A 57,527-nucleotide genomic window follows, 5' to 3' on the forward strand; every position below is an offset into this window, starting at 1 on the left:
AGCGTCCAACAGTTCCCTCTCTGCTCGTGATTCACCCTGGATGTGCTGTTGACACAAACAAAACGAGGCCTCTGTGGTGATAGATTCAACCGGATTGAGGAGTTGGTGAAAAATTGCACCAGGCACCTTCTCTTTCTTCTTGTTAAGACTCAAGTGCGCACATCCTGCAGTCCGACATAAAAGTGTTCGCATGGAGACTCAGTCTTACCCTGAAAGGAAGGAAGAAGCAGAGCCATGCAGAGAAGGAGTGAAGACAGATAGCATCTTGGGAATCTGTATACAGTGATGTGAGTCATGTGCGGTGTGCAGTGCCTACCTATGCCTGACATTTACTGCAGAGAGAATGGTGTTTACGGTGTCGGCCACGGGTGAACGGGCCCCTGGCTTCTTTTATTGTCAGAGGGAAAGTGAACTCCCATCAGGAGCTGCCTGCTGATGAGGCCTTCTCCATGGAGGCAGGGGCATTTTAATGTGTCAGAGCAGGAAAGGTCATATACCCAACTTCCTCCGGCTTGGTGGATGGGACATTTAAATATCACGAGTTAAATATAGTTTTCTCAAATCACTACTGCACAGACTTTAGCTCAAAATTATGGACAATGGATATATGTACCTGTATCCAGGAGGAAGTTGAGACAGGTCATTTCAGGAGGCCTTCGAGGACTACATGGCCCTTGAGGGACTCGGTCTTCATCTGCAGGTGGTATTTCTCTGTTTCATATATTGCATCGTGCAGCTTTTAGAGTCTCTTATCTCCCATGGCTGCTTTTCTTCTGAATTAAACTGGGAGCAGGGATATAAAAGGTGTCAGTGTTGATATGAATGAAGATGTACTGTAGACTGTGTAGCTTTCCTGCTCCATTGAAGAGTCATTAATGAAGAAGCTGGTCTGAACACTTTCCCTTTTCTAGGCTGCTTCCCTTTCACTTTTTTGGTTTCAGTTCTAGGGCTGCAGACCAGTGTGAGTCCGGCAGACAGAGGAAGCTCTGTGTGGGGACCCCAGGCTGCATGATAAGCGTTCAGATAAACCCATGTTTGTGTTGTGGGTCACTAGAGGCCCGTCCTCCTCAGCGTCTGCAGAGGAAACATGTTAAGGCTGCGGAATCGTCCCTGATTTCCTGCTCTGATGGCAGCTCACTAAAGCATACAGTCCCTTTGTGTCGCTAACTGTCAGCTCCATCTTACAGTGTCCAGGCCGCTCAGCCATTTCAAGTTAAACACTCTCACATTACAGCTTTGGGTAGAGCTAGATCAAGGCAAACCTCACATTATATCTCATTCTGTTTACATGTGACAGATAAAACCAAGACCATCGCAGAATCCCAACTCATTTTGGATCCCACTTTTTTTGACAAAACGCAGAGCTCCATTTCTTCAGAAGAGGTGCAGAGCTTGCAGAAGGAGACGAGTCTGTAGTGGTCCAGGAGAAGAGCTGGCAATAAATAAAGGCCGCACCATATATGTGCAGCTCCTTTCCTCGGCCTTATGGAAACACATCACCTGGAGGCTCGACCCCTTTGACCTTGTCCTGTCACAGCACCCTGAGCATGAGACAACGCGCTCAGATTTACAGGGGAGGAGATGCGGCTCCCGGGTCGGCCGCAGCGCCTCATTTGACCATAATAGGGCCTCGGGGTGGTTTGAAAAAAGTGTTGCCGGTAATTGAAGTTTCCCTGAGCAGAAGGAGAAGATCGGCTCAAACCAGGGGGGGGGGGAGGCGGAGAGGCACCGGGTGGAGGTGCGTGGGGGGGGGGGGGTTTGTGAGGTACACAGAGGCAGGGTCGTCATGGCAACGTGGGAGAACCAGGCAGAAGAGCGTCATCTCTGAAAAGCAGCGATGAGTCTGCAAGTCAGGAGAGACATGATGAGCAGGTCTTACCTTTTATATCCCTGTGCGAGGGACCAGAAATAACTTGTTGCTCATTGGTTTCTACAGTATCTCATAAACTGATTATCTGTAGGTTGGTTTTTATTTGATCGTTCATGAGAAACATCAATCCTGAAGGTGCTGGTCACAAAAAGAGGATTCCTCCTTAATCTGGCATAAAGTCAAAGTTGGATTTAAGAGGAACCAAAATGGCTGCCACCGCCCCCCCCTTCTTCTGTGCCAGTTGCCGTGTCATGGCAGCAGTAAATATTGACGTCTGCCCGACTGGATGACAGCTCATGGCACTAAAATGTAGCCTGGTATTGAACCCCAGTTTGGACTTGAGCCCCCTCCATTAATTTGGCTATTTCAGCCGGCGTTTACCACATAGCAGTGGGCCTCGCAGCTGTCCCACGCTCTGTCAACTCCCCCCCCCCCCCCCCCCCCCCCGGCCTTGAAGCTGGACCCGCAGGATAATGCAAAAGTGAATGGGCTCAGGCGTGCAGCGGACATATCGTCTCTCCTCCCAGAATGCAATAGCAGTGCTGGATCTAAATAGCGGAGAAGTGATTTTTCCATTCATCTATTAGGACAAAATACAAAATCTGCCAAACTCATAAATTAAAACATACTGAAACCATGAGCTGTGTTTATATGGAGGTGCAACATGAGCAAATTCATTTAATAGTGTATTATTGTTATATTACATCCATGTCAGCCATGCAACATTTCCATTTGATGACAACAGAAAGGTCAACTATCGACACACATGAAATACTAGTGTGATTTAAAATTAAAATCTGACTAACGTTGAAAAAAGTGACAGTAGATTAATTACTTTGCTTTATTAAAACAGTAAGAACAAACTTTGTATATAAATATATACACGGATAACAGTTAAGCAAAGTTGAAACCAAGCTGCGATTTGCATCCTCACAGGAAGTATTATATTATCATAAACAGAAGTATTCGTGTAGGTGTGAGCGTGTTCTTAACCTGCTGATAGTCAGATAAACCAAAATGGAAATGAAGGTGAAAAAGGCAGTTTCAATATCTTCAAATGCATAACTTTATATAGAGTAACCAGTGTAGAAATATATATAAATGTGGTTCAGGAAAACAGAATAATGTCGTCCATCTTATACTGTGAGTTATAATCAAGTGCTTCAGCAGCTCTTATTGTTCATTGAAGGTTGAGGAGCTCAGAGTTCATGAAGCTGCTGTGGCAGTGGAGCAGGGCCTCACTTCACTCGGCATTCATCACACACACACACACACACACACACATAGACACACATACACACACGCACACACACAGACAGACACGCTTCTCCTCTATCAATCTCACTCACTCGCTCGGCTCGCCCACACATCTCCGCTACATCACCCTCCGTTCTCCATCTTGCTCTCGGTCTCCCCCCTGCTCGCTCTCCTCCATCCCACACTCTCCCTGTGAGTGAGTGAGTGAGTGTGTGTGTGGGTTGACTCTCGCCAGGGTTCACGTACGAAGCAGTGGCAGCGGGGTGAGAACGGGGCCATGTAGGGTCTGGCTGACATCGGCAGCGATAGAACCAGAGAGGGTCACCGCCACACCAAAGCCTCCTTTATACTCCCTCGCTTCCATTCTTCTCCTCCTTCCCCTCCCCTGTGTCTATCTGATGGGCTGTGGAACACGGAGCTCCAGCTCGGCTCCGGCCTTTGACAACATCTGGAAATACAATGATGAATATTATCGCGACCAGCAACTAGAATCCCCTCATGTCTCCCCCCCCACTCTGCTTGTGCCTGCACACGTATTAAAACGTCCAAAAAATGATGGAGAGGGGCCTTGACAACACACTAAGGACATGTTACAACTTGTGCTGTGTTTCTCTCATAAGCGCACATGACAAATGATTGCCACGTCTTTGTTGTGTGTCATTTTTCTAAACTGCCTCAATGCCTATTTGTGTGTGTGTGTGTGTGTGTGTGTGTGTGTGTGTCTTCTTGTGTTTTTAAAGCGTATTACATCCATATTGTGTTTCCTGGTGCTTCCACAAGTCCGTGCTCAGTCGGTCTGTGCTCCAGGCTCCCAGGGGGCGAGGAGACGAGGCTGGGAAGCTCTGATGGGAAAGTGGGCCAGCGCTCCTCAGCCCTCCGCTGGAGAGCTCCTTAAAAGGCCTGGAGAGATGATGTCGTGGACTCTTTCCTCTACCCCCCTACCACCAGCCCCTTGTGTTTTTTTTCCTCCCTCAACAGCAGCGTGTGGAGGAGCCCGGCAGCAGGAGCCGAGCCAGGCTCTTGACCAAACTCATCATGCACATCAGAGCAACACACGACACTGATGACTTCATTCAGCTGAAATAAGTCTTCCATCCATCAGACGCTGTTTTCGAAAGATAGGATTTCCCAGAAGGGGAGATACTCTGTTTCTGTCGAACTCGGTTATTCTTTTGAAATTGAGCTGCACACAATTGCAGAACTGTTGCAAAGTTCCCTTTATCTGCAGAGTGAAAAGCAGAAATGTGGATGAAATGTAATATCACGACAACAACAAGAGATGCAGAAGTGGTCTTTTGTAAGCTGAGCTTGCGTAACAATGAAACCAGTCTATATAGCCACTTTTCCGATGCGTCAGGTGGATCTGTCGCAGCCTGGCCAATGAGAATGGTGCAAAATACACTTTAAATAGTGGATGTCTTCAATGCAGCTGCAGGCCGACTCATTTTTTCCATCACAGCCTACGTGACAGGGGTCAAGAACCACTGCATCTACACAATGTGCGAGAGGCCAAGTCGATCCCAGTGGCCCCTGGAACCCCCCACACTTAGACATGTTAGAGCCTTGTTTCCCAGGTGAGCCTCCACCATCAGACGCATCAGATGTGCGTGTGGGGGGGGGGTGCAGCAGCAGCTCCTCACCCGGCTCCAATCTGCAGGACATCTGCTGTTATCTGTGGAATGCTCTCCGCACACTTCATGGACATATATGTACCAGCGCTTTGACGTCTTTGCTATTTTTAGCGCCAGGCCCGCCCCCTGGAGGTTGTTATGATGATGTCACGGAGGCTTTCAAAAATAAATCTGATTGTTTATCTTGAGTTACACTTCCTGCCCGCTTCTCATGTCACGTGTGTTTGTGTTTATCCGTCCGTAACAAGTGGAATCTTTTTGTGTTTGCTTCAGTGAGCCGGGACTTGTTTTTCTTTACTCACAAGAGGATGACGCACCTTTTTTAAACGCCATGAGACGGATTGTGATGTGAATATGGGCTTTATTAATACAATTTGAAATAATTGAATGATCTTCAGCTCAATTAGATAATTTTGGTCAATTGGTGAGCATTTCTAAATTTGAACAGAACCAGGCCAGCTGTTTCCCTGTGGTCTTTATGCTAAGCTAAGCTAAGCTAACCACCTGCTGGCTCCACCTACATATTTGCCAAACATACATATGAGGGTGGAAAAGAAAGCAAGCGTGCATATTTTCCAAAATGTCAAACTAATCCTGGAATGTTCAGGGTGAGTTCAAGGTTTGATTACTAATCAGAGAACACACAGTACTTTTAAGAGTTTGGGACATGAGGCAGAAAACAGCCAGTATCCCTTCAGGGCAGCACGAACATGAATCCTGAACATTCTGGTGTGTTTCCAGCACAGCAGAGACGAAAAGGGATTTCACTGGAGTATGCTGATCCCGTGAGACAGGTGATTGGTGTATGTAGGCTCGTGGGAAAAGGAGAAATCTCCCCTCCAGGTGTTTCGAGGGGGTTTGGGAAGACAACACCCCCGATAGCTCCAGTCCCACCCCTTTTCCAACGTCCTCATCTCCAGCTCAGGTGAGAGCCGTTGACAGGGAACCACGTTTGATGAACAGCGTCAGTCTCCACGTTGTCCGTCCACACCTCGCCGTGGGGCCCGTGTCCCGCCGATAACACGGATGAATCAAACGCTGCAGTAGGTCACTGCAATCGACTTCTCTCCCTAACACCAGGCTCAGTGCGACACCTCGTCCACGGCGTTAATAATGCAACTCATTAACATTCCCCCGGTCACATGAGGACAGTGGACATCGGCGTTAAAAACGTCTCCACCCAAGTAAGTGTGCAGCATAAAAGCGAGCACTTCACATATGGGACAACCGCCTATATAACAATAAACAAAATTAATTGTAATTATCACAAGATAGTGTCTTGGCTGAGGTTATACGAGAGAGTTTGCGGTAGATGCAACATTAAGGAGTGCTTTAATTAAGATGACATCAAACCACAAAGAGCATGATTTATGTCTCTTCCTCAATGTTTCACAACACAAAAAATGTCTTTGTGGTGTCATCTTGCAAAAATACAAATCACTCTACTGTTGTGTCGCTGGTAATCATGCAGAGGATAAACCATTCAGCCTCACTAAACCTGCTGGAGACGGGGTTTCTCCTCTCCGGAGCAGGAATTGATTGCAATACATTCACGGTATCTTTTCTTTTGGTGCTTGCGAGCGTAATACAGGCTTGTACAGTGCGCTGCTGAGGTTACTGAGGAAAATGGCTGCATAAAGGGTAATAATCATATGTGGGTGGCACTCTGCGAGGGAGGGAGAGCGGCACAAGTAACACTTATCTATTTTTAAGCTGCCGCTCGAGGGCTTCGTGAAGTGTGTGGATGGAGGTTAACTGCATTTCTGTGATAATGGAGGAAAGTTAGCAGCTGTTGGTTACAAAATGGATTCTTATGATTTCTAAAATGGCCTTTAGAAATATAATTCATTGTATGGGAAGATGTCCGTGCATCGTGATTCTGACCTGCAGCTGAGATCAACTGAGTATGATTGATGCCGGTCGTGGGAAACACTGGAGCCAACAGATAGCCATTGTAACTTGCTGTAGATTTTGGGGATTACAAAAGCCGTGGGGGATGAGCACAGTTAGGAAATGAGATATACGACACCTGTTAATTGAAACACGAACCTGTCCACATGTGAACCCAAGTGCCTTGAAGTTCTGCTCATGACAAATGGGACGGTCTGTGACCTCTGACCTCGGAGAATGCACCCGCCCGGGCCCCCGCACCCCCTGATCATCCACGGGGTTGAGCTCAGTTCACAATGCGTATTTAAACCCGATAGGGCTGCGGCTTAAAGACTGAACGTGTGGCTCTGTTTTTCCACTCATGCTTCTTTTCATCAAGGTGAATGGAAATAATGAGGGCAGAGGGTTTCAGACGGCTAAATGGAGAACTCTAAAAACAGGTGAACCCGCTGCCTTAAAATAATCTGAGAGATAAATAGTGTCACTGGAAGTATGTGTCCTGTTCAGCTTTCGTGGAAACAGTTTCGAGGAACCTCTTCGCTATACTCGCTTATTAAATTGGCCTTTTAGCACACTTGCCGACTTTGGGAGAATTGATTTTAACAGATTCTGCTGCTGAAACCTCAAACAAGCTTTAGATGTAGTTTGGAAAACATGACGCACAGATGAGGACGGAGGATTGTTTTTGTCCTAAGTGTCTATTGCATTAAAAAGGGGACTCGTCATGACCAGTATGTGCAGAAAGATCTATACATTAATTTGCTTGCAGGCTCCCTCACAGTCTTCCTCACTGATAAACAGTTATACAACTTGCTCGTCTTCATCTGCGTGGACCGTCGCATTCTGTTATTGACATCATATCTTGATGATCTGTTTTTTCCACATCTTGCATGGGGATGATTCATTTCAGCTTTTCACACTCACAGGCTTCAGCACAGCTCCAGATTTGGGGCTATTATTAGCCTCTTCTCTGCAGGAAACAAGGTCACTCAAAAAGCCTCTTCTTATTAGGCTGTCACTGCTCATCTGGCCTTAAAGCAACACGCTCTACGTCCACTGTTCATCTGCACATATATATCTGACGTACCATTGTCAACCTACATTTGAATTGAGTTAACGCAATCAAACAACCATTGTTATCATGCCGGGGTAATGGGCCTGGGGTTGAAGGAGTAGAATCAAGGGATGCTCCGGCTGCACGGCCCCTGCTAAGTGAAAGCGGCTGCCCTATTTCTGTCCAGCGTTAGAGCTCAGCTGTCGTCTGAGAGTAGATCAGCTCACCAGCACTCACCGACCCGACGCTCGTCTCTCTGCCATGCTCCGACGCCCAGAACCTGGGTGAAGGGTGCTCCTCTTCCTCAAGCTGCTCAGAACATCAAGTGGAATCGATCATCTTGTTATGCTTGTGGGTTTTCGAGACACATCTGTAAAAATACTGGGGTTCCTGCTGTAACTACTGTGTTAACTAATGCCGTGTTAATCTAATGCAGCAAGATGGTTTGCTCTTTCAACCCCATTGACCTCGTTCTATTGGCCCAAATGTCGGGTTCATTCTACCTCCTCATAATTATCACATCTTTAATTTTTAAGTCACATTCATCCATTCTATCCTCAAATGGTACAGGGGCAATCTGGGGTCCAGACTGAAGGAGGCAGGGATTGATCCACGGTCCCTCTGGGTAGAGGACGACCTGCACTTTACCTCCTGAGCCACAGCCGCTGATTTTAGGTTAAACTTATACTATACACACTAGTGAGTAGATTAATTACTAAGATTAGAAAAGCGCTATCCCAGAGAAATGATCCGAAAGGAAGACGACAGGGAGACGCTCCAACAGCTCCAGTCTGTCAGTTTCATTCCTGATCCAAAATGGCAAATATATTACAATAGTCACTTATTCTGCTCCATGCAATACACGAGGTGTTGCTGCAAGGCTTAACAGATATGGTCCAACTTATTGAAGGACTCAGAGGGGATCACATGAAAGAGGAACCTGTGAGCATGTGTGTGTGCAGAGCACTGTCCAGATCAGGTTTCTATTTTTATTCATCTTGATGAGAATGGGCTCACACAACCTCAACCCTCCACCTCCTTCATCCCTCCTGCCCGTCTCTCGTCTGCCTCTTCCTTCTCTCTCCTTCTCCACTTCTGTGCCAATCGCTCCTCTTCTTCACCGCCTGACAAACGAGTGGCCTTGGACAGAACCTGCCTTCTCATTCCACTCTGCCCCTGAATACTTTGGCAGTCGAAGCCCCCGCGGTGACAGTGGATGGAAGGTGAAGTTCTACACATAGTTTACATGCAGTTAAATGGAGGTCAGTTAATCAGTAGTGGACGTGGAACATGATGTCACCTTCGGGCTGTTTATTCGCGGATGAGCGATTCTGAGAAGAACGTTTTCTATTCCATAGAATTCTGGCCTCTGTTGACCTGCTAACTCTCACCTGATACCACGAGCCACAGCCAGGTTCTCAGGGTCTGAAAGGTTGAGCGAGAGCTATCAGAATATTTCTCAACATCACTTTTCAGACGTCTTTCCGATAACATCAAAGCTCGACTATTTCTATCTGCTGGATAGCGCTGCCGTCCGGGCCTGTGGGGGCTGGGAGAGGAGATGAGTGTGTCAGTGTCACAGGCGCCAACAGCAGACTGCGGGTGACACGGGAGCATGGGAGCCGGGTGTCTGGCTTCCCTCAGATGGGACCGGGTTGTCCACACATCAGCAGTCACCCCTCTGTGAGTGCTGCTGGTCTGGGTCCCCGGGACGGACGCGCTGCTGGATGTGACGGGATAAAGTTACTGCACAAGATCTGAAAATAAAACTTCTTCCCTCTCTGTGAACTTCAGGGGCCTGACATCATGACCAGTCTAGACTCACACATCAGATTACTGATTATGTTGTAGTAATATTTGATAACAATATATTCTTTTCTCACCAAGATACAGCGTTTGTCCCGAGGGTTTGAACAGGAATAGTCTTGAAAACAGCATCTAAGCACAACTCGTCAATACTGAAAGCTGAACTATAAAATAATTAAAATAAATACAATTTCATTGTTAGTAAGTAGAAATGGGTTTTTCATAATGGTTTCAAAACATTTGTTACAAAGGGCTTCACAGTTCAAACTGTTAAAATATGAATGTATCAGAATGCAGCTCTACAAAGTGACAAAATTAATATTTTAAGGAATGTTTTTGACCTGAGACATTCACATTGATCTCAGTAAAACCTCTGGGACTCTGATATATACATGATTTCTTTAACATAAGAATAGGGGATTAATAATTGAGCATCATTACCTATCAGGAATTTTTCAAGTATCTAATTTCAAACAACTTTTTTAAATTACTCTACTACTTGTTTCTGTTTGTTCTAGAAGGATTAAAAAAGTCTGCAGCTCTCTAACTTCACACCCGCTCTGTGCTGTCAGTCCATCCCACCAAACAGCAGCTTACACATCACTCCAGCCTCTTCATATCATCAGGCACTGGAGCCACATGGCCAGCAGCTTCCTGACACTGACGCTGTTTGTGTCCCATCATCCCGATGAGTCACTGCCCATGACCTTAGTGTAACGCTGAGTCCTCTCCTCCTCTGAGAGTCTGAACCTCCTTGTTCTCCCGTGCTCCTCGGGACAAGTCTAGTTCCCTGCATTTGCAGACAATAAATTATTAAAATCTGTCTTATGCTCAGTGTCTGCGACATGAAGAATGAGAAAATGGGGATGGGTGGCGCGACTTAACACAAGAACCCGTGGTCACAGTTGTGTAAATGTTTTGGGTCATGATTCTGCTTGAGCGGCTTGTTATTCAGGATGTCTATCTCAGGTTCGGTGGGTGGGTGTGTGTGTGGGGGGGGGGGTTCTGATCAAGAACAAGCAGCATCATTTTCCTTTAATAAAATGTCTTCAAACACAAAATAACATCTTTATCTCCTGTAATGTCACCTGAATTTTTTATCTGAAATGGCTGCTGTCTTCAAACCCACAACTTGCGTATGAGGAGACGACTCCACACCCCCTGCTGTGTACACATGGGCGTCTGCCAACAATAACACACAACGGTGCCAGAATAAAAAACACTTTATGCCGGGCCACCGTGTTTTTACTCCAGGTAGCGTTGGACCACCCCGGTGCTTGAGTCCACTAGACATTCCTGGCACTTCAGGTGTTGCCCATCAAATCATTACAGGTACTTTGTGGTGAGATTTTTAATTTCCCTCAGCGAGCCATGTGTTTTTATTGGATGGAAACTAAACTGGTTAGACATGACACGGCTGGAAGAGGAGTTTTATTTGATGTGGTTTTGTATGGAAGAAAGCGGGACATCAAAAATTAAAAAGAATTTATTTAACATGACTGAACACCACTTCTTAAAGTTTTATTGTTTTTTTCTATTCTGAATATTTGTCTTAAAGATTATGGATTAAGACGCTGAATAGTTGAGAATATGAATTTGCAGATGGGATAAGGACTTAAAAACAAATGCATGAAGATTTGTAAACAATTGTCTGGGCTCCTTAAATTCAGAGTGCTGAAGTAAATAATTATTCCATGAGGATCACACAAACAAAAATATGTGTACTACATTATACAAACAATATAAGTATAGTCATGATACTCAGCACAATACTGTTATAAAACAGGAGAAAGACTCATAATCCTTCATTAGTCACACTGCGAGGGGAGGGGCCAGGGGACATTAAAAATAGATGCCCAGTAAGAGTGATAAATGAGTAAACACAGTATATAAACACAAAGAAATATGAAAAATTGAAAATCATATAGTACGTGCGATGTTAACTGAATATTTGTGCACATTGATGATATTGACATTGGACGATAGAAAGATTGGACAGAAGAACTGTTCAGTAAATCAAACTAATATTATTATCATTATTACTGTTGTTGTTGCTATTATTATCATTATTACTGTAGTATGTGTTATTATTATTACTATTAGTATTGTTGTTGGTATTATTATTAATTGTATTATTGAACTGTGGCTGACCCATGACCTCCGTATGCCCTGTGGTCTGTCCCAAGTATAAAACAAAGTACACATATATAATCCCACTTTACCCATCACTTGGAATAGAGTGAGGACGAACACTAGTTTTTTACCACAGTGTACTCTGAAGTACTGCGTGTACTCTTGTAGTATTGTGTGTACTCCGGGATTATTACCCTGCTCACTCATAATCTGATGATGATGATGACGTTATACTGCAGTTCCTGGGCTCCTCTTCTCGCGAGACTACGGATACGACCAGACGTCCTCTCTCTCTCTCTCACCCCCGGTGTCTCTCTCCCTCCCTCTCTCTCTTGCTCTCCCTCCCTCCCCGTGTCTCTCTCTCGCTCCCTCTCTCTCGCTCCAGCCCTCCCTTCCCACGCCCCAGTGCGCTGTGGGACAGTGCTGCTATAAAGTATATCCTCTCCCGGAGAAAGATAAGAAGCCCGAGACAGGAGGGGGATGAAGATGGCGGACGCCAAGCAGAAGAGGAACGAGCAGCTGAAGCGGTGGCTGGGCTCGGAAACGGACCTGGAGCCCCCGGAGCTGAAGAAGAAGAAGACGAAGGTGAAGTTCGACGATGGCGCCGTGTTCCTGGCCGCCTGCTCCAGCGGCGACACCGAGGAGGTGCTGCGAATGCTCGACCGGGGCGCCGACATCAACTACGCCAACGTAGACGGACTCACCGCCCTCCACCAGGTTCGTGTCCCGGCCGCTCGTGAGGTGTTCGCCGGGCCGCGGCGCTAGCTCGCTCCGGGAACACCTGTCAAATGGAAGCCATTCTCATCCCCGTTGTTTACCTTACCGAGCTCCGCCGTCCCCCCCGCTCGACGCGGAGCCGGGAGGAGGGCACCAGTGCCTGCCTGCGGGACGTTAGGGAAACTGGGTCTAAAGTGTGCAGGCAGCTTTCAGGGTGATGTCCCAAAAGTTAAAGCTACTTTCCAAAACCCCACCAGCAACTGTATATCCCCCCCGGTCCACGGGTGCAGTCTAATGGCTGCACTTTCCAGCTCGTAGTGTTGCCATCGTAAATAACAACCGGGGCTGAACGATCCTGTGTGTTTATTATGGTTCTGAGGGGTTGTGGGCTCGAAGTCATTTCGCGTGCCGTGATCGAGTCCCTCCAGGAGCTTGACGTGCATGTTGTCATTGGTTTGAAACACCCCCTGTCCAGGCTACATGAGCCCCCAACAACAATGGCTAATACCTGGCGAGCAGTTGTGTTGATAAACCCCTTCACCTCGACCGTGGCTACTCTCTGGGGAGGAAGCGGAGGCTAGCTAGCTTCAACTCGGCTCCGGGCCTTAACCGTACACATCGATGTTTACCCAGCCGTCACCGTGTTGACACCGGTGTCTGGTGAAGTGGTGAAAGTGGAGTAAAGTGGAAATCGGGCATAAATCACACGGGTTCGATGCTATGCGAGCAAAAAGTGTATTATCGCTACGTTAGCAGGCTAAGCTAATGTGTGGCTAGCTGCTTTAGCTGGAGTTGATTCATTCGTTAGCTCGCAGGGAAGGGGACGACGTCAGCTGACAACTTGTGGGACTCGTTGTTTCACGCGTTGTGGTGTTCTGTTGTGTGTTGTCGGACTGAACTGGAATTGTGTACGAGGGTTAAAAAAGCGTTGCTAGTTTTGTCCCCGGTGTGTTAGCGACGCTGAGCTAGCTGTTTGCCCGCTAACCACGGCTAGCTTACGTCTACCAGCCTGGGTGCTGCCAAAGCCAAGTAGTGAAAATGGCAGCCAGTGTTGACTGTGGTTAGACAGCAAGTTCAGAAACTGGTGTAGTGTGTGAGACTGGTTTATAATATGGATGAAAGATGGTGGAGCTACTGAGAGAGAGAGCTGGATTCAGGGATGGGTTCTGTACCTACTGTACTAACATACCTGTCATTGTAATCTGTGAAACGTGTCATCTGTAGTTTATTGATTCATTAATAACCTGACTCATCTCGTGTTGTGCTCCAGATGTGACCTCACCTCTGTCTATCACTGGGAAAGATTAGAACATCGATAATCGGGATTCATTTTCACATTCAACTCCTTCAGTGTTATGGCATTTGGTGGCATTTGTCATACACAGAACAACATCATATTGTGTGTATAACTTTTTGTGCATAAATGAGAGTGTGTTCTTCATTAATGTAGTTTTAGTGTTTGGTATTGATACTAAACATTTAAAAGTGACATTTCCATCTGGTTAGATTTGCACCCAGGACATTGTTGGGTTTTGTGTATGAACTTTAGTCTCCTAGGATTTAATACCAACTCATAGGGTTGAGTTATTACTTGTTGTAATATATATTTCACTGATTCATTTATCGTATGTTTGAATAGTGTTTTGATGATTTAAGGATGAACTGGTTTCTCAAATGAAATGTTCAGTGCTCCCACAGATCTCCAGTGATGTCACCCCATTACTCATGCCCTCATGTCTAGTCTCAGTAAGCCCTAGCAGTTTACAACACCTTGCTTCAAGGTATGTTTGTTGTCCAGGACCTAGCCACGGTCCAGTAAAAGTTTTAAAAGCAAGTTTTCGAGGAGAGGTAATACCCCCTTAATCTTTAGGTGATGAATTCATTCGGATTTGTCCGTGGGTTTATTAGTTGTGTTGTTAAATCAACCTTTCTGTTTGCTCAGAGTTGCCTATCATTAAATCTGGAATTAGCATGCCCCCCGTCCCCCCCTACCTCACCCCCACCACCGTGCAACCTCATTGGGTGGAAACGTTGCCTTTTTTTGGGCTGATGTACAGGGAAGAATTTGCAGTGCTGCTCCCCAGACCTGACCATCTCTGGACGAGAGGCGGCCTGGAGTGTGTGTGTGTGTGTAGTAGACGAGCAGGTGATCCCCTGGTTATGGGGTCTTTATAAAAAAGTTGAGGGATGCAATCCAGATTTGTGTTTTAACATGCTAATCCAATATAAGATATTATTGTCATTTGTTTCTTTAGAGCATGATCAAAGAGTCTAATCTCAGGTAAATTTGTATTTTGCGTGGACACAATACTGCAAGAGACTGACCTGGCTTGGTTGTGACTTGTGTTGTGTTGTTACATGGGGGCTCACTGGTCACTGGGTGCAGCGAGATCACTCCCCGTCGCTGGTGACCAGTGCAGGGGTTATAAATACCTCCGGCACAAGTTCTCCTAACTGGGTTTCGGGAGATGATACTAAGTTTGGATGTGAGTCAGAGTCTGTGGCTCTGCTTTGTAGTGCACTCCTGGCACTCGCACATTCAGGCAAGAGGTTGTGTTGTGTGTCTCTGCGTGAGTCACAGACCCTCTGTCACGTTAAAGAATGACATGTTACTGAAGGCCTCGTAAACATGATCCCTGTTGTTGTCTCCGTCATGACAAAGACCACAGACTCCCTTGTGTATATGAGGGTTGTTAGGCCTGAGGTTTGAAGAATTAACCAGTCGTGTTATATGACGTCTCTGGTTTTCTGTTACACGCGAGGAACAGTAAGACTTTGTGCATCTTTCGTAGTTTAAAAAAAACACATTTAAACTTTGTGATGTAATCAACCCAAACACAGACTGCACAAGCTCAGTTGCATGGTAGCGAGGATGCACAAGTGCACAAAGGGTCCAGTCGAGTAGACAAGTGGAGATTCCAGATCCCGTCGGCTAAACTCGTCTCAGAGGGTAGCATTCCAGCTCCTGTCGTCCTAGCCCGGCGCATTCTTCAGATGACAGTCGCTGGAAACCATGGCAAAGCGAGAGGAGAGCAGACATTCCTCAGCTGTCACCTAAACCCCTCCCCTCGAGTCGTTCTCCCTCTGGCTTGCCTCTCCCCGCCCGGTGCCAGAAGCAGGGCCCAGCTGACTGTTGCCCACTGAGCTCCATCAAGGCAATTAGTGTGGAGGTAACCCGGGCTTGTCGCTTCACACAAGAAAATCTCCACGCTGACCCACACCTGAACTTTTTTCCTTTTTAGTATTCGAGACAGTCGCTGATCCCCAGGACCGAGGTGACAGGGCTCAGCTGAGCATGTCCAGAGTCGGGTCTTACAATGGCCGGGCTCTGTTGACATTACACACCCTCATTACGGCCCTGAAGTCCATGAACATTATCTTTCACTGTCTCCATGGCAGCGACTCAGGGAAGGTTGCTAGTCACTTGTGTTGGTGGATTTGCATGAACCGTGTGGGAGTTGCATAACACACTGAGCAGAGAGAGAGAGAGAGAGAGAGAGAGAGGGAGCGAGAGAGTGAGTCTTTGGCAGCACTTGGCAGTTTGAAACGAGAATCAACTTCATGAGTCTTGTAACGGAAAACCATTACTGAGCATGTGGTGGGAGATGGTGAGGTGGCCGTGTTTCTCTTCATCCAGACCGGCATCAGTCATATTAACACATTACATAACTGCTGTGGATCTGGCTTCAGCCCGGACCATGAGATTCTCAGCTGTGCTCGCGGTCGGCCTGTGAAAGGTGGGAAAAAAGAAACATCCCCATCTTCCTGACTGAGGCATCGCGGCCTCCTCTCACAGACCACTAATCTCTCTCTCTCTCTCTCTCTGCCTGAGGGAGAAAGTCTCCTCATCTCATGTGGAGACGCCCCTGGGCTGAGACAGGCAAAGCATGTGTGCATCACATTGCATTTCACAGCCTCACTGTATGTAACACTCACCTGTTCTGCTACTCTACACAATAGAGATATAGGCAGAGACTTAGAAAGCTATGAATAAGAGTATTGTGACGATTCTTGGGATGAAGTTATAAAACCCTTAAACCAATAACTTTATTATCAATACCCTATATAGAACTTGAATCAAACATGCATTCATACATAAACGCTGATAGCGATGTATCTATAAGCAGCTGATTTCTGTCAGCAGAGAACATTTGTTCCATTGTTGTATCCTTAACAATAGGAAAAAAAAGTATTTGTGTACTCTGTATGGCCTGTTCTTTATGTACATGGCTATATTGGCTGCAGGAGCTGATATGTGTGACTGTTGTGGTACAGTTCACGGTACAATTGTAGTTTGGTGTACAGCCAGTATATCCATTTGTTTTGTGGACTTGATGCTCTTAGCTGCTGCTTCTATGATGTAACCAGCTGAAGAGTTGTAGGTGGGGATGTGGGTTGATAGGCTTCAGAGTGGACATGGTGATAGTTACCTGCTTTTAAAAAGAAACTAAAATATTTTACACTCCAGTATTTAGTCTCTAGCAGGATGTTGGTGCCCATGCTGTCTGTTAATCGTTTTGATATCTGTGTCTGCTTTCACATCACTTTTTTAGCAAAAGGCTTTACTTATCTTCCTGGCCCCTTTGTTATGGTCTAATGTTCTCCTACTGTAGCTGCTAGTCATTCATGCATTTCTAACATGTTGCAGAATACATTAAAATGCAATTTAATAATTCATAGACTGGAACCTAGACTGTCTAGATTTTATTGTTCTTTGTCTGTCTTGACTAGTGCCAGTTCCCCTCGAATGTGATTAAATTATTGCGTTTATGTATTTTGTATTGTTGCCAGTGACACGTCTTTGTTTGATATTCAAAAACCAGACCTCATATTGAGAATAACCACAGCTTCATTTGCTTGTATTCCTATTTATCCTTTTGTTGCCATGACTCGCAATTTTTTATGAATAATCGGCAGTCCTGATGGTGCAGTAGTGGAAATATTACTGCGTCATGATAGTATTAATCACATGACACAGAACAGGCCCTACTGAAGGAAACTGGAACCCATCATCACAAACCGTTTCATCTGTTTGAGTTCAAACGGATGATCAGAGCAACATTATCAAGACAGGAATATAAGCATGTCTGGATCAGCATGGATTAAAGTCAGCCTAACCTTCACACTACCGCAGAAAGGAGTAACACCTCCTTTCCATTTATAAAAAATCAATCAGCTGATTTGTGTGGGGAGGCTCACCAGCACTGAAGCTGTTAATGTGTGTTAAACTTGCACATAAACGCATACACCCTCAATTTAGTCTCATGTGCAGACGTATAGATCATCACATGCATAGCTGAATTCTTGTGTGCGGTGAATCACCGTAACGCCTTTGTAACCTTGGCTTGCTTAAGTGTTAATTTTAGAATCTGAGCCCTAGAACATGTGGATTTCACCTGTGTATAATTGCCATGTCTCTCCTCGTCAAGTGGGCCCCGCTCGCTGCTTCATTCAGCCTCCCTACCAACCCCATAATCAACGGCAGGAAGTCCTTGTGGTGTTTGCGCGCCAATGCTATGCAGCATGCCAGGTCATCTGCTGATTGTGACACGTCGGTGTTGTTTCCCCCGAGCTGTGTTTTAGAAAAACAATGAAAATAGAGAGACGTGATCTAAATGGGTTGGAAGAGAGAATATTTTAAAAGTTGTTTCTTGTTGAAATCATATTCTCAGTGTTGGTATGGAACCATAACCTAAACAAAGAGTTTGAAGCATTCTCAGCAGCTGAATACATCATGTCAGGGCTCATACATACTTATAAATTAAATTTGTCCTCAGGGGAAGGTGGTGTACGTTCTTATCTCGCCGTTCCTTGGGAATTCACACAGTAAATATTAACCTGTAAAGAAAATATTTCCGTACAGAGTCCCTCTGATTCCAGGCTGCATGGAATCTTTGAACCACACCTCTAATCATGTCATTGCTGTGATAACGCATAGATGAAATGCCACGGGCGTCCCCCACCAGAGGACCTGGAACAGCGAGGAGGGCTCACTGAAGTATTTCAGATGAGCGTTGCTGCAGGTTGGAACTGGTTCACGTGGGGTCGTAAGGAGAATTCCTCAGTAGAGTAAACCTGCTGCCACGTACATGAGTGAGCTGACGGAATGGCAGAGCTACAAACGCGGACTTGAACTTGCTAGAAAAATCCCATTTCACGTGGAGAACAAACTCCTCATGACTCTTTCAATATTTCCCTTTTTGAATCATTAAAATGAGATGTTGGTTTTAAACCAGAGGCCTCCATGTGTAATGTGTTTCAATGATGTCATCTTGTGCTCCCTTGCATCAGGTTGTAGCTGTGTCACTCCCTCAGAAGCTGATTGAGAATATATATATAACTTTAGATAAATTGGTGAACCGTCCTTTCAGTTCGTAACAGAATAGTGATAATCACTGGCTTTTTGTCCTCTGCCTCCACTCGTCCGTGCTGTGCATAGTGTCGAGCTGCTGTGAAATGTTTGTGGGATGACTTCAGCTTGTTTTGTTTTCTCTTCCTCTTCCACCCTGTAGCACGTCGTGTCTGTCTCTTACTGAAACCAGGTCTTCTCGAAGCCGTCCCACTGTTGTTTCAGTCACATGCTTCACCCTCTGTGTTTTTTTTATGAGCTGTTTTTGAACTGAAAACACCTGGACGCGCAGAGACTCTTGATTCCGCATTGTCTTACGGAGACAACGAGGACAATTAGGGCTGAGGGCGAGGTTGCATTCTTTCCATTTATCCTTAAAAATGGCTCAATCTTCAGCTGATCAAATCAAACTTTAGCCCATATTTACGAATTACAATTGGTCTCAAATGGCTTAACAAGGTGATTAACCCTACACAATAAGGGATAGAGGTGACTGTAACATTTGGCTCATTACACACAATCTGGAAGAGATCTAGAGTATGATATCCTTACATTTACACCTGGAGAGTGTAGTTGTATCTACCTGTCTTTCTTATGGAACAACAAGCCCACAACTAAAAGCTGTAAATCTATTTTTACACCTGTTTGTTTACAAATGTAAGTATTGGTAACATATTGTGGTGAATACACAATAAAACGGTTATTCTGTTGCTAATTTAGCAATAAGAGACGTACTTCTAGGAAAATACTGTTCTAAAATATCTCAAACTCTGTAAATTTCCCAGGTAAAAACATGCACTGATACCTTTAAAAGCTAATAACAGCCGATCTGATAATAAACTAATACATCTTAGCATCTCCAAATGTATTTTCCTTCCTTTTACAATGGATTAGCATTGATTCTTCTTTGGCTCTGATCCATGAGACTAAATGAGCCTGGTTTGCTTTGGTGCTATCCCATTAGTGTTCTTGTGAATAAGTGGCTGCAAATAATACTCCACCTGCAGATAAATAGCGGTGTCAGTACAAGGGCCTGGACCATGCCAGTGAGTCCTTTGGCTCGCTGTTGAAATGGACCTGCACAAGAAAGTATGCTTTGTGTCTTAGCCAGGAGCTGTTTTTCATGTTTTAAATATTGTTGCTCGCCTAATGTCTGTAAAAAGGATTGTAAAAAGGACTGTAAAAAGGATCCAGCTGATGATCCAGTGAAGCAGGATAATGAGTTAATTTAAGAATCAACTAAGAGACTAAACTAGAGATGGTGCTACAAGAAAATGCTGTTATTTATGATAAAGGGCTGAATGAAATGTGCATCACACAATTATACAGACAATTATAGCAATAACACTAATTACAAAATAGGTCACAACACCACTTAGTCATCCCAGTGTCCCCAGAGACAATATTCCATGTTTTATAGAGCATAAAAGTCAGGTCACTGAGTCCAATCAAGCTGATATGTTGTGAGACTGTTGAATGAATAATGAATGAACCAAAACAACTGCTGCACAGACAAGATAATGTCCTCACAATATACAGTAGGCACAGATTGTTTTATTGTAATTTAACATGCATACATACACACACATGTGTTTTTTTTATTTCTGTGTCACGACAATGCATTGGTCCATATTTCCGGGGGTTGTTAGACACTTATATTCTACAGGACACCATTGTTTTATTCAGGTTGTTTCACGGACAGTATAAAAAGGATACCCACTGATCTTCAGGCCAAGTGTTGATAGTGTTGCTCGTCTTTCCTTTACCGAGGTGGATCTGGTAGGAGGGATCAGGGTGTTGGAGATTTCAGGCCAAAGAGGAACAGGAAGTGGCTGTTTATTTTTCTCATTTCCTCTTTGAGGCTCCACTAGTGAGCCTGCTTCTTCCCCTCCCTCTGCTTTAATCACTAACGCAGGCCTGACATCGACACATGTACACACGTAAGCAAATATGCACAGTTATCTGCACTGGCTCACCAAGCAGAACGCATGCATTCTTGTTTTTTTTACACGAGGCCCCGTTGAACTTAAATCGTGTGTTATTCCATTACTATATCCTTGTTTAACTATTTCTGGATAAAACTTTACTCCTAGTTGAAAGTCTCGATGACGACTTAATATATAACGTTTGAATATTTTGCAGAATAAACCTTATGTTCATGTACAGGTTGATTTATCCTTTTCTAATTGTATAATACTTTATAGACATGTTATTTAGCTCCACTCAGAGCTGTGGAGTCGATCTTGGTGTTTGCGTGACAGTGTGATGTTGTTCTACTCCGGTAACGATCCATATTTGTGCTTGTAATGGCTGTAAATTAGTGGAATGGCCGCAGGGGCAGAGCCTGGCATCCACACTATCCCTTTAACCTCATGGGTTCGGAGCCTGTTGCCCTGAACAGTGACATAATGCCAGTACACTGGAAAGAGAGGAGGGGAACATAGTGTGCACCGTGCTCAATGCCTCTGTAGCTGACTGTCAGTGACGGCTGCTGACTGAGCTATCTTCTGTCCTCTGTATAGTAGCCCTTCACATAAGGCTTCTATTATATGGAAATATCAACAGAGGTTGTATTCTGCCATCTCTCCATGGCTATCTGACCTCTCATGCCCCCCCCCCAGTTGGTGCCTCCCTCTCGCCCTTGGACCCCTCGTATGGAAACAAACTTGGCTCTCAAGTGGGGCTATTGTTTTGCCTGCCCAGCGAAAAGCCCAAGTGAAACATACAGTTACAATCTCGCCGGCATTTTCCCCCCCTCTTCCTCAATCCTGGTCTTCTTTTTCCATGGGAATCCCAAGGCCTTATATGGTCGTCCTCAGTAGCAGCAGCAGCAGCAGCTACAGTACTGAAGGCAATGAGTGTGTGTTTGAGGGAGAGTGTGTGTTTGTGTGTGTGTGTGTGTGTGTGTGTGTATTCTGGTTACAGCTCCCAACAGGGCTCATCTAGTGGAGGGACCCAGCTGGTCGCCCTGCAGCGTTCTAACCCTCCCCCTCGTACCCTCTGGCCTCCTGAACCCTGCCAATAGCACAGAAGCGATGAGCTCTTTGTCTCAGGCGTAAACACAAACACACACACACAAATGTACAACACCTTACAGAATGAACGTTCTCACACACAGTCCTCCTTTCAAATACAGTTCCACTAATCATCGTGTAATTCCTCCATTTTCTAGTTTATTGTGTTTCTGGTTTTATTTTCACTCTTTCAGCTAATCTCTCTGCGTCTGGGCTAATCTGTCTAACAACCGCCCCCCCTGCACACACACACACACACATGCAAACACAGATGCATAACGCACTCATACTTACATGCAGGCGGTAAGAAGGAATTCCTTTTGTGGAAGTTGCTGAGCGCCTCTGAGCCGGTGACGTAGCCCGGCGAGGAGTGGCCAGAGCGCTGATGCCTGAAGCCCCAAGGCTAGGAGTATTACTTATCTGGGAATTTCTCCACTGGTATGCTAGTCCAGGGCCTCGCTGCTCACTGGTTAGGTGGTTGCAGAGAGAAGTTGTACTACTGGAGGGGGGAGGGAGAGAAGTAAGGCGAAGGAGAGGGCCACTTCTGAGCTGCTGTGCCGTCCATACTGTTCTTTTTATATGGAAGAAACTGGTCTTTCTGTGTTTGGCAAAATGAAAAAACCTGTGTTATGAAGCTTTATTCTGAATGACTAAAGTTGAGCACCAGGTAAATGAAAGCACCAGCGGATATACCGACAAGAAACCTCCTGATGAGAGAGACCACATGCCCTTTTACACAGATAACGTTCTTGCTCTCCGTCATTCAGCCGCCTCACCACAGAATTTAAAGCGGTTTCACTCCTCCTACATCACACCTCACTGCGGACCTCTCGCTGAAAGCACAAGATGATCGCGAGGCATGGAAAGAATTATCAGTTTGTGTGTTTTTATAGGTTTGTGTTTTAATGGAGGGAACTGGGAGTGATATCACCGCTCTCCTCCAAACACCATGTTTTTGGAACGGGCACACAGTGTTGTGTTGCTGCTTTGATCGGAGGCAAAGTCCTGATCACAATCGAAGTGAGAGTGAGTCAAGCCTTGTGCACGTGGGGGGGGGGGAAGACAGCTGTTCCAAAGCAGTTCCCCTCTTCACTGTGATAATCTCTGGGTTTGTTGCTGTTGTGGTGACTGAAGCATAATCCCCCCACACACCGTGGAGACGCTTTCTTCATTAGAAAAAATTGTTGTCTTTATGGAAACTGTTGTCGTCGAGGTCTGCGGATAATCGAGAGGAATCTGGACTTTGTTTCTGAGAAGAGGTGTCGCTGTTGAGTTGAGAATATTACTCAATACTTTGGGTCTCCTCAAAAGAAATTCCTTCTGCTGCAGTTAGCAAATACAGACCAAACCTGAACCATGTCCAAAAAGGGTTGATAATACAGATTGAGTCTAGATAAGAGAATGTCAAGTTTTAATCATAAAATCCTTTTTATTTAGTAAACCAGTTGCAAGAAGCTTCGAAGACAATTGAGTAGATTGTCATCTCTGGGTGACTCTTCTTAAAAACATATGAAACATCTGCAAGTAAATATATATATAAGGTCTATGTTAAAGCAAGGACATTGACAAATTTGTGTATTTAAGTATATAGTTCCAGGATCCATCAGCAAAGCTCTATTACTTCTCTCTCAGTTCCAAAGAAGCAAGCAGAGACTTGGATTAATTTGCAGTGATGGCGTGAGATCACTGTTGGCTTGTAATGTGCTAAATGTTTATGTCTGCTGAGGATCATGTAGAAAACTGTGTTTGAAGCGCTGGCACACATTGGACATGTCACACCTAACAGATACCGGGCCTCTAACACAGGAGACTGAGCATTTGAAGACTGTTTTTCATTTCAAAAGTGACTTCCGACTGTGTTTTTCCTATACTTGTTCTGAGATCTGTTTTTTTTAAGTATTGTCCCTCACCACACCAGCTCAGTGTCATTCACTGAGAGCCTGCAGTTCGACCATCATTTGAATGTAGAATAGCTGTTGGCACAATGCACCGAGCCATCCACCTGTGTCACTGAGTTTCTTGGCAGTGAAAAGCAGAAGCAGCAGCAGCGTTCTGCACAGTGCTTGAGTCGGCCATCTGAGGGTGATACTAAAGGAAGTCAAGGAGGGGAGGGGTCTTCAAGTGTCTCCTTCATGTGGAGTGGTTCTAAATTAAGCTTGACTCTCCTCTGCATGATGACCCACTAGATAATACACCTACCCATTGTATACACACAGTAGCTCTACCTCAGTCAAGACGGCTTTCAAAGTGTTTTCGTCTGGCTTTTCAGACTCGGTTCTGTAATTGTCATCGTTATTTATAGGTTGAGTTTAATGGAGGTTTGTGCAAATTCACAGCACACACAAGTCTGTTAGTGTCTTAGCTGGGTAAGTTGGTGGCTGTGGTTTTGTCATCTCGTCCTCTAGCTTTTCCATCGAGTTTTATTTAACTTTTTATCAACTTCATTGGTAGATGTTGTCTAACCTAGTCTTATCCTTACTGCAATGATTTAAAGTCTGTCCTGCAGCTCTAATGAAAACGATGTTCTCTTTAGTCTGAACATACCCCCCTAACTCTTGTACTTCTTTATGCTATCTTTGTCTTCTTGTGTTTTGAATGACAATATAAACTAATTAAGATGAAGTATGAGCGCTCACATTGTGTGTCTTTCAGCCATAAAAGGTCATGAGAACAGCGAGAAGTCCTTCATGCAAGATGATAAAAAAAATAAAGATGGCACCTTGAGACGCCCCTTTCAACATGGCTTTTTTTTAATGTGGTCTCCCAGTGGTTTACTTTTTAGCGCTGCCTTCGGGGGCCATCCGCGAAACCCCTGTGTGCTTTAAAATTAAGTCTTTTCTCTATTTATTTATGTTTCTTTCAAAGGGCCGACGGGGCCTGAACCCATGTTCTCTTTTGGGCTTTGTTGTCATGGTGAGGGACTGGCCTCTTTTCTTAGGTGCACGTCACGGGTGCATATTTGGTTCGCTCCGAGAATGGCTTAGCCCATCGTCTTCGCTGGGCTTGAGGTCCTCCTTATTATTTCAGGATTAGGCCGGTGCATATGATGGACACTGTATTCCTTCTGTTTTTAATCTGCCGCCATATTTATCGCAGCCGCGACCTCCTCTGTGGTCCCACGTGGCTGCAATTCATTGATTAGTGTGTGAAGTGTGAACTTTACTAAGCTTTTCGTCTTAGGAGTTTGTTGACCTAGTGCAGCTGTACACTTTCAATACGATATTTTGATATATGCAGCATTTATTATTATGGTAAACCTAAGCAGTGCATTTTTCAATCTTATGACCATTTGTATCATGTTTCCTTCAGACACGCCTCATAAACTTTGACTGATCAAGGTGTTTTCGTTCCTGCTTTTTTATAAAGTGCCACTTATGTCACTGGAAGGTCGGGCCGGAGTTTGTCAAGAAAGAACGGGTCTTATTTCTGATGTTTATTTTAATGTTCCACAAGCTTGAAAACGAAGATGATGCATTTTATGATTTATAGTGAATCTTCTGCGTAGGTGGATAAGAACATGTTAGGAGCAGGGATGTGAAACAAGATGCACAGTCCACCGTCACAGCCCACATGAGGAATTAACTTCGGCCAAAGCACTATAGGAGATTAGATGGGAATCATCTAATGGAAAATTAATCCAATTCCCTTATTAATCTCAGTGGAATACTCACATTTTTCACATCCCACAGTGAAAATATTAAATGACGCCTAGATTGCACCTTTGACTCCCACTGACCCTAATTTCCAATCAGAGATTCAAATTTATTATTACATCACACAAAGGCTTATGGATAAATAGTTGTTTTCTCAAGCTAGGCGTATGATGAACATCCAACTCTATTGACCAATCAAATAGAGCACCCTGTGGCCATTGATTACATTAGTACCTGATTTTTTTCCTGTTACGTCAACTTCCCAGAAGCCCCAGTTTCCATTAGCGGGGACATTTTATCCGAATGGGCAGCCGGGGCCTAGTGTCTGTGGGTCTGGCTCTCCAGGTTCCTCCTGTTGTGGCGGTCCTAGCATTGGTTACCGGTCAGTTACCGCTGCTGGGTCTGCCATGGTGGGGACATTTGTGTTGCACTGATTTCCGTCTCTTACCAAACGGAGCTGTGGCTAAATGATGGATAAGTCGCTGTCCAATCGATTGGTGCTGAAAAGCAAATACACCTCACGACTCCTTTTCGAGAACTAAACCAAATACTGTGTGTGCTGTTGTGAACCCTGATTATTTATTAACATGTTATCATCTCCTGTTTGTGTCATTCGGAAGCTGCGAGCGGAGGCGTCCCTCCTCTGACGACATCTCTATTTCGAAGTGTGTCAGTCTTTGCTTATCAAGCCTGTAAATCACCTATAAATATATAATCATGGGTTGTTTATGGCCGTTTGGAAAATGTTACTGCTCAGACACTCTCGCCCATCCCTATTGTGTAGTGCCATCCATATTTTTTCCTCGATGATTGACAAGCTCTCCTCCTCTCTCCCCCCCCTCTTTCAGATGAACTAGACAAACAGGTTTAAACGGTAACTTCTGGGCTTGAGAGTGAGTCACTGCATATCTGAGCGTTTCTCTGTGAGCACATCTCCGGTGCTATAAGTCATTTGGGGGCTGATTGGGATGTGTTAGACAGGATTTAAGCCCACAATGTTTCCTTATATAACTTCCATTAATATCATCTCTGCCTTCCATGCACTGTCTGACTCACTCGCTCTCCCTGCTGCTGCTGGCAGATATCAAATGTGTTGTCTTGTTAGATTTTTGCATGAGCCGTGGCGGTGAATGTTCTCAGATGAAAACATCGAGGTTGCTATGATACTTTCTCCTGCCTCTTCTTCTTCTTCCTCCCGACTCTCTGGCCACTCCGCTCTCCGTTCTCTTGATGCAGCCTCTAACTCTGGCACCTGTCAGCCACAGACAATTACAGCCATTAAGAGATTACCTGTGTTGGGCTCCAGTAGCTGCTGGGAGGAGCCAGTGGAGGACGGCTGGTGACGGATCTGAGGAGGGAGGTCACAGCCCAGCACTGCGTTCACCTTGAGGGGCTTTTGAGGAGATAATAAGTGTTATGGGGGGGAGGATGTAGATGAGAAGTCGAACACTCCAGCTTTGTTGTAAATAAGAAAAATATCAGGGCAGTGGATTATTTGTAAGAGTTCTTTGACACCAAGCACATCCCAGAAAACAGCAGAAGCCAACTGAGTCAGCTTCATAACACCTACATCTTCTGTTTAAGTTTATACCCTAATAAAAGAACTGATATAAGAGGTCAATAAAGTGCATTTGTGATACAAAACGTGATCATTATTCTACGTATATTTCTCATTTCAATTCACTAATCTTTGAAATCAGCTGCAGTTTTCTTCGTATGTTTTTAATGCACATCTGCAAGTATCGGCTTTGCCGTGGTGTTGTTAGCTTGTGGGCTTTCACAAGGCTTGCTTCCACCTGCCTTTGTTGTAGACTGCATGTTGTAGACTGCATTATAATGAATCCCCGGAGGATTGGAACAGCAACATGGGAACTCATAAATGCGACCGGAGTGTGAAAAACAAGCATCAGTCCACGTCTGTTCTCTAAAGGTGGTGTCTAGGGATTCCTGTTAACATATTGATGAGAAATGTGAGCTGCCGGGCTCACCTGAATAAATCTGGCTTCACCAATTCTGTCAATTATCTTGATTTTTAACCACATTTATTACAGGCCTACCACATGCAGGGACATCATAGCAAAAACATTTTCACACAAAGATGGCGTCCAACTTACATTGAGGATTAGTTTTTAACGAGCTGCCCTTTTTAAGTAACGTCAGCTTTTTAAAAACGTGAACAGGTGAACCCTGTCTATTTAAAAAGCCAATGTGCACCTGAACAGCCCCTGTCAGACATAACCACACACACACACACACACACACACACACACACCGTCAGATAAGCCCGGTGAGGCGCTCTTCATCTCTGACCATGTACGGCGTTGTAAACGGCCCAAATTTGGACAAGGATTCCAGCCAGATAGTCGTGTGCCCTGAACGTGAAGCCGCTGTGTAATCACGTGTATCTGTTTCCCCGGTCAACGCTTTGGTTTTCATAGCAACCTCAGAAGAGAGAGAGAGAGAGAGAGCGATAGAGAGAGAGAGAGAGAGAGGCGGTCGAGTCACGGTGTGCAGGGATGTGGGCGACGGGTCGGAGTCAAGTTTGTTTTTTTAATTGGTCAATGGAAATTCTAGTGGTGGTTATCTCTAATGATCGGTCACAGCAATGACCGTCCTTCAGTGGATGTGTGAATCCACAGATTGTGTTTAAGATGCTGAATGTGTGGTTTTCCACTTGTGAACTTTGCAGGTCACAGTGTTATTTGATGTGAAGTAAGTGTGTGTCCGGTTTTTGAAATTCCACAAATACCCTAAATCTTTACTACAGTACCTTTATCAACATAAAGGAAATACTACTAAATCATAATAAGCAACATTTTACTGCTTTAATACATTTTATTGTGTGCAATAGATTCAGCTGGTGTAATAAACATTGCGCAAGAAAAATCACAACCTCTACGACTTCATGAATCAGAATATCTTAAATTAGATCTCTCCCACTTGATGTTGCAGTTTATTTTTGTGGGTGTCACTTTTGTTGTCACTGCCTCATCACTCACAAAGGCTTTGGTTTAAGAATTGTTTGAAGGTGTAAAGACAGAGTACAGTGCATTTTCTTAACCTGCAGGTATGAGCTCACGAGGATACACAGCACTTGTCCAGTTCCTCCCACACTGAATATTATCCCCCATGTCCTTAACCAACACACTGACTTTACATCTAGCAAAGTTCCTCATTGGTAGCGTTGACTCAATAAGACAAACTCCGGGTGCTAAGTGAGCTGGCAGGAAAAACAGTTTTACTTTTTGACCGACCACAGATGTGAATTTAATTGAGTGACTCGTTGGCGTAATGGGTGAATGTACCCAGAGTGTATTTGTGGTTTGATTCATCACACTTGAGAAAATATTTGGCTGAAGTTGCAGAGCCGACTTCTCAAGTAAAGAAGCCGCGTTTATAACTGGGAAAGCATTGTCTGTCTTTTTTCATAGAGGGACGTATATGCACTGGAAGCCTCCATCAGCAGTACTACACCATGTGGTATTTCAAGCAGCCCTGCTATGTGCGGGCGTTTCGGGAGCGCGCCGGCTGCCAAAATTCCCCAGTAATTCTGGACTCATGTGGCAATGTAGTATCAGACGCAGTGCAATTCTCTTCCTGTGCTATTTGTAACTATGGCACAGCCCCTCCCACTCTCATATGTGTATGTACACAAATCTGCACATAGGGTGGGTTATGCTTTTAGCTTTTTATGTTTTTTGTTTTTTACACTGGTCTTACTCCTCTTCTCCTCTCTGTCTCTCTCTCTCTCTCTCAGGCATGCATAGATGACAACGTAGACATGGTGACATTCCTGGTGGAGCATGGAGCCAGCATCAACCAGCCCGACAACGAGGGCTGGATCCCCCTCCACGCTGCGGCGTCCTGCGGATACCTAGACATAGCAGAGTAAGTAGAGTAAGCAGTATCTGATTCGTCAGGTACGATTTGTGCAACGTTACATCCGGTTTGTTTTATCTGCTGTGGGTTTAACTACTGATCTCCTCATTAAAACTTTCAGTCTGAGTGTGTGTGTGAAGTTATATGAGCAGTAGCTTTGTTTTAAAGTGACTGTAGTGTCTAGTTCGATTGTGAATGACTCGTAATCAGTTAGGCTCTGTCAGACATGCCCATGCTGTTCTTGGAGAGCTTGCCAAAATCAAGAGCAATCATTTTAATCATAGGTAGCACACAGTTCTCATCACATTTGCGCACGAGCAGCCGCCCATCTGATAGCTCCGACACACATTGTTGGTGATGTAATCAAATATGGAGAGATCAGGGTCAGCCAATATGTCTGAAATCGAGCTCCACGGTTGCACTCTAGTATTTTCTTGCCCTTAGTCCTTTTCAGGTAAGGAGGCTGTTCATAGGGCACAGAACACAACGCAGAGATGTTATCAGAGGATATATAAACAGGCCTGAAGGAGGTGAAGGAGTTCGTTGTGCTCATTGTTCAGCATATTGGGAGTGTGCTGTGACCTGCTTTACTTCTGTGTTACGTTCCAGGAACCTGGCTGCAGATCTCTCTCAACACTATTGGTGTTTGCCTAAAAGGTTACAAGTGTAACTGGCTGGAGAAAGATAAACATGCTCATGTTCAGAATCCTCTGCCAGATATAATTCTTCTGGTAGTTAAGTTGTAATTTGATAGCTACTATTGAGCTATAATATGAACTAGAATGGCACTAACTAGAGCTGCTGCCTCCACCAAGGCCAAACAGGCTCCTTACATTCAATCAAGCTGCACCAAATTACACACACTCATAGATATAGGTTTCTTAATTATGCCTGATTGTTTTCATGTGTGAATCTGTGAACTAGGCCCTGGGAAATCTGTGATCCGAAACCGCACCACTAACTATCAGGTCCTTCCCTGACCCATACCTCATTATACCAAGTTTAGTTGAAATCCATTCAGTTGTTATTACGTAATCCTGCTAACAATCAAACAAACATCAGCTTCTTTCATTTAAACGCATATTCCACCAGTCTGCACCCAGTTGGCCTCACGGACACAGCACCAGCACTGGGCTGGTATTACAGAAGACAAGAAGTTTTTTGTTGTCACACAGAGAATGAAAAGGTCAAGTGGCCGGGCTGGTATGAGTGACTAATGGAGACACCATGTCACAGAGGAACCCAGCAACCTGACGTGGGTGGTGATGAGCCCTCGGCCTTCCCATTTTAGTCCCAGCATCCTCTGTCACACAGTAATGGGAACAGCAAGAGGGGACTGTATCTGTCAGCCAATGGTAGGGTTTGGTTAGAAATCCCACAGTTGGGATCCCAAAACCACAAAGCCATCAAACCCAGTAAAGCAGACCTGTAATGGGCAAAATAGAAAGTCCAATCAAGAGTTTCCTACGTATCTGCAGCCCGTCACTTGCCATGTGGAGGGGAAGTCAGAAGGAGCGAGCACGTTTCAAGTGGTGTGTCGGCTTAATGAGAAGGATGTGAGTCTCGCCACAGCTTTAATTAGAAGCAGCTGGAGTAAAGATGGTGTACGGTTTAAAAAAAGGTTTTGAATCGATGCTTTAAAGTGTTCAATCACAGAGGAGCTGTGGAGACAGTGTGCAGCTCATTCTGGTTGTTTATAGAGGGTTTCATGGTTTAGCTAATGATCCTTCATTCTTTCAGACGACACGCCTGTTAAGGGCCATGCAGACAGATTAGAAAATGTAATCAACCCCCTTTAAGAATCTCTATAAGCAGATTCTACATGTGAATATGCAGAATCTGACGATGAGGCACAACATTTTTAAATAACTTTTAACAGCAACGTACAAGACGACAGCAATTGAAAACAGAACTGATGATCATGCATTTTGTTTTCATTTTAATTAATGTAATTGGCAAATAATAGTTATTAAGCCTGAAGACAGTTCTAAAAAGTGACTGGTAAAACAGGAGCTGTCAGACTGGGGCATTGTGTGACTCAGAACTGGAAGAGGACCAAGAGCAACATTGTGAAGCTCCAGTTCTTCTAGTGTTTCCTCATCAGATTGAGGAAGTGACACATTGCATGTTTTCCTTTGAACCACTTAAAAAACAAGTCATGTTTACTCTGTGATTTCCTCATTTCTCTAGTTTAAATGTTTGTTGTTTTTGTTGTTGCAGGTATCTGATTAGCCAGGGTGCCAATGTAGGAGTTGTGAATAGCGAGGGCGAGACACCTATGGACATCGCTGAGGAGGAGGCGATGGAGGAGCTCCTGCAGAACGAGATCAACCGACAAGGTGCAGTATTCATTCAGACATGTTGACCTCTGCCCTCAAGTCTACTTGTTCCTTATCACCCTGAAATGTTCTACAGCTTCACAGCAGCCATTCAGACATGTTGATGTCTGCCCTCCAGTAGCAACCTATTATTTCATGTCAAAAGCAGAGGAGGCTGCTGTGATAAAGGTCTATAGTGTCTTTGATTAGACAGCAAATCTAGTCAGGGTGAGTTTTTCGGTTGATACCAGTATTCGTAAGCTTCAGTTGAATACGTGTACAAGTGTTTTTCTTTTTATGTAATCCAAGTTAATCTCATTATATCCAGAAACAATCCTGACATCATGAGCACGTTACAGACAGCGAGGCTGGTCTGGCCCCCCTGTGTGTGTCTGTGTGTGTCATGCATGTGTGAGTAGGTTGTCAAATAGGATCCGAACTCTCATCGAGTGTCATTCACCTGCTGTTTTCCACTTGGGCGCTTGAAGAACGCACATTGCGTAACAAAGAAGAAGGATCCAGCTGTGTTGTTAGCACTCGTGTGATGAGTCCTAAACTGAAAAGTCGGGCCTTTCTATTTTTGGCCACGCCATTCTTTAGATGCTGAAGGGCCCTCCCCCTCCGGTGAGAGGCCACGCACAGACCTGTTTAATGGCCCCGGGCCAGAGGGATGCTCCTCAGCTCATAATCACTAATAAAGGGTTGGCTGGCCTGCGTGTCACTGTGGCACATATCACCATTTCCTGAATGTAGAAAATCCTTTAACTGCATTGTATCCTGAGTGACCATTAGAAAATATCCTGTTTGTAAAGCCTCCACGTTTCCTCGACAGTCCCAGTTGACTCCAGGTCCTTGAAAGCACAGGACATCTAGTGATAATTACACCCAGTGTGCTGTTTACATGTTACGCTCCTTGGCTGTGTTATGTAACAGCGGAGAGACTCGTCTTGTGCACACACACACACACACACACACACACACACACACACACACACACACACACACCGAATGTCAAGAATCTCCTCCGGCAGCACCTGTCAATTTTGATCTGCGAGCGCTTGACGGAAGAGCATCCAACCGCTGCCTCAACTTGGATCCATCAGTGCCAGATTAAAAAACGACACGTGTATCGTCATTTAACACGCTCACAGACTTCACAAAGCCTTACTGCTGAGTTTGTGGGTATTTAGTTTTCAAGTGTGCGACTCGCTGCTTTTGGAAAGTGAATTTGGCTCGAGGCACGGCTGCAGACAATCCCCAGCTCAGTTCTATATGCCTGGAGTTAGCAGGAGGCGGCATTATGCAACAGGCTGTTGTGTAACGCTCCTGTATGTAATGTGATTTTCTCCCCTCAAAGAGACACCAGTCATGGGGTTAAACTGGTTACAGAGTGGCCGTGGTTTGCCCTTGGCAGAAACAACAACCTCTAGATCTGCTCCTTGACCCTGATTGGGTCAAGTGACCGGTCGGCCCCGCCGCCCTCCTCTCCTTCTCCGTCAGCTGCTGCATGAATGCTCCGCTCTGTGCTTCTAATTGACTGAAGGTGGATAAATGTTCCTCACTCACACATTGTCCCTGTTAGCTTGGGGTGGGGCGTTATCTGGATTGGATTTATTTTACTTGTGTATAGGCCCTTGTATTTTCTTCTGAGGAACCTGGTGCTTTGTTAAGGCCATAGACATTTCATTCATCCTTTGCCAGACGTGCTGTAGGTATGTTGTCCTTAAGGTGAAGCAGGAGGCAGGACCTTGTTTGCTCTATTGGATTTTCTCTTGATCTTAATGCTCCGGCAGAAGATGTGCTGTTCTCCTGTAAAAAGTCAACTTTGACCCGCTGCCAACTCTTCCTCTCGGCTCTAGTTCTGTAGTCCTACTTAAAGGCCATTAGGCTCCCTGCTTTTTATAGCCACACACTGTAGGCTACTTCCCAGGAGATCACGGGATGCTGCCCTATGTGGCCAGCTCCCATTCCCTATATTAACTGCACTGCTCTAATGACGTTTAGGTGGTTTTTCTACCATAATGATATATTTATAATGCAGCTTTTCTTACTCGTGACATAGAATTATAACTAAAGCTTGATATTTTACAGCTAAACCTCAAACTTTATTATAAATGAAACTGTGCATCTAGAAATGAAAATTAATGAATTTTACAATAATCATAACATATTTAGAGTCACTGAGTTTCAAAAGAAACTTGAATTCCAGTCAAACATAAACTCAGACACTGAGTCATCTGATTCCCATTTGGTTTCACTTTCTTAGACTCAAGCTCACAAATCCTCTTAATGAGCAACATGCCTGGTCTTAAACAAGCCAGAATATTACAGTGTCCTCACTCAGTGGAAGCGTGTGTCACACGTGTTAGAGAGTAGATGGATTTTTTGTTTTCTTTACCATGACATGTAAGGCTCATGAGCTCAAGAGACCAAACCAAATGAGCAGGTGTCTCAGTAACACTCTTTACTCACAGATTTAATCCTTTCCCTCAACCGGTGGACTCGTGCACCAGTGTGCTTCAGACTGTCTCCTGTACCGACTAGTTGTCAATGAGAAGGCGCAGGCGGGATTACACCGCTGCCATGCATGCAGCATATAGCTCAGACATATTGACCCACTAAACAGGCTGTACATTTGCAGCCATTATTTCATCGGCAGATTCAGAGAATATTAGTCTTAACACCGTTTGCCAAAGAAGATCAAGAGCTTTACAACAGCCGCAAGTGTTTAGAGACGTCGGCAGAATAAAGTCACGTCTACTTCTCCTCTGTACAACCAATGAATAGCATCGAGGCTTAATAAACCCACCGAGGTGAATGAGCTGCGTCTCTTGTAGCAGATGCTCGTCATAGCTGTCATTACTGATGCATTATCGTAGCAGGATTTAAATGTGTGAAGGTTTATCTCGTGGCTATGTGTTGAAGTATTTTCACCTCTCTCTACTGGGATCCTTAGTCCCGGACTAATGCCACGTATTCCAAACATTCACATGCCTCAATGTGGACGTAAGACAAGAACCCCTAATAAATATCTTGATGTTGTTGTTGTTGTTCGTCCACTCTCGGCTCGGATGCTTTGGTGTCACTCGTAACTCTCTCTCTCCTCTGCTCCCATTAGGGTTGGATATTGAGGCAGCCCGGAAAGAGGAGGAGCGGATCATGCTGAGGGACGCCCGGCAGTGGCTCAACAGTGGCCAGATCCAGGACATCCGGCACGCCAAGTCCGGAGGAACGGCGCTCCACGTAGCTGCTGCGAAGGGATACGTCGAGGTTTTAAAGTAAGCAGTGGTTCTGATTGCACAGGTAGCAGACCTGAGTGTTTTCTTACTCTCCCCTGCACAGATGACACATTTACAGCTTGTTGCATAAAGCCCGGCCTGTAAGTTACATTATATAAATACTGTTTATAGTCGGGACAGCTTGTGAGGCCTAGCATTAGGAATTTCTTCGCTCGTGTCAAACACATCCTGGTCTCTGCATCTCCTCAGTCCAATGGTGGCTCTGTGGGCTGTTAATAAAGCTTCACTGCTTGAGGGTGGAAGCTGCAGACGCCCGGTCCATCTGGTCTGGGAAGTCGGCCAGCACTCTCTTCTACCATAAATAACGCGCAGATATGGAGATGTTTAGTGGCTACCACACACAAGATGGGGATCTTAAGGTTTTCCCCCTCAAAGGGCATTAATTGGCTCTAATATTAAGGGTTTAACGATTGCCAACCTCATTTCGCTGTGCTAAGGGAAGCCTAAGATTAAATCTTAACAGGTAATCCAATATTCAGATTTTTAAACCTTTATAAATCTTAAATATGTGAAAATATTATGAACTAGTAGGTAAATATGTTTGGGTAGGTCTTATTTCTTTGTTTGTTCTCGGACACTTAACATTATCTTCAATTATGTGGAATTATAAGTAATTATGGGAGTCTAACATTCCCTTATATCTGTCGCACTTGACAAAGGTCTTAAATTCCGTTGATTATGTTCTTAAGAAGTCTTAGATTTAACTTGTTGAAACCTGCAGAGACCCTGGGTAGCCGGTTTCTTATGATCTATAAATGTGACCCGAGGTAACGATACTGACGCACGTCTCAAATCCTGCATCCTGGCAGCACCTTTGAAAGATTAGCAAAGAAAATCAAATCCAAGAAAGTTTGTGCTAAATCTAACAAAAACTATTTTTGTTTTGCCTTCCCTCTCCCTTCTCCTTCACTGTGGAGGCTTTTAATCCAAACAGGGTATGATGTAAATATTAAGGACTATGACGGCTGGACTCCTCTACATGCAGCTGCACACTGGGGCAAAGAGGAGGCTTGTCGGATACTTGTGGAGAATCTATGTGAAATGGACCTCATTAATAAAATGGTGAGAAACTTGAATCAAACTCTAATGAGTTCTCACAGTAAAAGGCTGAGCGACATATTAATTTAATTTCTTTCTCTCAGGGCCAGACACCTTTTGATGTCGCCGACGAAGATGTTCTGGGATATTTAGAGGAACTACAAAAGAAGCAGAATCTGGTGAGTCAGTGTGCTCGGTCGTTCTGTACAGATTCTTATCTGCCCACAGATACTTGTCAGCGGTTTAATGAATGGATTTGTTTTAATGACGTCTGTAGAATTATTGTGAACGCCTGAGAAAACAGGTTCTGTCCTTTGCCTTCGCACTGATTTCTGTTTTCGTTGTTCCAGCTGATGAGTGAGAAGAAAGATGTGAGGAAATCTCCTTTGATTGAAACAACAACCACAGGGGATAACAACCAATCACTGAAGCCACTCAAGAGGTAAAGAGTTTGATGGGGGGGAGAAATAATAAGTGGATTCATTAAAGGATTATTAACCCTCCTCAGAGTTCTGCACCGGGCCTGAAGGGGAACTGGCAAACACATTATTTTACCAAGTACAGGCGTGGGTACGGCACCGATGCTGTGCTTCTTCTCTAATGTTGTTTTTACATCTTTGCGTTGCAGCAAAGAAACGCTGCTTCTGGAGCCAGAGAAGATCGCCCCACGCATCGAGACCTTAGAACCGGAGAAGGTGGATGAAGAGGAGGAGGGGAAGAAGGACGAATCAAGCTGCTCCAGCGAGGAAGAGGAGGAGGAAGATTCCGAGTCGGAAACAGAAGCAGGTATTGTGTGTGTCTTATTATAGAGCTGCTGCGTGGTCTCACTGAATCACGTCCAAACAACAGAGAATTTGGTTCAATCAGCTCAGCTACATAAAATCTTAGTTTTCTAGAATTCCTCAAAATCACACATGTTCTATAATCATTTTCATTTGTTGCTTTTTATTGAGCCGTTCTCTCTCTCTGACTCCTGCAGACAAGAGCAAGCCTCCGGCATCGGTGAGCAACAGCACAACGCCCGTCCCCGCCAGCACCATCGTGTCATCGCCCACGAGCCCGACCAACCAGGTGACCCCCCCCACTTCGCCGGTGAAGAAGGTACGACCTGGTGGTGTTCGGCATCCTTCCCTTCACAGACACGCAGCTGCCACACTACTGGCCCCACTAGAAAAACAACCCAAAACAGATTTAACTCAAATTAGCAAACACTTGGATGGTTTTAAAAGGACTTGGAGGTAAATACGTGCTGATGTAATCGTGTCGCTGCTCTAAGTAGGGACTGCACCACCTCTGTTACACGAAGCCTCCGCTCCAGAGGAGAGTCGGTGCCTCATTACGTGCGTTAATCAACAAAATTCAGTCTATTTGGGTTTTTCTCCCCCTTTGAACGCAAACCTAATTTCACAGCCGGCTGAAGATCCTGGAGGTGTTTGCATAGAAAAGTTTGCAGCTCATCCTCCAGGCCGTCGAACAGTCATGTTTAGGTAGTAATTTGCTCTTCATGCTGCGGTACAGTGAGCACACGGGATAATAAACACATGTCACGGAGAGAAGTTGACGCTGGCGTTTAACAAACATGGAAACAAATGGCTCGGTTGGGTTAGTGACTAGATCGGGCCCCAGGAGGCTTCAGGGTTCTGTACAGAGTTGTATCTTGGGCTGGTTGAGGGGAACAGAACAAAGCTAGATTTATTTTTTCCTCTTTTGAGTTTGCTTCCCTCTGCTGGAAAAATCTGGCAAATCATATAAACCGAGTGACCCTGGTTCATTTCAATGAGGCTACTTCCCTCTCACTGTGCTGTTGGAGTTTACCTTTTGGAAAGGTATTTGCTGGTGTTTAGTATGGCTGTAGAAAATATAAGATAATTCGAAAACTTCAGGTAGTGAATAAATACACATTTTAAAACCTCCTTGTAAATTCCTTCCCCTCTAAAGCAGTTAGGGACATGAAATAAAAAACTTTTCATAATTTAAACATTTGATTTTATCTGCCAAACTCAACGAAGCCCCATTAATAACATTTTTTTCCTCACGGTTTCCCGAGAAATTATATTCACTTTCTCTTTTCTTTTTCTTTTTCTTGAGACAACCTTTTGGTTTCCAGTCCTTCTCTGAAGCCCTAGTGCTCACACATCACAATGTCTTCTGTCTAACAAGAGAACCATTAACCACGTCCAGTTTTGACACTACCAGATGTTTGTTCGATCTGACCCGGACTCAGATCAGTAATGGAAGTCCTCCTCCCCCCCCCTGGTTTGGCAGTAAGCATTGTGCTGTGTGACTGGGCCTTTAAACAAAAAAATCTGTCCTTGCCGTAAAGTGTGTTTTCTTTTGCTGCTGCTTCTGTCTTATTCTGGCTTTTTTCTTTGTCTCATCCTGTCATCCTTCCTGCCCTCCTCCCTCCCTCCCTCCCTCTCTCTGCATCTCTTCTCGTGCCGGGCTCTTGTCTCTGTCGGCTTTAGTCTGATTATATTACTCCCCTCATGCCTGTGGCGGAGCCGGGCTGTCCTGCATTGTGGCGTCAAGGCTTGCGCAAAACTGGCATTTCTCTAGGTCCCAAAAAACCTATGGTGAGGCATTGGTGTGCACCGGAGTTGTTCTCTCATCCTACACGCACCTGTGCACTGACAACGTACTTAACACCCCCCCTAACCGCCCGACCCCCCCACCGGCCTGATCCAGTTTGTGAACTAGCAAACCCCACTATCGCCGACTTCTCACTCATCATCCCCACATTGTGTTTTCACTCGTAACGCACCGTCCTAATCGTGCCTTCACATTGTGTCTGTGTGGCTTCTGTGTTTAATAAAGTGGTTTGTCATTGTCTGATGCGTATTTAAAAGAACATTTTTTGGCCTGAGCTCATGTGAAATCTATAAATTCGACCCTGAAACCTCAACAGGATCAACAAGCCTTCGCTGTCCTGTGTTTAGGATTCGTTAGAGTTATCGTGTTTTGAGGGTAGCATGTACGCAGGAGTATTTTTATAGAACAGCTGGTATAGTTCATCAGGTATATTGTCTAATCTGGATGTGATTGTTCTTAACTGGCATGTCCTTCCTTAAAATCACTTCCTGGTCTCCTCATTAAAACCTAAAAAATTTCCGCCCTTGTAAAATCCAAACAGGTTTTTTTTAATACTGTTTTGACCTAATCAGCTTTTGTGTTACTCACCATGGTTGACAAAAAAATCTAATTTTAACACCTTCATACTGGTATACTGATTGATCGTTGACTAAACCACTGCCCCGTTCTCCCTCTCAGGTCGCTCCGGTCCCTCAGGTCCCTCAGGTCCCTCAGGTCGCTCAGCCCGCTCAGCCCGCTGGAAAGGTCTCTGCTAAAGTGGACGAGGACAGGAAGGACGAGTCTCCGTCGTCTTGGCGTCTAGGTTTGAGGAAGACGGGCAGTTACGGGGCGCTAGCGGAGATCACGGCCACCAAGGAGGCTCAGAGGGAGAAGGACACGACCGGGGTGATGCGCTCGGCCTCGAGCCCTCGCCTCACCTCTTCTCTGGACAACAAAGACAAAGAGAAGGTCAGCAGTCGCTCACACAACCACAGATCAGAGGGATATCAAGGGCGAATTACACTAACACATCGTGGTCATTCTGGGTTTAAACTCAGGGCTCTCAGAGCTCAAATAAAACTGAAATGCTAGCTGGGATAGTTTTCAGTATTAATCACCGTAAAGAAATTCTTCTGGTGATATCACATCTGTGAACAGTCACAAACACAGGTTCTGTTTGATCCTCTGCCCACAGGAGAAGGACAAGGTAACACGGCTTGCCTACGTGGCCCCGACCATCCCCAGGAGACTGGCCAGTACTTCAGACATCGACGAGAAGGAAAACAGGTGAGCCCCTGGAGCCGAGTGGCTCTGTGATCACATGCACTTAGCATGAGCGGCTCCTGCTGCCCACTGCTGTGTACTGCAGGGGAAAAGGCCAAATGCTCTGCATGGTGTGTGCAGCCTGAGGCAACTGCTTTCAGTTTTGTAAAACAATTCCTAAGAAGAGATAGGAACATTATAAATGGGTCTAAAGTGGAAAGAGAAGTCGGGCACATATCCAGTATATTCTTCTGTATCTGTGGAAGCCTGGGGTACTATTGTAGCTTATTCCCCAGGGACTCGACTGCCCTGATCCGTAGCGGCTCCTACACCCGACGACGCTGGGACGACGACCTGAAGAACAGTGAAGGAAGCGCCTCCACCAACCGAATCTCCAGCTACCAGCGCAGGTTAGCCTCCGCTGCCAAACTCCCCTCCGTCACCTCGTCCTCAGATCTCTGCCGCATCTGATCTGATCTGATGTGTCGATCCACCTTGAGGTTGACTTACGCTCTCGAAACTAAAACCCCAGTAGAAAAAAAAAACTGATAGTCATGTATTAATCATGTCCAGTACATATTTTACTTGCATTGTGTCATTAGAGATGTGTTTGTACTTGCTACGTGCAGCAGCAGCAGCTACTGAGAAAGCTATGCAAATGCGCCCAGCACCTTTTTTTCTATCACTGCCACCAAGTGTGTTGCATGACTGTACCTGTCCTGTCAGGTTGCTGTGTCACAGAGTTTATATGCATTACTCGGACGTTTTAACAAGCCTGCATACCAATCTGACTCACAGATACATCCAAATCCCCCAGTCGTGTTCATGGCACAGCACCTAGACCTGGACTTGTGCTGCATTCATGTCACGTTGGAAAATCATGGATATGTGTCACTTATTAAAATGAAGGGGAATTCTTGCATTTCTCCAAGTTCCTTATCCGTCAAGAGAACATTGAATAAAGTGGAAAAACAATGACTACAAATAATCTACAATTTAAGGAATCTTTAAGGTTCTTCTAATTAATCTAAACTTCCATGTTCTCATATCCTCAGCTAGTCCCACATGACATGAATGCACCAATCGTGTGTCAAAGCTGGTCTTAAATATGTTTGTTTATTATTTTGTATATGTGTGTGTTTGTGTGTGCGCCTCCACCGCTAACATGCCTCTCTCACCCACCCACCCACCTGCCACTCCGCCAGCACTTCCCATACGCTAGCGCTAGGGCGGAGCGGCAGCACGCGGGACGTGCCAGCCAAGTCTTCGTCCACCTCCAGCTTGGACCCTAACACCTGCAATACTAAACCCTGGCAACCCTCCTCCCACTACCAGTCTTACAGCATTTACCGCAGGTACACCAGCCGCACCGGGGACACCACCGTCTCTCCTCACTCACCTGTCCTCTCTGTCTGTGTGTCTCTGCTCTGCTGCAGTGCCCATTACTTTGTCTTTTGTGCTTCTGGATTGATCAAATGAATCCTGTTGTGATGTTTATTCAGAAGTAGCCTCTGCATGGAGGTGTGCTTCAATTTGTCCAAAATCTTTCTGTGAAGAATTTAAATACTTTTGGTTTTAAATCTGCAAAACCTGGATACAGATAAAAGTACAGACTCGGCAATGACAGTCCTCCTTTAAATCAATTGACATTATTAGTATTTCCTTTAAAATAACACTTATTTCTCCTGGAATAACCTTAGACTTTGCCAGACAATTTAATCCACTGTGAAGCATCTTGACTATGAAAGAAAGATATTTAATCTTTCTAGTCATAGAGAATACATTTTAGCTCTCACCATCAATGCTAGTTATCTTGGTTAATAATCACGTTAAGCATCCATCTTAACGTTGGTGATCAGCGTTCACACACCACTACTTGTTCCGAGTGTTGTCTCATTGCTAACTTTCCTTTAAACCTCCAGCGGCTCTTTTGGCAGAAGACACGAGGACTTGAGCTCCTCGACTACGTCCTCCTCCACGACCACCACCACCTCCTCATCTGTTACCTCGCCCACGGGCCATCGCGGCTTGCTCTCCAGCCTGGGCTCCGGCTCCACACGCACTGGCTCCACCAGTCTCACCAGCAGGTACACGGAACAATGAACCTCATACTTCTACTTGAAAACTCCTGAGCTACAAATTAAATTTCATAACAGTAGTTGAAACTGTCAGATTAGCCAAGTTTCTATAAAAGATGCTGGTGTGTGAGCAGGTACTGGTCAGAGGAGAGTGCAGAGAGGGAGAAGGAGAAGGAGTCGGCTGCAGTCATCCCCACTATTAACACTGGCTCTACTACTACCACCACCACTACCGGCATATCTACCACTAGCACCACCGCTGGCACTGGCACTGGCCCCGAAAGACGCAGGTAACACACATTTCTACTCGTATACTAATGTCCTTATCTGTGTGAGATTGTGTCAGAGAAAGCAAGAGTTTGCACGTGTGTGTGTGTTGGAGTGGGGTCAACTTGTGTCTTCCTGTTGCACTGCTGAAAGAAGCCACCTGTCATGGTGGGAGTGGAGCTGTTTGACAGCCTGTTCTGCTCCAGCGACTTCTCCTTATAAGGAAGGTGGGCAGAAGCTGCACATTTTCTCCAAGACCAAGGGCCCGCTCGGCACTGAATTATTAGTTCATAATTATTTTTGGCCAACACGATTCAGACTGATCCGAAAATTTTTATTTCTTCTAAATTCCACACACACTAAGTAACCTGGATCTGAACAGTGTGTCTGAACCTGCTGAACACAACAGTCTAATATCCTCATTCTGCTTTTTGAATTGTGGGAGGAGATTGTGTTTTTCATCCCTCTCGTCACAAGCCACCTTAAGCTGTCACATGACCATTCAGGGATGATAATTACCAAACAAGTTTCAACCACAGGTGCTTTCCCCCGGACGTAGGAACCTTTACGGGAACTCCCTGCGTTTCCACAACAAGGACCGAGCTCTAAAACGTGGCTACATTTATTAAAAAAGTTGCTTCCTAGAGCTTAATATATCAAATAATTAACCCTGTGTGTGTGTTTTGTGTGTTTGTTTGTGTGTCAGGTCCTATCTGACGCCAGTGCGAGACGAGGAGTCAGAGTCCCAGAGGAAAGCTCGCTCCAGACAGGCTCGACAGTCGAGAAGGTCCACTCAGGTGTGTTTCCCTTTGTCCACTTAAACAAGCCAACGCTTAATTTACCTCATGAAGATGGCTCTGGCTTGAATGATGACTTTATAGACCTGGACTGTTTAAGTAAAAGTTGTTGAGCTGGTTGAGACTGTTCTCTCTATGTACTTTGGCACCACTTAACTTCTGCCAATTAAATTGTACTTTTTCCTTCCAGGGTGTGACTCTGACCGACCTGCAAGAGGCTGAGAAAACCATCGGCCGGAGTCGTCCCCCAAAGACCCGCGAGGAGGAGAGGGAGGAGCGAGAGAAGCAGGACAAGGAGAAGCAAGAGGAGAAGAAGGAGACTGAGACCAAGGAGGACGATTACCGATCAAAGTACCGCAGCTTTGAAGAGGTGCGTTTCTCCTTCGGTCATCACAGTAATTCACACCTTGAATGTTTGACTCTTACCTTCTTCTCCCCCCCCCTGTCCTCTCTCCCTTCCAGCGTTATCGGCCTTCGTCCTCCTCCTCGGCCATATCCTCAGTCAGCTCCACCTCCACCCCATCCTACTCTAGTAACACATTGTCCTCCAGCTCCAGCGCCCTCAACAGGCCCAACAGTCTGTCGGGGATCACCTCCTCCTACAGCCGCTCCTCCAGGGACACAGAAAAAGGTCAGTAGAAGAAGGTGGCGTGAGGAGTAATTCTGAGTAGGTCCTAAATAAGTGAACCTCAATGGAAACTGGAAGACCTTTTCTGGAGTTTGCCTTTTTCACATATGAAGAACGCAGCTGGAGATTGTCCAGGTTAGACATGTTCACGACATCAGAGACAGGGGTGTGGTGGTGTCTGGGTGGAGCAGCAGAAAGCAGGACATGATGTATATATCCCATGTTTTTGTTTACAACACATCAACACTGTCATCTGCCCTTATCGCCAAAATCTCTTGTCTCACGTCTTCATCAGTTTCGTCTCTTTTTCCCCATCCTGACATATTTGTTACAGCCTCCAAGCCTTAAGTCCTTTTTCTTTTAGTTTGAGCTGAAGTAGAATCCATTGTTATCTCCCTTTACCATCACTACCCTGAAACCGATGTATCTAATATGCAGTAATACAGGATTAGCACGAGGCTGTGTGGCTGCTCCACCTGGTATCTTTCCGCCACAGGTCCACATTCACGCTGGCAAAAGGCCACCGGCTTATTATGAGCTCGGAGACAGAAAGGGGATTGTGTTGCCTTTTTAAATTAAGTAGCTCATCTCCTAATGAATAAATCCATGAAACATCCCTGGGAAAATAGACAGCGGCTTTAGTCTGTTGGACAGAAGGAAACACTGAGCGCTTTGTTCTCCCCGGACCAAAGCCTCTCTTTTCTCTTTTCTCTCTCTGAACTGCAGCCAAGTCCAGTTGTTGTCCTGGCGGCGCTTTGTGCAGCCTCAGTTAACCTGGACCTTCCCGTCTTCCAGTTCAAATTTATCATAAGGATTAGTTCATGGACGTCTTCGCTGTTGATGTCAAAATAATACGGGTCAAAGACGCTCAGGGTGCAGATAATCTAGAGTTGTTCCAACATTTCCATCGCTTCACTCAGACTGCTGAGGGTTTTATTTAGATGCTTTTACCTTGAATTAATTCTCCTGCAGTTCTAAACCTGTCTGGTTGGAATGAGCTCTTTACTTGTTTCTAGTCACGCTGGTTTGCAGCTTTCTTTGTGAAACTGTAAAAGTGACCTGCAGTAACTGAGCCAAGGGAAATAATGACCTCCTGCTGGACTCAGCTGCTGCTCACACTGTTCATCTGTTTATTCAAAGTCCTGTGAAGCTCCACTCAGTTTCAGAGCCCATTAAAACTTGTTGCTACTGTGGAATCATTTGACCTGGGAGTGAATGCAGTTGACCCCTGGAAACGTTGATGAGTCCCAGCCGCCTGCGCTACAGAGAACTTGTTGCCTATTCATCCAAAGTTAAATAAAATCAACTGGGTCCAAGTGTGTAGCAGATAACTCTGTTGGTTCTGAGTGTTGTTATTCACCTGTGGGTCGTTCCTGTGGATGCACAGAAGCAGACAGAAAGGAGGAGGAGAAGGAGGGAGAGGACAAGTCTCAGCCCCGCTCCATCCGGGATCGCAGGCGGCCCCGCGAAAAGAGACGCTCCACCGGGGTCTCCTTCTGGACCCAAGATGTAAGAGACTCACACACACGGTGATAGATGGAAGTTGTGTTAAATATTCATTGCGTCACTCATGATGTGGCACAGCAGTTCATGACATTTGCGAATCTTCCTCTTTGATCATTTGGATTTCAACGAGCTGAAAAGTGTCTGTAACCCTTGTGTCTGTGTTTTTTTAATTCCAGGGTGATGATAATGATCCTGACCAGCTGTCGGACTCGGAGGAGGGCAGCACCAAGGGAGAGCCACAGGTAACTCAACACACACTCACACACGGTTCAGGAGGGACATGAATCGGACTAAAGTAGGAGCTTGACCGGCAAATCAAACTTCCTCTTGTCTTCACTCATGTGGTCGAGGCCCAGCAGGTCCACTAGTCTTTTAAATCCACCTCTCTGTCCAGTGCAGCTCTTCTCCCCTCCCTCTCATATTTCCCTCTTACAGTGGGCGACCTTTCAGTTTTTAGAGTTTCCATCTTCCGGGTATTGTCTGGTTACTGGGGTGAACTCGCAGACCAGGAGTCGTCTCTAACCAAAGAGCATTAACTTTTCAAAACATACAGACACGCGAGGAGGAGGAAGTCAGGGAGTTTTTAAACTGAAACGTGCAGATTAGATTTGAAGATACTAAACATCTTATATTGAAATAAAAACCAGTTATATGAAGTCTGCATGGGGCAGAAGGTGCCGTGCTGTGAACATGCTGTTCCTGACTGAACGGGTGTGTCAGGCAGACATTAGACCACCAGACGTCTCTTGCAGTAGAGCAGGCGCAGGGTACTGAATAGGAAACGAGCGATTACTGTATCTTGCTGGAAGATGTGAAAGCTTCGAGGCTCTTCCTGTCTCGTCCAGCAAGAAAAACAATATCAAAAGCAGACTGGGCTTTATCTGGAGCAGACAGACGCTGAAAAGAGAAGCTGCCGCTGCACAGAATGAGGAAAGAGTGTAAAGAGTGTGAACCTTTTCAAGTAAGAGCCTGAATATGAACTCCTCCTCCTTTACATTCTTAACGTCGTATGAAATGTTGGTTTGTGTCTCATCGGACAGAAGAGAGATACATACATTGATTAAAACAGATTAGAAGTCGGTCTGTTTATATGACCAAGCTGGATGTTGATCTGATCAGCTGATCTTTGTCCTGCGAGGCTCTCTGGACTTCTCCACTCAGATTGTAGCGTCGTGTTTCCTCTGCCTCAGGAAGCCGACTGGAGGCAAGGCAGCTGCTGGAGGATCTGTGTTTATGTGTCTGCATGTAGAGCAGCTTGTTGGAGGTGTGGGAGTGAAGGTCCGGTGCTGAGAGGCCTCAGTTTGAAGTCTTTGTTTGTGGGAGTTCTACATTAGTGTGAGTCACAGTTTGACTCTGTCCTCCAGTCCTGACTCACTGAATAGATGCTTTTTAGACCAGATTAAGCAGCTTTATTTTAGCTCTTTTCCTTTTATACTAACTCTCACTTTGTTTTTTTGTTTCCCTGCAGAGTGACAGATTGTCCAGGTATGTTTCGACCCCTTCATATCATGTCCTCTCTTATTAATCATCAGTTCTGTGTCTGTGTGTTGTTGATAAATAGTTGTTGTTACTCTTTTCAGGAATGAGAGCACTTCATCCTTGGATCGAAACGACACTATGTTCAGCCGCTACGGTGAGAGTCGCCGGCCGTACTCCAGCCGACTGGACAGAGACGACACCACCGACTATAAAAAGGTCTGAACGTGTTCCAATCCTCTTTTCCTGCCACTGCTCATGATGTCATCTGTTTGTTACGCTCACTGACTGTTTGTTCGCGTCCCCGTCTTCAGCTCTACGAGCAGATCTTAGCCGAGAACGAGAAGTTGAAGGCTCAGTTACGTGACACGGACCTGGAGCTGGCAGACCTGAAGCTACAACTAGAGAAGGCCACACAGGTGAGATGAGTCACACTCACTCAACTGATGAGTCAAAATTAAACCTCTGAATCCAATTTTGAGGGGGTTTGGGGCATGACCCAGTTAAATTGAAGAACCCATTCAATTTTGCTATGGATGTTTTTGACTGATATTTGTGATTATGTGTACTTTGGTGCAGATCCAAATAAAAATCTGGATCTAGTGAATTTAAATGTGTTTTATAAGAGTGTTGGGGCTAGTTCTGTAAAATAAACGTTTTTTGCTCACGTACATTTTTATAGACCATCCAATAGCATCAGTCTACCTTTAAAAATAATCTTTATATGATCATCCAGGTTTCTTATTCGTGTGTGTGTGTGTTTTGTCGTTGCAGAGGCAGGAACGCTACGCTGACCGATCCCAGCTGGAGATGGAGAAAAGGGTAATGACAGAACTACGTTAACACCCTAATGTCCTCCTTTTGTTTATTAACACCAGTAAAATGTCATGTGTACATAACTTCTATCTCTCAAGTTTGTCTCAGTCTTAACGTAGAAGTGAGGATTTGCTTTGATTACAAAAAAAGTAACACTGCCAATGGGTTTTATCTGAAGGTAACGAGCAGGCCCCAATTTCATCTGGGCGTTGGTATGATCTAGTTTCTCTGTCCGAGTCTTCTCTCTGCTGCTGGCTGTTGTCTCACACGTGCCCCGGAAGCCGGGGGTCACGGGGACGTCCCTCCGTCCTCACCACCCGGGGACACGCCACCTTCTCTCTCTCTCACCTGTGTTTTTTTGAAACCTCAGAAGGCAGCGTGTGTGTCACCACTTCTCAAGACTCGCTTATGTTGTGTGTTTGTGTGGAGTTTGTGCAGGAAGTAGAACAGTTTCACCTCGGTACATTTGTATTGAACGAACGTGTGCATGTTGTGTCCATGCTTTGTTTGTTTTTGTCACTCATGTCGCTCATCAAGCCGGCGTCTTCAGCTGCAGTTTGTAACTTTGACATCATAACCTCCTGGTTTTAATAACTTATATCCACTGATTTAAAGCTCATGCTGCAAACAAGGCCACATCACTCATGTGTCATCTGCCCTTTGTAAAACTAGAATGTCCTTTTGTCTTTAAATCCCCAAAAAAGACATTCTGATGAGTCATTTCATCAACTTATCATCAACACAACCACTAAACATCCGACTCCATGTCTTTTATTTATTTTTTTGTTGACTCATTTACAAATCTTACATGTACCTGATGTACACGTCACTGAATATGTAAGTCTGAACTGGCTGTTGCTCGCAGACGCCTCACAAGTGTGTGCTATCGCTATCACCCCCCCTCCCAACACACACACACACACCTCTTTATTTAACACAGTGTGTAGAGCCTGCCCTCCTGAGTGTGTGTGTGTGTGCGTGTGGTTTACTGTTGATTTGTCTTTGTGATGCTGTGAGTTTGAGTGTTGACCTGCTGTTCTTCTCCCCACAGGAAAGAAGAGCTCTAGAAAGGAAGATTTCTGAGATGGAGGAGGAACTTAAGGTACTGCCTCACACACACACACACACACACACACACACACACACACACACACACACACATTTACACGGTGGATTATATGTTTTGGTCATAAGGTCAAGGTTGCAGCTAGTTTGTGTATGTGTGTGTGGTTCCTACATAAATCTAGAAGTTTTAGGATTTTAAATTTAAGTCTATGATTTTTTTAATATGAAATTTGAGTCACACATTTTTTCGGTTTTGAAAAGAGAGGTGTGTTTTCTCCAATGTCACGATGATGCTCTAACAGGAAACAGGCTTTATTATAACTTGGGTCTTGTTTATAAATATTTTTGCTCTTTCTCTTCTTTTATATACGATTAAATTGTTTGATTTCTTGAAGCGAAGATGTCAGGAAACAGCTTTGACTCCTTTTCACAGACTAATTAATTTAGTTCATGGCAGCAAAACAAGTAACAATCAATTAAAAAACCTCAAGTAAACTCTCAAAGACGCAACATGACCACTACAACACAGAGAACCTGTCTAACACAGAGTCTGTAGGTGTCTCGTCCTTGGATGAACTGTAACCTCCTCTGTCAAGTAAGAATTTCACAGAGAAAGAAAAAACACGCTCCTTGCTGCTAAATGTGCGTCTCTTAATCTGTCCAGGGCTGGTCTCAGGTCAGATGCTGTAATCTGTGTTGACGTATCATTTAAGCTCTTCATGTGAGACGCCCAATTAAAAGTTCCTTTTCTGGAAAACTGATTTTTAAGGAGTGCTCCTCCAGCGCTGTGATAACCGAGTGTGTTTATTTTTAGGTGGTAGGCAGCTGGCTGATTTTATCACTCCTTCGGTTTCCAAAAGCTGTCCCCATTTTCTAACAGTCTTCCTCTTCTGTTCCCCCTTTCTCCTCCTCTTCTCTATTAATTTACTTTGTCCCGTCTTTCGTTAATCCCTTGTCTTTACTCTGTCTCCCGTACACCACCTCTCCTCCCTGCCACTCTCACTCTCTCCTCCCATCCTCCTCTTGCTCCTCTCTTTGTTCTCCCGTGTTGTGGTCGTTACTCTCTCTCTCCCCCCCACTCCTCCCCCCCCTCCTGCAGAACCTCCCCCAGGTAAAGCAGGTTCAGGCCCTGCGGCAGATTAAGGAGCGGCTGCAGGCTGAGAACCGGGCCCTGGCCCGAGTGGTGGCCAAGCTCTCGCAGTCCGCCTGCAGCCAGCTGCCCAGCGTCGACCTCTAAGCCACGTCCGTCTGTCCACCACCTCCTCCTCTTCCTCCTTTCTCCTCCCTCTTCCTCCTCCTCACCTTCTCCCCTTCCCCAACCCCATTCTTCTCATGCTCCATTCGCGCTCTGCCCCGCACCCATAGACAGGCAGGTGCCCAGCCGTCCCGACCACCACTGGTTTCGTAAACTCCCCTTTTCACTCCCTCTGCCTCCCCAGAGCTTTTTGGTTTTCAGATTGGGGAGCGTGTCTTTTGTTTTACGACCGGACACTTTCCTTTTACAGCACATGACCCTCAGGTGTTTTTATAAAAACATCCAAAACTCATAAATCACGAGTTGAGAAGAAGCTCAGGTGAGTATCATTTGGCCGACAGGCATCTAAATTTAATTTAAGATGATTCCAACCCGTCTTCATGTGCAGTAAAGGAACGTGTCCGTCTCTGTAGTTCTCTAGATGTGACGCTTCCTTCGGACGGAGCTCAGTCCTTCAGTTTGGCTTGTTCTGGCTTCTCTGCATGAAGTTGCATCAGTTGTTTTGGCCCCAAATCTTCAGAGACTGAAGCTTTTTTCTTTCTATCCTCTTTTTAAAGTTTGACCCATTTTATCAATAATATTTAAGACAGCTGCATGAAGAATAAAGTCTGGATACTTGACTGAACACGATGGGATATTTAAAAAAAGAAGCAAACGATCGTTATTTATCTTAAGAAAAGTTTTTGTGCTGCTGCCAGGCTCAGTGGGAAACTTTAAAATAACCAGCTTCTGTTCAGATGCGTTTTTAAAATCCTCTCATTTGTCTGTGCTGTGTATTTTTTGCGGCCGCCCCGGAGCAGCCGCCGGGGTTCTGCATGGCTTTTCTCAGGAACTTTGGCCTGTGGTGTGACGCCCCTCTTACTTTTCTCTCTGGAACAATTGAGAAACAACATAAAGAACAAACAAAAAATAAATAATAATAATAATAATAATAATAATTAGAACATGCAAGATGCTGTGTGACTCCAAATATTTGCTTTCTACACAAGCTGCAATTAACAGTTTGTCAAAAACCGGCTCGACCGGTTTAACGACACGTGTGTCTGTCGAGACCCGTCTAAGCCTCGTTCTCTCTCTCTCTCTCTCTCTTTCGCTCTCTCTCTCTCTCTCTCTCTCTGTCTGTCTCTCTCTCTCTCTCTCTCTCTTCATCTCCCTGTTTCCTTTTCTTCCCTTTCAGATGCTCCCGGACTTGAAAGCAGACAACCAGAGACTAAAGGACGAGAACGGAGCGCTCATTCGAGTCATTAGCAAGCTTTCCAAGTAGAAACACACCCTACACCCCCCGCCCCCCCCGCCCCCGTCTTCTGCACCCCCCTATAGTCCCCCCATGGCAGTGACTAATGGAATTGCACATCTAGATATTAATTGCAACAGACATCAGAGACAAGACTCCTATTTTTTGTTTGGTTCTTTTTCTCCTCCCAACTCTTTATCTCCCTTTTTGCTCCTCCACCTCCTCCACCACCACCGCAGCATCCATCCATCCATCAATCTATCCATCCATCCACCTCCTCGGCTGGTCATCCACTCGAGCGTGCGGCTGCTGTCCTGATAAGAACCACAGAGTTTACAGAGCAAAGAGGAAGACGGGTTGCGTGAGCAGCATGTAGACGCATCGTGTGGGCGGGGAAAAGCCCCGAAAACTATTTAACCAATAAAGCCTTAGATGTACATAAAGAGACGCAAGGAAACAAACACTCGATCTCTCCTCTCCTCTCTCGGCTATCACTGAAGAACAGATATTATCCAACACCTGATTTTATTTGTGCCACAATCTTTATTTCATGTATTGTTTTGTTTTTTTGTTTCCTCTTCCTGTGTAAGTGTTGTGTGCTGTGCAGTTTCCTTCTTCCACCCCTCAAAGTGCCACTTTCTGCCCTTCATCATCCTCGTGGCTCCTCCTCTTCCTCCTCCTCCTTTCACACACAGATCACCGACACACAAACACACACACACACCTTCCCCTGACTTTTTTTTTTTTTGTACCTCTGTGTGTCTTCCTCCAAGAGGGAAAAAAATTTGAATTCTCGCTTTAGCGGAAAAAAACGAGGCGGACCTGGTGGAATTTAAGCTTTCACTGTATGTGCAATATGCATTTCTTCTTTTTATTTTTTATTTTTAATGCTTTAATGACGAGTCCATCACAAGTAGGATTTTCTCACTCTTCCACCGCTTCCATCGCTCACCCTCCTCCCCCCCTCTTTTTTTTTTTTTTTTTTTTTAAAGTTTGTAGTGTAGTCGGTTTATATTCTGTATTTCTCACTTTTTTGTTTTAGCAGGTACTGAGTGATGCTGTATATACCTGTATGTATTTGTTTGAGACCAGCACATGGCATGCGTTTATGGTTCCCGTCTGTTACTTATTAAAAAGTCTACAAATTCCAGAGGACAAACAAGTTGTGTTTTTAATTATTATTTTCCAGTTTTCATAGCCTGAAGTCGTTGGATACAGTAAAGCGGCAGTTATTCATTTTTTTTTTCCAGTTTTAATAATTAAAGTGTTCACGTAATTGTGAGATTAAAGAGACAAATAATCGCTTTCACTACATTTCACTTTCATTGTCTTCGGTATCTTGGAAGAGTGCTATTCATAAAATTTTGTTTTTTTAAAAGCTGTAGTATTATAGCCAAGGTGTTGTCACTAAAAAAAAGAGAAAGAGAATATCTTAGGTATCGCTAACCCAGTCCTTTTTACAATGTCTACATGCACTGTCAATGCCATGTGAGGGTTCTTGATGTCAGGTTCAAGCAAAAAATCGCCACCGTTGAATATTCCATGCATCTGAAAACATTTTACGCATTTCAGTGGCCTTTTTAAGGATATTTTACTCAAACAAGTCGAAAAGGAAGAAGTCACTGCAGATGGACCGATGACCATCGACTCTGGTTAAGACTTTATTTTTTGTTTTTTTTGTTTTTCTTTATTTTTCTCCCATCATCTTGTAAAATAGGTGTGTGGCTTAAATACATGCAAGCTGTGCTGTGACTACCAACCACTGAAGAGTTCATTAAAAATAAACTTGTACATTGTAAAGTGCCAGAGTCTCGTGATTTGTTTCCTTCTTCCTGTGTCAAGTGTCTGGCGTCATTTTGTTCTTATAATAGAAAATAAAATAAATGATTTGTCACCAAACATAGTTTAATAACTATTTTATTTATTAGTGATAACAATGTGATAACATGTTGCAAAATGCCTTTGTCCATAAAGACAAGTTTAAATATTAGATATAAGAAATAATCATGTGATATTTGTCGTGACATTTATCAATATTGATGGATGTGAACATTTCTATTATTTCCATTTTAGTCCGTTTATTATAAAATAAATTATAATATATAATCCTGGTTGTGTTTGACACTATGAGCTCATATTTATATCATTAGACACTTTTATAATGTGACCTGAATTTGTGTTGCTACTCTCCATCCCACCAGTAGGTGGTGCTCATCTTTGCAGACTCCCAGTCAGTTGCATTTTACTGTCGTTAACAAATATTCATAATAAAGTATAACACTATAAGAAGTACACATGTAGAGAGTCTTTATTTATTCTGTTTATCAGCTGCAAACACTCAGTATGTCCCTCTTGACTCTGACATGAAGATTGAAGTTGTGTGTCCTCCCTTCTCCTCTTCCTCCTCCTCCTCCTCCTCACACTCCTGCTCCTCTTCTCTTTACTCTGCTCCCTGATGGATTCACAGCAGACAAACTGCAGCCAAGAGTTAGATAACACGTGCACACGATCACAAAGAGCCGGGGAAACGTTTTGCAGCAACTTCCACTCGACTCGAGCAGATTCCTCTCGGTGTGATTTATACAGACAGTGACAGTCGAGCTCATTTCTCTGCTCACGACTGTTTTGGCCTGAACTTCCCACCAGGTGAGACTTTCTCTCCTGCTCTAAGAAGACGAGCTCTGTTCATGGAGTTAAAGCTTCAGGGATAAACACTGAAATCTGCTCTAATTGCCCCGAGTCATGCAAAACTGTCTGGTTGCTGTGTTTTCTGTTGACTCAGCACGTGTGTGATGGGTCTGGTCTTCGTCTTCCTCAAGCCTCTCCAGCTGAACGTCTTCATCAGGGGGGACAGGATACTGGAGACAGGTCCCTGCATGACCCCCCGTGTGCTTACAGCTTAAAGTGACAAATGGTTTAAATCCTTTTCATTTCTCAGAGTGAGTTTCTGTCAGTGTTTCCCTTCTGATGTTTAATTGGAGATTTATAACGTGATAAATGTTCCTCTGAAGACTTTCACTTCTGATCTGTGTGAACGAGGCGTTGATTTCAACTCTGGTGACCTTTGACCCAGGACATTTGACTGCACACTGGTTTCAAATCCTGGTTTGAGCCTGAAACCAGGAGAGTGGAGGCCCTGACGGCAGCAGATTCATGGAATGAGATATACAACAATCCCATACAGCTGTAAAACTCTGGTGTTCACATAAAAACCCAGATTTAGCTTCGAGGTCTGTTGATCAGTGATAATATATCAGCAGGAGAAACCTTGAAACACGACTGTCTCTCTGATTCCAGCAGCTCCACCACTGGATGACACGCTGGGCTGTTCTGGGTTGGAAATCATCCATAAAGAAGGAATTAGATCTGCTGTCTCACGCTGTGACGCTCGCACTCGTCTCATTTCCACCAAGGCCCCAATCTCCATCTCCTCTGTGCCGTAAAGAGCAGCAACCCCAACAAACCCCCCGGGGCTTAGACACACTGGATGAGCTAAACCCCTCTGGAACGAGCGGCAGCTTCTCTCTCCGATGACAAACGATGACAAATGGAGGCATCCGCGATGAAGTGACGGCTCGGCTCTGTCGCTGAAACAAAGAGGGATTCCAAAGCAGAGCGTGGATTTGGGTTTGTTGTGGATGCATCAGTAGGAGAGGATTTAGAGACGTCTGTCGCTCTGTGGAGTCGACAGCTTCATTTCAGAGGAGACGGCCTTCGTGTACAACTGAGCTCCTGTCACACAGTTTCATGAGAGGGTCCTAGTCTGTTGCTCCACACATTGTCCAGAATCAAGAACAAGAACAGATGAATCGACTCTAGAACCGTTTAGATCGACTCTGGAACAGTTTGAATCGACTCTAGAAAAGTTTTAATCGACTCTAGGACAGTTTAATGACTCTAGAACAGTTTATATCGACTAGATAAGTTTAAATACTGTAGAACAGTTTGAATCGAGTAGAGCGGTTTGAATCGACTCTAGAACAGTTTGAATTGACTCTAGGACAGTTTGAATCGACTCTAGAACAGTTTGAATCGACTCTAGGACAGTTTGAATCGACTCTAGAACAGTTTGAATCGACTCTAGGACAGTTTGAATCGAATCTAGGACAGTTTGAATCGACTCTGGAACAGTTTGAATCTACTCTAGAACAGTTTGAATCGACTCTAGAACAGTTTGAATCAACTCTAGTTTCTTTCCCTCAGCCATAAGAAATCTTGACTGTACCGATTCATGAATATCATGTGTTGACATTTTTATTCTAAAGTATTTATTAGTATTTCTTGGTTTGTGTCTTTTGTCAAATTTGTATTTGCTGTTGTATTCGACTCTATACAAATCTTTGACATCAGACTTCACTGGGGTGTGTCTCCCTGCGTCTGTGTCGACTTTGTGTTGACTCTGTGGTAAATATTACCCCCCCCACGCCCCGCTTGGCTGCTCTTTGAAACAAGAATCTGTCTCGACAAGTCACGGAGGCTTGAATTGAGTCTCAGAGACACAACCACTGATCTGAATGTCAACAGCCTTGTCACCCCACCCTGAACATTCAGGTTCTGAAGCTGCCAGCGCTCGTCTCTTTTAAAACAGGGACTCGCACACGACAACAAGTAAATCTACAACTCACAATCTACTCATTTATCAAAATGTACGTGGCCTTTATTGTCTTTTATTTCTAAAAAAGTGAGAAAACTTTCTCCATTAAGTTGCTTTCATTGCAGTTTCATGAGTTAAAACGCAACTCAGGAGATTCTATATACTTGTTTCAAAACAAGTGACTCAAAAGGGAAAAGCAGCTTCGTCAAACCCTGATAACTTCCTGACGACCTCACAGGGAACTGACACTCGCTCTTTCTGTGTCTCACAGGAAATGTGTCGCCTGAAATTCTCTGTTGTCCCTCAGTTAGCCCCCCCCCCCCCCCCCCCCCCCCCCAGCACCCCACCACCACCACCACCACCACAGCAGGCGAGTGACAGGAAGCTGGACGGGTCAAATCCAGGATCATCGGAGGAAAAACCGAATCATCAGCGTGTTATCTCCGTCCTTCATATCAAGCCCTTGAGCAAGGCACTTAGCCAGAGTTCACCTACTCACCCCCTCAAAGTCTGATTGACAGTTTTGCCTGTGGACTGCAGAACAAGAGGCCTCCACTTCCTCCCTTTGTACAGAAATGAAGCCAAAACATCCTGGATATGGGTGCTGCCATCTTGGAAGTCATCTGAAGACAGAATCTGGACAAATAACAAATTAAAACCAAACCTATCAGAAACATGAACATCATCATGTGATTAAAACTTACTTTGAGAAACATCTTTTACCTTTGTTAGTTTGGTTCGTGTCCCATCTGCCTAAACAGAGGAGACAGGGTTCATGACCTGCACTGCAGCCAGCCACCAGGGGGCGATCAAGATGATCTGGCCTCACTTTTGGGCACCTGCTATCTCGTCCATCTTTTCAGTCTCTGACTTAACTTCCCCTCAGTGGGCGTCTCACAGGAGAAATCTGAGTTGAAGGTGAGGTGTGTGACCTGAGGAGTGAGTTCAAACCACCTGAGCAGCATCTGACTGAAACATCTCCGTCCAATGTGTTTAATTTTAAACTCTGCTTTCTGTGATGCTCCTTTCAGAGTCCAGACACTTGTCCTGGATTACAAATCTTCTGATATGTTCATTTATTACGAATATATATTTCAGAGAGGCTGCATGAATCTAAAACCTGGCGTCTAGACGCACTTGTTTACATCCCCGGGTTGTTTAATGGGATTTAAACCCACCAGCCGCTCGGCGACAACCCTCATGCCCCCTGACTCTTTCTTTCCTCTCTCTCTCTACTCAAGGAGCAGACAGAAAAATGCTAAAAATGCAGCAGTGTGACCTGAGCCCACAGATCAGAGTTTATTTTTAGGACGAGCGCCTCACTCCCTTTCTGCTCCACCCAAAACTTTTCTCATTATCTGCTATCGGGACTGGCTCATGCAGAGATAATGAGCGAATGCCTGCTCGCCTCGTCACTTAATGGGACGTCGGAATTTCAGCTCAAAACATGGACATTAAAATGTTTTCAAATTTAATTCCTGACAAATCCAACCCGAGGCCCGTTTCCTTCACTACACTGAGGCTACAGGGATTTTAGTCCTGGAGGAAATTAGGTTTCTGACCTGTGGCATGTTCTCATGGCAGAATGTACATGCAGGGGTTGAACAGGACCAGAATACCATTCATATGTACCATAAGAATACAACACTGTGATATTGTACAAGTACATAAGCACATTTGCTAACAATACTAAGAAAGATCTGAAAAAGAGTAGGTTGGAAATCCCTTTGTCACTCAAATAAATATCTGTCTCACACGTGTTCTTTCAAAAGGCCTGAAGTGTAAATGTCTCACATCTCTGGAAAATAAACAAAATAAACCTGTCAGTGCTCTTCTTGTATTTTCCTCGACTGGAGTCAAAGTGTCCACGAGGAGACAAGCGAGGACACAGAGGAGCATCTCGTCTGGAGCAGGTCGGGTGAGTCACGCAGGCGCCTGAGGGAGTCGCTCTGTGGGAACGTCAGCGTGGGAGAGTCGAACCGACAACCCAACGCTCTGCTGCTGAAAGGCTGCCCTGCCAGTGTGGGATTATCAGAGGCCTGTTCATATAGAAACACACACAATGACACACA

General features: G+C 44.9%; 1 protein-coding gene across 2 annotated transcripts; it reads left to right on the forward strand.

The window, feature by feature from the left end:
- Positions 1-11,920: 11,920 nt before the first annotated feature.
- On the forward strand, positions 11,921-52,664 carry ppp1r12a (protein phosphatase 1, regulatory subunit 12A). 2 transcript variants are annotated; one of them, XM_053414560.1, is made up of 26 exons: positions 11,921-12,358; positions 29,132-29,262; positions 31,474-31,592; positions 34,690-34,849; positions 35,788-35,932; positions 36,013-36,087; positions 36,259-36,350; positions 36,537-36,694; positions 36,888-37,009; positions 39,176-39,445; positions 39,672-39,763; positions 40,036-40,149; positions 40,945-41,094; positions 41,662-41,826; positions 41,952-42,107; positions 42,791-42,881; positions 43,072-43,251; positions 43,344-43,512; positions 44,897-45,018; positions 45,192-45,257; positions 46,484-46,500; positions 46,596-46,710; positions 46,806-46,910; positions 47,266-47,313; positions 48,359-48,409; positions 50,805-52,664. In XM_053414560.1, the coding sequence occupies exons 1-26, from the start codon at positions 12,122-12,124 to the stop codon at positions 50,889-50,891; spliced, it is 3,237 nt and encodes a 1,078-aa protein (XP_053270535.1). In that variant the 5' UTR covers positions 11,921-12,121; the 3' UTR covers positions 50,892-52,664. The 2 variants fall into 2 exon arrangements, with proteins under 2 accessions (XP_053270535.1, XP_053270536.1); XM_053414561.1 differs by lacking the exon at positions 40,945-41,094 and having other exon boundaries at positions 11,923-12,358.
- Positions 52,665-57,527: the final 4,863 nt, after the last annotated feature.

Source organism: Pleuronectes platessa, chromosome 22 (genome assembly GCF_947347685.1).
Source record: "Pleuronectes platessa chromosome 22, fPlePla1.1, whole genome shotgun sequence".
Classification (NCBI taxonomy): Eukaryota; Metazoa; Chordata; class Actinopteri; order Pleuronectiformes; family Pleuronectidae; genus Pleuronectes; species Pleuronectes platessa.

Coding starts and splice junctions, on each gene's coding strand:
- ppp1r12a (XM_053414560.1), top strand. CDS start 12,122: ATGAAGATGGCGGACGCCAAGCAGAAGAGGAACGAGCAGCTGAAGCGG. Junction 41,095..41,661: donor TCTTACAGCATTTACCGCAG/GTACACCAGCCG, acceptor TTAAACCTCCAG/CGGCTCTTTTGGCAGAAGAC. Junction 41,827..41,951: donor TCCACCAGTCTCACCAGCAG/GTACACGGAACA, acceptor GTGTGTGAGCAG/GTACTGGTCAGAGGAGAGTG.